The sequence below is a fragment of the Mustela lutreola genome, chromosome X, assembly GCF_030435805.1.
Source record: "Mustela lutreola isolate mMusLut2 chromosome X, mMusLut2.pri, whole genome shotgun sequence".
Classification (NCBI taxonomy): Eukaryota; Metazoa; Chordata; class Mammalia; order Carnivora; family Mustelidae; genus Mustela; species Mustela lutreola.
The window spans coordinates 91024920-91097008 of record NC_081308.1 but is presented as its reverse complement, the minus strand read 5'-3'; the positions used below and the strand labels follow the sequence as shown (position 1 = coordinate 91097008).

At 36.2% G+C, this 72089-nt stretch overlaps 1 protein-coding gene across 10 annotated transcripts; it reads right to left on the bottom strand.

Moving 5' to 3' along the window:
* Positions 1-25402: 25402 nt before the first annotated feature.
* Positions 25403-54414, bottom strand: PWWP3B (PWWP domain containing 3B). Of its 10 annotated transcripts, none has more exons than XM_059157965.1 (7): positions 54294-54414; positions 51432-51617; positions 47293-47468; positions 46462-46560; positions 44914-45099; positions 31686-31820; positions 25403-29170 (listed from the first exon to the last, which is right to left on the bottom strand). In XM_059157965.1, the coding sequence occupies exon 7, from the start codon at positions 28951-28953 to the stop codon at positions 26863-26865; it is 2091 nt and encodes a 696-aa protein (XP_059013948.1). In that variant the 5' UTR covers positions 28954-29170; positions 31686-31820; positions 44914-45099; positions 46462-46560; positions 47293-47468; positions 51432-51617; positions 54294-54414; the 3' UTR covers positions 25403-26862. The 10 variants fall into 10 exon arrangements, with proteins under 10 accessions (XP_059013948.1, XP_059013951.1, XP_059013950.1 ...); XM_059157968.1 differs by having other exon boundaries at positions 44914-45094; XM_059157967.1 differs by having other exon boundaries at positions 51432-51612.
* Between the last annotated feature and the right edge of the window lie 17675 nt (positions 54415-72089).

Genomic DNA, 72089 nt, shown 5'->3' with positions numbered 1-72089 from the left:
ATTAGAACTTCTTGTACTGTGTAGCCTGTGGAAATTTAGAGGCAACTGAATGGAGTATTTCCTAAAAATAACAAGTAAGGAAATTTTACTATACTAAAAGATATTTGTAATGATTTTATGTAATAAAAATATTTTGGCTATTCTGGCACTTAACACTAGATTAATTTTATAATTTCCTTTGTGTAATTAAAGGAACTCCCAATAATTATTTTGGTATTGAATATAAAGGACAATTTAAGGTAAATTTAGATCTTTACAAGAATTCAATATTTTTCCTAAGGTATACCCATTTTGTTAGGGGGATTTTTAATACATAATGTTAAATTTTAAAATACTACATACATTTTTTAAAAACCATAAAATTAATTTAACCTTCTATTGGATTTCCACATTTTATTCTATGTCCACTAACAGAATCCAAATGAAAGAATCAAAGGTTAAATTGGCTCTCTCTGCACAGGTGTCAGGCTATTTTAAGGTACAGAGACCAGGGAATTAAATAAATACTGGTGACTCAGCTCTTCACCACTGGCCCTCAGGAGGGGCTGAAACTCTGTCAAATTACCAGGGAGATTAGACCGAGATTCTCCAATAAAATAACTCACTGCCTCAAAGACGCATGGAAAAAGACACATGATCACAGTCATATTGATAGTAGACTTCCCAGTAGGCCTGTTTTGGATGCATGTATGCCATTCTTTCTGACTATGAATATCCTTGCTAACTGTTTCTTCCTCTGACCATTAGATAGCACATTCCAGTTGTCATAGAAACCAGAGTATCAGCATAACAATCAGCTTTACATTAGTTTTCCAAGGAAGCTATGAAGTACAAATTCCTCCTCAGAATTGATACAGTGAAGATATTATCTCAGCAATTCTTCCAAAATTTACATTGGAGTAAAATAAAAGGATTTTAAAACAAGGAGTTAAAATGGATGCTATAAAGGATGGTTAATCATTCCAGATTTCCTGTCATATGTAGCAAAACTGGTTTCAATGTCTCCTTAGGATCACCTTAGAACCTGAAATAACAGATGCTTGTGCTGGAGGGGATTTCAAAATCCACATCACCCCAAAACCAGGGCAGTCAATACCTCCAGATGACCTACTTCACAAAATTACCACATTCTTTCTATTGCATCTTAAGTTTATCATTAATATCATGACCTTACACCATAGTTCAGTGGTTCACTTATTACAGTCCTAAAACTAAATGAATAAATGAATGAGATAAAGCAGAAAATGTTAGAATCTGGACATTGAGATGACTCTAATAAGGAAGGAGAACTGGAGTAGTATTTGAGAATTAGATTTTCCCTCCACCAAGATCTTTGTTGATAATGGAGCTACCTAATTATAACAGGAATATATTGAGGCCAAGTCCAAGGATTTTTGTTTGGTACATTTGGGACAACACAGGGAGGACAAAATTTAGTAAATATTAACCTTCCAGATACAGCATTAGGGAAAACAGTTACTAAGGATCTTCCTGTGTTAAGGGCACTGGTAAATTTTCGGACAAATGTTTATGAAAATGATAATATGAAGAAAATGATACCAGGAAAGATAAGCTTACCTCCAGTTTCAGGACAAAATGACATAGACTAACTTTCCTTTCTCCTTCTCTCTAAATACTGCAGGAATAATTCAACAGACAGTTGTAAAAGGACTCTGAATGTTGAAGGAAGGTGACAAGCCAGGGAACTCAAGATGTGAGGAAAGACATAGTAGTGTCTGTGAGTCTACTGTGTTTTCTTTGTATCTGATTGGGTGCCAAAGAGGTCTACAGTCTGGAAGCTCTCACAGGCATAGACAAAAAACAAAGGAGAACAAGAAATCTACTCTTTCTGTCTAAAGGATCTGGGTAAAGTGTACCTAGCAAAGATTTAGTGAGGAGACCCACCCTTCCCAACAACAGGAGCAGTGGTGGCATATTCAGTAACAGCAGCATAGTCATAAGGACCTAGCCAGGGACTTATTCCACATGCCATGCGTGAAGTAGTGGTGGATCAGTTTGTCACAGCATCAGCAACCAAGGCTTAATATTTCATGAACTCCTACCCAGTGGTATTGGGCACACAGGTGGCAACTAAAGAGATCAAGAGGGAGACTAGCAGAGCCAAACAGTCAGCCAGAATAGCACTGAATTGAGCTCTGAACACTAAACTGCCATTTGAACTAAAGGTCACAAAAGTTAGCCCAAAACTATTAGCTAGATCGAAAAAGAGGTGACCACTTATTGAAATGGGATTTAAGATCATGAATCTCCCAAAATAATAGTCAAAATATCCAGAATTTGTTTAAAAAAATCACTCATCATATCAAGCACCATGAAAAACAACTTGAATGAGAATAGACACACAAAACTCCATAGTATTTTGGTACAAAGGAATACAGGACAGAAAATAAATATGAGGCTGCTACTTTAGGGATTATGCTGTTTCCTAAGCAATGATAAAATCTACAGATTTCCATAGATAAAACACTCATAGGTGAATGTTTCTCTTATATACTATGTTAAGATTAATTAAAAAATAAGGAAGAAGTTGCTGTGGCTGAGGTAGAAGAGGTTGCTGCCTGTGTTCTCCTCAAGGATTTTGATGGATTCCTTTCTCACATTGAGGTCCTTCATCCATAAAGAAGATGTGGTGTATATATATATACAATGGAATACTATGCAGCCATCAAAAGAAATGAAATCTTGCCATTTGTAACAACGTGGATGGAACTAGAGGCTATTATGCTTAGCGAAATAAGTCATTGGAGAAAGACAACTATTATATAATCTCCTTGATATGAGGAAGTGGAGATGCAACGTAGGTGTTTGGGGGGTAGGTAAAGAATAAATGAAACAAGATGGGATCAGGAGGGAGACAAACGATAAAAGACTCTTAATCTCACAAAAAAAACTGAGGGTTGCTGGAGGGTGGTGGGTAAGGAGAGGATGGTGGGGTTATGGACATTGGGGAGGGTATGTGCTATGGTGAGTGCTGTGAAATGTGTAAACCTGGCGATTCACAGACCTGTACCCCTGGGGCTAATAATACATTACATGTTGATAAAAAAATTAAAAAAAAAATTTAAAAAGTTTTAGGGGCCCCTGGGTGGCCTAGTTTGTTATGTGTCTGCTTCAGCTCAGGTCATGATACTGGGGTCCTGGGACTGAGCCCTGCATTTGGCTCCCTGCTCAGTGGGGAGTCTGTTTCTCCCTCTCCCTTTGCCCATCTTCCTGCTTCTGCTCTCTCTCTCTCAAATAAATAAAATCTTAAGAAAATAAAATTTAGGTACATTTGATGATGACCATGATCAGAATAGGTAAGTACACACACAGTTTCCTCTAATACTTGCTTATTCAGATTAGAGAGACTGAGCTGGAGTAGGACACAGCTCTGCTTTCTCTTAACAAGCATAACAGGGACCCCTCTGTAGTCAGTTGAGGTACTCAAAAGCAAAAAGAACCCATTTCAAACATCCTGGGATCTATGGAGGATGTGCCAGGAAAGTCCAGAAATATACTTGTATATAAACTGAATGAAGATTTTCAAAATTTATTTTAGTGAGGGGAAAATGAAAAAGGATAAATTTTGGTAGGATTGTCAGATTTAGCAAATAAAATTATAGAATTCCTAGTTAAATCTGAATTTTAGATACACAACAAATACACAACAAATATTTCCAAACTTAAGGGAAAAGCATTTAGTCATACAGCATTAAATATGATGTTGAGTACCCTTTACCATTTTGAGGAGTTTTCTTTTTATTATAAGTTGTTGGATGGTTTTATCACAAATATATGTTGAATGCTATCAAATGGTTTTTCAGCATTGATTGAGAACACTTTTTCTTTTGTGTGTTGATAGGTGAATTGCATTAATTGATTTTGAATGTATAAGCAATTTTGAATTCATGGGTAGTCTCCACTTATTGATGATATTTATCCTTTTATTATTGTTGAATTCAATCTCTAATACTTTGCTAAGGATGTTTTATCTATATCAATGACAGTTACTGATCTGTATTTTTCATTGTTTTGTAATTTTTTGGTTTGTTTATGTCTTTAGTAAAACATTGTTCTTACAAAATGAGTGTGAAGTGACTCTTAACTTTCTATTTCATAGAAGAATTTGTGTAAAACTAATAATATTTATACTTCAAATATTTTCTAGATTTCTAGATTTCCCTAGAATTCCCCCATGAAGACACCTGGATCTGGAGTTTTTATTATTGGAACAATTTTAACTAGGAATATAATTTCTTCAGTATATGTAGAGCTATTAAGGCTATAGATTCCCTTTTGAGTGACTTCTGGTAGTTTCTTTCAGGTAGTGAGTTTATATTAATTATGTTGCTCAATTTAATTGTATAAACATGTTCATATTATTTCTTTATTATATTTTTACTTCTTATAGTATCTGTGGTGATGTCTTACTTTTAATTTATGATCATTGATAATTCATTTCTTTTGTCCTTTTCCTTGATTAGTGAAGCTACAGTGTTATCATTTTTTTAGTTTTTATTTAAATTCCAGTTAGTTAACATACAGTGTAATATTAGTTTCAAGTAAAAAATTTAGTGATTAAACGCTTACATACAACCTGCTGCTCATCACAACTGCCCTCCTTAATTCCCATCACCAATTTCACTCATCCCCTAACCCTCTCCCTTCTTGTAACCATCAGTTTATTCTCTATAGTTAAGAGTTTATTTTTTGACTTGCATTTTTCATTTCTATACTGATTATCTTCCTGTATCTTTGTTTACTTTTCATTTTTTTCACACATTATGTGTGTGAAATTATTATTATTATTATTGACATATATTATTTGTTTCAGGAGTACTGGTCTGTGATTCCTCGGTCTCATATAATACCCAGTGTCCATTACAACACATACCCTCCCCAAGGTCCATCACCCAGTTACCACATCTGCCTAACCCCTTCCCTTCCAGCAACCCTCAGTTTGTTTTCTAAGATTAAGTATCTCTTATGGTTTGTCTCCTTTTCTGGTTTCATCTTGTTTCATTTTTTCCCTCTTTTCTCCTATGATACTTTGCCTTGTTTCTTAAATTCCAATATCAGTGAAGTCATATGATAATTGTCTTTCTCTGATTGAGTTATTTCACTTAGCCTACTACCCTCTAGTTCCATCCATGTCATTGCAAATGGCAAGATTTCAGTTTTGATGGCTGCATAATATTCCTCCGTGTGCGTGCGTGCGTGTTTGCGTGCGTGCATGTTGTGTGTGTGTGTGTGTTTGTATCACATCTTTCTTATTCATTCGTCTGTTGATGGGCATCTAGGCTCTTTCCATAGTTTGGCTATTGTGGACATTGCTGCTATAAACTTTGGGGTGCAGGTGCCCTTTCAGATCACTACATTTGTATTTTTGAGATAAATACCCAGTAGTGCAATTCTATGTGGTAGAGTAGCTCTATTTTTAACATTTTGAGAGTGGCTGTTTTTCAGAGTGGCTGCATCAGCTTGCATTCCCAAAAACAGTGTAGGAGCATTCCCCTTTCTCCCCATTCTTGCCAACATCTTTCATTTCCTGACTATATGGCCCATTTTTGTAAAAAAAAAAAAAAAAAAAAAAAAAAAAAACCACATATATACACAGTGTGTAGACACACACACACACACACACATACACACACACCCAAAGAAGGAGAGAGAGAGAGAGAGCTACATGTGTGTATGATAGAAGAAGAAATGCAGATAGAATGATCACCAATATATCAATAGATGCTGTGGGATTATGAGGGAATTTTTTTTCTTCTTTTCCACTTAATTATGTGCTTTATAGGGGCATCTGGGTGGCACAGACAGTTGGGCATCCAACTTTTGGTTTCAACTCAGATCATGATCTCAGAGGCATGAGATTGAGCCCCACCTTGGTTCCACACTGACCAAGGAGTCTGCTTGAGATTCTCCCTCTCTCTCTGCCCTTCCTGCTCATGCTTTCTCTCTCTCAAATAAATAGTAAAAATAAATCTTTAAAAAAAGTATTTATTGGGTCACCTGGGTGGCTCAGTGGGTTAAGCCTCTGCCTTTGGGTCAGGTCAGGATCTCAGGGTTCTGGGATCGAGCCCTGTATTGGGCTCTCTGCTCAGTGGGGAGCCTGCTTCTTCCCCTCTCTCTCTGTCTGCCTCTCTGCCTACTTGTGATCTCTCTCTGTCAAATAAATAAATAAAATATTCAAAAAAGTATTTATTTTCTAAATTGTATAAAATAAACATATACTTTTGTGAAAAGACAAGTTATTAAAAGTATAATATGGTTATGTTATAATATATGTTTCACATAATTATATTGCTATAAATAAACAAGTAAATTTTAAAGTTCTTCCTTTGCCTATGATATGCAAAATTATTTAATATATTTTAAAACCATTATTTAATGATTTTTATTTAGGCAAACAAAAACAAGGTGTACAAAAATAAGGAAAAATAAATTACTTCATAAAAATATTTTTAGGGCTTCTGAGTGGCTCAGTTGGTTAAGCAACTGCCTTTCACTCAGGTCATGATCCTAGAGTCCTGGAATTGAGTTCCACATTGGGCTCCCTGTGGGAAGTCTGCTTCTCCCTCTGAGCTATCCCCTCTCATGCTCTCTCTCTTTCCCTCAAATAAATAAAATAAAATAAAATAAATCTTTAAAACATTTTCTTAAAAGGTATATTTTTTGATTCTCTCTGACTCTCTTTTTCTTGGCTTGTTTGTTTTGTTTCTTAAATTCCACGTATGACTGAAATCGTGTGGTACTTTTCTTTTTCTTCTTTATTTTGCTTAGCCTTATACTCTATAGGTCCATTCACGTCGTTGCAAATGGCAAGATTTCATTATTTTTGATGGGTGACTAATATATCCCATTGTTTATATATGCCTCCTCTTCTTTATCCACTCAGCAGTCTGTGGATACTTGGGTTATTTCCATATTTTGGCTATTATAGTTAATGTTGCTATAAACATAAGGGTGAATGTAATTCTTTCAAATTAGTATTTTTGTATCCTTGTGTGAATACCTAGTAGTGCAACTGCTGGATGGTAAGGTATTTCTATTTTTAACTTTTTGAGGAAACTCCATACTGTTTTCCTGTGCACTCCCACCAACAGTATAAGAGGCTTCTCCATTCTCCACATTTCCCTGATTTGCATTTCCCTCATAATGAGTGATGTCGAGCATCTTTTCACATGTCTGCTTGCTGTCTATATGTTTTCTTTGGAAAAATGTCTGTTCATATATTCTAACCTTTTTTAATCTAGATTGTCTTTGGGCATTGAGTTTTATAAACTCTTTACATATTTTGGAAACCAACCCTTTATCAGATATGTCATTTGCAAATATCCTCTCCCTTCCCATAGGTTGCCCTTTTGTTTTATGCATTGTTTCCTTCACTGTACAGAAGATTTTTTTTAATGTAGTCTCAGTAGTTTATTTTTTGCTTTTGTTTCCCTTGCTTCAGAAGACATATCTAGCAAGAAGTTACTACCATTTTTTGTTTTCTTTTTAGAGTCAATTTGTGGGGCACCTGCCTTTGGCTCTGGTCATGATCTCAGGGTCCTGGGATTGAGCCCCACATCGGGCTCTCTGCTCATCGGGGAGAGCTGTCTCTGTCTGCCTCTCTGCCTACTTGTGATTTCTCTCTCTCTGTCAAATAAATAAATAAAATATTTTAAAAAATAGTCAGTTTGTGTTTTCATTCATTTCTCTATTGACATTCTGCTGTTCAGTTTATTGACTTCTACTCTTATTTTGATTATTTCATTCTTCCTGTTGCTGTAGATATAATTTGATCTTCTTTTTCTATTTTTTTAATGAGGTAACAGATCATTGGGGATTTTTCCAAAGTTTCATCCATCCTCTCTAATTATTATTTTTTGTGATAAAGACACAACATAAGTTCTAACCTTTTAGTAAAGTTTTAAGTATACAGTATATTAACTACAGGCACTATACTGTACCATATATCTGTAAGATTTACTCATCTTGCATAACTGTACACTTTGACTAACCCTCCCAATTTATAAGTCTTCAGAAATCATAGGAGTTGAGTGACAAGTTTCTCCTGGGCTTTATTTTTTTAAAAATATACAAAGAACAGGTGTCAAGAGATTTGATTTCCATACTACCCTTTCATTCAACTCATATAACATATATTTATACATTCAACATCTCTTATGTGCCAGGCAATGCTTAAGGTAGTAGATATGGAGCAGAAATAAGTTAGACAAAAATCCCCATTGTCCTGAAGGACATTCTAGGGAGCTCATCATGGGTATGAATAGAAAGCAGAAGCAACTGCCAGATTTGTAAGGCAATTATCCCATGGAAAATAATATTCCAAGAACACAGCACATGATGCTGCCAAAGAACATAGCAACAATTATACAGCATTTGGTGCAAAGAAGGTACATAAACAAAATCTTGGCTTCAGTATTGCCAATTATTGTATGCAACTTGTTTATATGATAAAGTCTAATCATAAATTCACTGAGAAAAATCTCCTTTTAAGAGGTTAATCATAGAATCACATTGTTTAAACACTCATGAAGACCCACTCATGAATACAGTTTCTTCTATTGGAGAATGTCACTTGAAGGATGGCTATCTTCTAAGTTTAGAAATTGGCAATGATTAACAGCCCCAATCACTATGTCTTACCTGAGGTGCCTATATTTACTACCAGTATATTTAAATCCTCTTAATTACCATCTATACTCTGAGCCTCATGACTTTGGTATGATGATACTTAGTGCATGTGTCCCTCTAGTGCATGTGTCATTCTAGTGACAGTTTCTAGGCCCTTTCATGAGCATACATTTTTAATCCTTTACCATAATAGCTGTTACCACTTATTCATACAAAGGAATTGTGTGGGTCTGTGAAACCTGCCTAGAACTAATCAGTCAGATCATCAAGGTCATAGGGTAAAGGATCAACAATCAAAAGTCAATTGTACATCTGTATCTTGAATGGACATGCAGAAACCAAAATAAAAAAAAACCAATATAATTTATTATAACTTCAAATGAAATGAGATACTTAGGTATACATTTATCAAGGCATGTATAAGATCTATATGCCGATAGTTACAAAATGTGGTAAAAGAAATCAAAGAAGACCTGGGGCGCCTGGGTGGCTCAGTGGGTTAAGCCGCTGCCTTCGGCTCGGGTCATGATCTCAGGGTCCTGGGATCGAGTCCCGCATCGAGCTCTCTGCTCAGCAGGGAACCTGCTTCCCTCTCTCTCTCTGCCTGCCTCTCTGTCTACTTGTGATTTCTGTCAAAAAAATAAATAAATAAATAAATAAATAAAATCTTAAAAAAAAAAAAAAAGAAATCAAAGAAGACCTAAAATGGAGAGGCTTAATGTGTTCATGGATTGGAAGCAACATAGTAAAGATATAAAGTCTCCCCAAATTTATCTATAGATTGATTTCAATTCCATAAATATATTAGTACTTTTTTAGATAGAGATAACCATTCCAGAAACCAATATTGCACTTTATGTTAATTGATATAATTAAAAAATAATAAAATAAAATGGGCTAAAAAATTGTATATATAAAGGCACAGAATTTAACATACCCAAAACTATTTTGTAAAAGAATAACACCACTCTTTCCAATGTTGTCTCTGTGTGCGCTGTCTCTATATCATGTCTCTCTACTTATCTCTGTCTCTATTGCTACCTCTATACCACTAGCTCTTTATTTATCTTCTATATAATAAACTTATCATTGAACTGGTAGGGAGACAGATATATAGCTCAACCCCACAGAATAGACAACCAGAAATAGACACATACAACTATGCTGCCCAACTGATCTTTGACAAAGACGTAAAAATAATCCAGTAGAAGACAGATGAGGTTTTCAACAAATGGTGTGGAATAATTGGACATTTACAGACAAAAAAAGAAAAGAACTTTGACCTAAATATCATACCTTCTTTAAAATTTTAACTTAAAATGAAAAATCTTTATAAAGCACAAAATTATAAAATCTCTAGAAAATAAAGCATAGGAGAAAATCTTTGGGACCTAAGATTAGCAGAGTTCTTAGTTTTTACAATAAAAGTATTGAAAGGGGCACTGGTGTGGCTTAGTCGGTTAAGCATCCAACTCTTGGTTTTGGCTCAGGTCATGATCCATGGGTCATACTATCAAGCCCCGCACTGGTCTCTGTGCTCAGCAGGGAGTCTGCTTGAGAGTCTCTCCCTCTGTCCCTACCCCACTCACTCGCTCTCAAATAAATAAATAAATCTTAAAATATCGATCTATTTATCTTACATTTTGTTTATCCATTCTTCTGTCAACAGCCATTTGGGTTGCTATTGTGTATTTATTAGATTCCAGAATTTCAAAAATGTTTATTCTGACAGTTTCTGCAAGCTTATAGTTTGCTTCAGTAGAATGAAAGAGACTTGGACTTCTCTACTCCACAACTGCAGCAGTGCCATTTGAATAAATATTTTTTAAGTTCTACATCACACTTTGAAATCAACACTGAAAATGGGTATAACATATTATAATTTGTGTTTGCAATTATTTTTCCTATAAGTCTGTCTTCCCCTTAAAACATTAACTCGCTGATTAAAAGGGAAGTGGACAGTCACCCATCTAATAGAAAATGCACTATAACTTTTATTAAAGGAGCTTCTGTAAAGTGAGGGGAAATTAGGAAAGTGGTCTCATTCTCCCCACAAATTCAACTACCATAGTCATTACTGTGAAAAAAATATATGTAAATGATATTATATGTGAGATACACTTGATCTATGATAGATTAAAAACGTAGTTAAGACCCTAAGTATTTATTTTCACATCAAGTTTTAAAAATAAAATAGTTTTTCAAACATTTATTTTCACAAAAGTTAATGTTTCAAGTTAAGATAAACAATGAGCTTCAGACTTTAACTTTTAATTTATATTTAACCATACTCAGATATTTGTCAAATTTGGCTAAATGGGTTTTTTACAATACATTTCCAAATTCTTAGATCCTGGTCCATCTACTTCTTCTAGCAGCCTGGTATAACTTACCAGTCAGCCTTTATATTATCAGAACCTATTAGAGCTACTCTAGAAATAAGCCAGATGATAAAGCTTGCTTCATTTATGACAAACGACTATGTTTTTGGAGACACAAGAGTCAGAACAAAGTGCTTATATTTCTTACAGTTTATAGCATACTGGATAGAATCTTAAGCAGTTAGCCTTAATATGGATTCATATTCTAGAGTAGCCAGGGAATGAATACAATGACTCTAGCTACCTTCCACATATTGTCAGATGGTTATATTAAGAAGATCCAGTCACTCTCAGGAAGACAGCCAAAAGCCTGTCTATTTTAAGAAGTCATTCAGCCATTGAAGAATTGATACTTCCATAAATGGAATTTCAGGAAAGGAAGAGTGAACAATTTTTATCAATGTTGCCAAATGATTTATTACATGATGAAATTTCATTCACATACATAAAGACTGAAGACAGATACTGCATTAACTTTACTTTTTAATTTCAGACTGTTCTCTTGCAAAGGCAATTGGAGTTAGTGATAATAATTAAGAAAGCATCTTTGTCATTGACTTAACGTTTGGAAGACATTTTTCCAAAAATAAATAGGTATAATTGGAAAAATTTTATGAATTATGTTTAAAAATCAACAGTTTATATCAATGAAGAAAAAAATGGGAAAAAGTCAATTTATATTTCAGGAAAATATATACAAAATTTTGAAAATTATTAGTTTAATATATGACACCAGTACTTTTCCATGTAAAAAAAGTGAATCCTAATTTAAAATATGAAGTATAGTAAAAAGAAAGTGATAGTAAAAAGAAAGTATCGTAAAAAGAAGAAATTTCTTTCAAATTATTTGAGGAATTGGTCCATTTCATCTAAGTTATTTGTATGTATTGTATTATTGATAATATTCTATTATCCTTTTCATGTCCATGGGGTCAGTAGTAATGTCCTGTCTTGCATTATTAATATTGGTCATTTGTCTTCTCTCTTTCTCTTACTTACCCTGGCTAAAGTATTATCAAATTTATTGTTCTTCTCAAAGGGTCAGCATTAGGTTTCATTGATTTACTCTATTATTGCCCTGTTTTCAATTTTGTTGGTTTATGCTTTATTATATATTTTCTTTCTTCCTCTTGTTTCAGACATAATGTACTCTTCTTTATTTTTCTAAGGTGAGAATTTAGGTGATTGATTTTGTCAGGAGGAATGGAGGAAATGTATGACTCCATCCAATCCAGAATATATATATAATGGAAGTCTGGATATCTATCTATCTATCTATTATCTATCTATCTATCTATCTATCTATCTATCTATCATCTATCAGTTTATCATCTATCTATATTACTGCCAGTATAGTTAACACCATCATATTATATTAGTTTCAGGTGTACAATATAGTGATTCATCACTTCCATACATTACTCAGTGATCACCAAGATAATAAGTGCACGCTTTTTTTTTTTTTTTAAAGTATTACCTTTTATTATCACCATGCGCTAGGAATTCTTTTTTTTTATTTTTTTAATTTTTTAATTTTTATTTTTTTATTTTTTTTTAATTAATTTTATTTATTTATGTGGCTCTCTTTTTTTTAATTTTTTATTTTTTATAAACATATATTTTTATCCCCAGGGGTACAGGTCCGGGGGGAGGGGGTTTGGGAGAAGGGGGTGGGATTTTTTTTTTTTTTTAAGATAAGTGTACTCTTAATCTCCAAGGTGAAACCTGTTTCACCAATCCCCCCACCTACCTTCCCTCTGCTAACCATCTGATCTCTATAGTTAAGAGTTTGTATTCTGGTTTGTCTCTTTGTTCCTTTATTTTCTTTCTTAAATTTGATGTCTGAATGAAGTCATATGGTATTTTTCTTTCTCTGACTGGCTTATTTTGCTCAGCATTGTACTCTCTAGTTCCATCCATGCTGGTACAAATAGCAAGATTCTATTCCATTTTATGGCTGAATAATATTTCTTTCCATATATATATTATATACATGTATAATATATATACACAAATATATATAAATATATATATATAAACTTATTTATTGATGGACACAGGCTGCTTCTACTCTTTGTCTATTGTAATATTGAAATAACACTGCAATAAACAGAGGGGTTCTTATGTCCTTCCAAATTAGTGTTTTCATATTCTATACCCTGTAGTGTGATTCATGAATTGTAGACTAGTTCTAATTTTTAAAAATAGTGTGATTTTATAATTTTTAATTCAAGCATAATTATACAGCATTTTATTAATTTCATATATACAATATAATGATTCAACATTTCTTTTTTTTTAAGAGAGGGAAGGAGGAGGGACAGAGGGCAGGGGATAGAGAGAATCTTAAGCAGGCTCCATGCCCAGTGCATGAGCTCAATGTGGGGCTCGATCTCACAAACCTGAGATCATGTCCTAAGCAGAAATCAAGTCAGATGTTTAATAAATGGACTGAGCCACCCAAGCACCCCTGATTCAACAATTTTATACATTACTTAGTGCTAATCATGGTAAGGGAACACTTGTTCCCCTTCACCCATTTATTTTATTATATATTTACTAAGTTTTCATTTTAATTCCAGTATAGTTAATATATGGTGTTATATTAGTTTCAGATGTTCAATATAGTGATTCAGCAATTCCATACAAAAACCACTCTTCATAGCAAGCACACTCCTTAAACTCTGTCACCTATTTCACCCAATCACCCATCCTATCCCCCCTCTTGTAGCCATCATTTTGTTCTCCATAGTTAAGACTCTGGTTCTTGGTTTGTCTCTCTCTGTGTATTTTTTCCTTTGTTTGCTTGTTTTGGTTCTTAAATTCAGCATGAGTTAAATCATATGGTATTTGTTTTCACTGACTAACTTATTTTGCTTAGCATTGAATGATTTAGTTCCATCCATGTCATTGTAAATGGCAAGATTTCGTTCTTTTTATGGCTGAATAATATTCCATTGTGTGTACACACCACTTCTTTTTTATCCGTTTATCTATTGATGGACATTTGGACTGCTTCTGTATTCTAGCTATTGTAAATAATGCTGCTATAAATACAGGAATACATGTATCCATTTGAAGTAGTGTTTTTGTATTTTGGGGGTAAATATCCAGTAGTGCAGTTGCTGGATCACAGAGTAGTTTTTTGTTGCTGCTGTTGTTGTTTGTTTGTTCATTTTTAATTTTTGAGAAAATTTCTTACTGTTTTCCATAGTGGCTGCACCAGTTTACATTCCCACTGACAGTGCAAGTGGGTTCCTTTTTCTCCATATCCTTGCCAAAACTTGTTGTTTGTTGAATTTTTTATTTTAGTCATCCTGACAGCTGTGAGCTGATAATGCATTGTAGTTTTGATTTTCATTTTCCCGATGATAAGTGATGATGAACATCTTTCATATGTCTATTGTCCATCTGGATATCTTCTTTGAAAAAAATATTCACGTGTTCTGCCCATTTTTAAATTGGATTATTTGTGGGGTTTTTTTGTGTGTGTGTATTGAGTGGTAGAAGTTCTTTATATATTTTGGATGCTAATTCTTCATGAGATATGTCATTTCTAAATATCTTCTCCCATTCAGTAGGTTGACATTTAGTTTTGTTGATTGTTTCTTTTGCTGAATAGAAACTTTTTATTTGGATGTAGTCCCAATAGTTTATTTTTGCTTTATTTCCCTTACTTCAGGCGACATATCTAGAAAAAGTTGCTGTGGCTGATGTCAGAGAAATTACTGCCTCATCTCTCTTCTAAGATTTTTATGGTTTCAGGTCTCACATTTAGGTCTCTACACAATTTTGAATTATTTTTTGTGTGTGGTGTAAGAAAATGATCCAGTTTCATTCTTTTGCATGTAGCTGTACAGTTTTCTCAACCCCATTTGTTGAAGAGACTGTCTTCTTCCCATTGTATATTCTTGCTTCCTTTGTCAAAGATTAACTGACCATATAATTGTAGGCTTATTTCTGTATTTTCTATTCTGTTATATTGATCTATGTGCCTATTTTGTGCCAGTATCATACTGCTTTGATTACTACAGCTTTGTAATATAACTTGAAGCCTGAAGTTATGATGACTCTAGTTTTATTTTTCTTTTTCAAGACTGCTTTGGCTATTCTGGGTGTTTTGTTGTTCTATACAAATTTGAAGATTGTTCTAGTTCAGTGGAAAATGCTGGTGGTATTTTGGTAGTGATTGTATTAAATGTATAGATTGCTTTTGGTAGTATAGGTATTTTAACAATATTCATTCTTTCAATCTGTGAGCATGGAATGTCTTTCCATTATTTTATGTCATCTTCATTTTTTAAAATTTGTCCATTGATTTATTTAAATCCATTTGAACCCACAACTTCTTATTTTATTCAATGGGTTGCAATCCATTATTACCATTATTAATTTCAATGTTCAATTTGGCCTGAATTTTGCAATGCCTTCCCTTCAAGTTGGTTTCTCTGTTCTTTTTTTTAATGTTTGTTGTGTGTGTGTGTGTGTGTGTGTGTGTGTGTGTGTGTGTGAATTTGCAGGGTTTTTTTAAATTGTGTTGTGTTAGTCACCATACAGTACATCATTCTTTTTTTTAAGATTTTATTTATTTATTTGACAGAGAGAGAGATCACACGTAAGCAGAGAGAGGATGAAGCAGGCTCCCTGCTGAGAAGAGAGCCCGATGCAGGGCTCAATCCCAGGACCTTGAGATCATAACCTGGGTCGAAGACAGAGGCTTAACCTACTGAGCCACCCAGGTGCCCCCATCATTAGTTTTTGATGTAGCATTCCACAATTCATCATTTTCATATAACACCCAGTGCTCCATGTGTCATCTTCAATTTCTTTTATCAATGTATTATAGTTTTCAGAGTACAGGTCTTTCACCTCTTTAGTTAAGTTTATTTATATATATATATTTAGATTTTATTTATTTATGATAGAGAGAGAGAGAGAGAGAGAGAGAGAGAGAGAACACAAGCACAAGGGAGTTGGAAAGGGATAAGCAGGCCTCCCAACAAGCAGGGAGCCTGATATGGGGCTCAATTCTAGAACACTGGGATCATGACCTGAGCCTAAGGCAGACACTTAATGACTGAGCCACCCAGGTGCCCTTCTTAGATACATTATTATTTTTGTGTTTATTGTAAAGGGGATTGTTTTCTTAACTTCTCTTTTTGATGCTTCATTAGTAACATACGGGAATGCAATAGATTTCTGTATATTTATTTACTGAATTCATTGATTAAATCCAGTAGATTTTGGTGGCGTCTTTAGGGTTTGCTATATATAGTATGTCATCTGCAAATGTGAACTTTATACTTCTTCCTTACCAATCTGAATGTCTTTTATTTCTTTTTTTGGTCTGATTCCTGTGGCTAGGAATTACAGCACTATGTTGAATAAAAGTGGTGAGAGTGGTCTTGTTCCTGAACTTAAGAACAAACCTCTCAGTTTTCACCATTGAGTATGATGTTACCTATAGGTTTTTCATATAAAGCCTTTATTATGTTGAGGTATGTTGCCTCTAGACCTACTTTGTTGAGGGTTTTATCATGGATGGATGGTGCACTTTGTCAATTTTTTTTTTTTTGCATCAGTTGGAGTTCCCATAGGGTTTTTATCCTTTTATTTATATGATGTATCATGTTGCTTGATTTGTGAATATTGAACTGCCCTTGCATCTTGGAATAAATCCTATTTGATCATGGTGAATTATTTTTTAAATATATTATTAGATTCAGTTTGCCAATATTTTGTTGAGGATTTTTACATCTATGTTCATCAGAGATATTGGCCTGTAGTTCTCATTCTTTGTAGCTTCTTTATCTGTTTTTGGTATCAGGATAATGGTGACCGCAAAGAATGTATTTGGAAGTTTTCCTTCGTGTCCTATTTTTTGGAATAATTTGAGGAGACTAGGTATCAACTCTTCTTTAAATGTTTGGTACAACTTACCCATGAAACTGTGTGGTCCTGAACTTTTGCTTGTTTAGAGTTTGTTGATTACTGATTCAACTTCTTTGCTGGTAATTGGTCTGCTCAAATTTTCTATTTCTTCCTCCTTTCGTTTTGGTAGGTTATATATTTTTAGGAATTTATTAATTTCTTCTAGGTTGTTAAATTTGTTGGGATATAATTTTTCATAGTATTCTCTTACAATCTTTTGCATCTCTGTGGTGCCAGTTGTTATTTTTCCTTTTTCTTTTCTGATTTTGTGTATTTGAGTCCTCTCTCTTTTCTTTAATGATTGCAGTTAGAGGTTTATCAGTTTTGTTGATCTTTTTAAACATCAGCTCCTGGTTTCATTGATCATTTTTATTGTTTTTTTTTTCAGTTTCTATATAATTTATTTCTGCTCTAATCTTTATTATTTCCTTCCTTCTGCTGATTTTGGACTTCGTTCTTTTTCTAGCTACTACTTTAGGTGTAAGGTTAGATTGTTTGAGATTTTTCTTGCTTCTTGATGTATGTGTGTATTGCTATAAACTTCCCTCTTAGAACCATTTTTACATAGAACCGTTTTGGGTCATTGTGCTTCATTTTGTTTCTCTCCATGTAATATTTCATTTCTTCTTTGATTTCTTGGCTGATCTATTCATTGTTGAGTAGTATGTTATTTAAACTCTATGTAATTGTATATTTTCAGATTTTTTTTTGGTGATTGATTTCTAGTTTTATGGTGTTGAAGTAAAAAAAAAAAACGCATGGTATAGCTTCAATCTTTTTTAATTTGTTGAGATTTTTTTTTTTTTTGGCCCAATATATGTGTTCTGGAGAATGCTCCATGTTTACTTCAATAGAATGCATATTCTGCTATTTAAGATGGAGTAGTCTGAATATATCTCTTAAATCCATCTGGTCTAGTGTGTCATTCAAATTCATTGTTTCCTTGTTGATTTTCTGTTTGGATGATCTGTCCATCAGTGTAAGTGTGGTATTAAAGTCCCCTATAGTAATTGTGTTACTATTGATTAGTTCCTTTTTTAAAAGGGCTTATTCTTTATATTTTAAATTTAATTTCATTTTTTCAGTGTTCCAAGATTCATTGTTTATGCACCACACCCAGCGCTCCATGCAATATGTGCCCTCCTTAATACCCACCACCAGGATCACCCATCCCCTCACCCCACTCCCCTCTAAAACCCTCAGTTTGTTTCTCAGAGTCCAGTCTCTCATGCTTTGTCTCCCACTCTGATTTACTCCAATTCACTTTTCCTTTCCTTCTTCTTATGTCCTCCATGTTATTCCTTAAGCTCCTTGTGGAAGGTGAGTGAAACCATATGATAGCTGACTTTCTTTCTCTGCTTGACTTATTTCAGTCAGCATAATCTCCTCCAGATTAGCTCCTTAATATTCAATATTAAATGTTTTATATATTTGGGTGCTCCCACATAGGGTGCATAAGTATTTACAGTTGTTATATCTTCTTGTTGGATTGTTCCCTTTATTATGCAGTGACCTTCTTTGTCACTTGTTACAGTCTTTGTTTTAAAGTAGTTCATTTAAGTATTGTTACCCCAGTTTTCTTTTGACAACCATTTGGACGAGAAATGTTTCTCTATCCTTCATTTCAATCTGCACCTGAAGATTGTGTCTCTTTTTTAAAAAGTTATTTATTTATTTGACAGAGCTCACAAGTAGGCAGAGAGGCAGGCGGGGAGTGGGGGAGCAGGCTCCCCACTGAGCAGAGAACCAAATGCAGTGCTCGATCCCAGGACCCTGAGACCAGGACCCAAGCTGAAGGTAGAGGACCCAACCCACTGAACCACCCAGGCACCCCCAGATTGTGTCTCTTGTAGGCTGTATGTACATGATCCTTTTTTAAAATCCATTCCATCACCCTATGTTTTTTGATTGGTGTGCTTAGTCTATTTACATTCCAATAATTATAGTTACATATATTTTTTGCCATTTTGTTAATTTTTTGTGGTTGTTTTTGTAGTTCTTTGATCCTTTCTTCTCTTGCTCTTTTCTCTCACAGTTTGCTGGCTTGCTTTAGTGATATACTTAGTTTCCTTTCTCCTTGTTTTGTATATCTATTACTGGTTTTTGATTTGTGGTTACCATTAGGTTTGTATATAAATCTTCTAAATATACCAGTCTAAATTAAGTTGATGGTCGCATAAGTTTGAACCCATTCTTTTTATTTTTTTAAGAGAAGAGAGGAAATGGGGGAGGGGAGAGGCAAAGGGAAATGGAGAGAAAGACTCTTTTTTTTTTTTTTTTTTTAAAGATTTTATTTATTTATTTGTAAGAGAGAGAGAGAGTGAGAGCGAGCACAGGCAGACAGAGTGGAAGGCAGAGTCAGAGGGAGAAGCAGGCTCCCTGCGGAGCAAGTAGCCCGATGTGGGACTCGATCCCAGGACGCCGGGATCATGACCTGAGCCGAAGGCAGCTGCTTAACCAACTGAGCCACCCAGGCGTCCCGAGAAAGACTCTTAATCAGGCTCCATGCTCAGTGTGGAGCCTGATATGGGTTTCAGTCTCACAACCCTGAGACTGTGACCTGAGACAAAATCAAGAGTCAGACGCTTAACTGATGGAGCCACTCAGGATCCCCTGAACATTCTTTATTCCTTTTCCTCCATGCTTTCGGTATATATTGCCATACTTTACATCCTTTTATTTTGGGAGACATGACTAATATTTACAGATATACTCATTTTTAGTGCTTTTCTCCTTCCTACTTTTCTTAGGCCTTCTTATGGTTTTCCCTTTCCCCTCCAGGAATCCCCTTTAACATTTCTTTAGGGCTGGTTTGTGGTTGTGATTTCCTTTAACTGTTGTTTGCCTGGGAATTCTTTTATCTCTCCTATTCTGAATGGTAGTCTTGCTGAATAGAGTATTCTTTGCTGCAGATTTTTTTCTTTCAGCACCTTGAATACGTCATGCCACTTTCTTCTGGCCTGCAAAATTTCTGCTGAACAATCCACCAGTAGTCTACTGGGCTTCCTTTGTACATAACTTCTCTTTTCTTGCTGCTTTTAAAATTCTTTATCATTACTTTTTGCCATTTTAATTACTATGTGTCTTGCTGTGGTCTTCCTTGGGTTGATTTTGTTGGGAGAGCTCTGTCTCCTGGATCTGGGTATCTGTTTCTTACCCCAGATTATGGAAGTTTTCAGTTATTACTTCTTCAAGTAAATTTTCTGCCCCCCCCCTTATTCTTCTGGAAAACCTACAGTGCAAATGTTATTAAAATTGATGGATCTGTTGAGTTCCTTAAATCTAGTCTCATTTTGCATAATTTTTTTCTCACTATCTCAGCGTGATTACTTTCTATTACTCTGCCCTCCAGGTTGCTAATTTATTTCTCTGTTTTCTATAGCCTGTTATTTATTCCATCTATTATATTTTTTTACTTCATTTATTGTGTTCATTTCTGACTGCTTCTTGTTTATACGTTCTGTTACTTTGGTAAGGGTCTCACTAATGTCTTCCACTCTTTTCTCAAGTTCAGTGAGTAACTTTATGATCAGTACTTTAAATTCACTGTCAGGAATAATACTTATCTCCATTTCATGTATGTCTCTTTCTGTGGTTTTGTCCTGTTCTTTCATTTGGGACATATTCCTCTGTCTCTTTTGTCTAAATCTATTTGTCTGTTTCTCTGTATTAGGAAAGTCATCTATGTCTTTTGCTCTTGAAAGTAATTGCCTTATGAAGATGAGGTATTGTAGTGGCCTGCAGTGCAGTGTCTCCTGTTCACTAGAACTTGACAGTACACCAGTGTCTTCTATGTGTGTTTTGTGTACCTTACGGTTGTGCCTTGGTTATTTTTTTTTTTCAGTCTAGTCAGTTGTAGTGATTTTCTTTGCCTATGTGAGCAGTATTTGGTTCCTGTCATGTAAGTGGACCAGTCTGGGGTCATCTTGAGTTCGAGTTGAGTCAGGCTAGGCTTTTGCCAAAGATTCAATAGTACCAAACTGCAGAGCACTTTCCCTGTGTCATTTCCTGAGAAGTTTTCATTGGTGCATGGGACCTGCATTCAGACCAGTTTTCTAACTCCTTCCCACTACTGGCGCTACGGTGGGACTGATGTGTGTAGTTATCTTTTCTTCTTCCCTGGGCATGAGTCGCTTTGGAGTAGTGCTGGTCCCTGTTGGAGCTGCTTACACATCGTCAGTCTTATGGTATAGCTTTGGATGGGCTGCAACTGAGAGTGTATTGAAGGGTTCGTGCTGCTGCTGCTGGGACTGGGCCAGAATGGGGCACATGGTTTTAGCATGGTGCCTGCTGGTCTACTTATGAAATATCTGCTACTGTGGCTCTCAGGACTAGGGTTGACCTGGGCAGTTCTGCATAGACCATGTGCTTCGTGCAAACAATTTCAACAAGTTACCTATTGGTCTTTTGCGGGATTAGCTTCTGTTGCCCCCGCTGCTGCCAGTGGAACCACGGCCCTGCAAAATGCATGGGTCAGGAGACATAGTGTTGGCAATGTTTGTACTGGTCTTTTGGAGGAGGGGACTCACAGAGGTGGAACTGAGGTAAGCAGGACTAGGAAGGGCAGATCAGTGGAAGCTGAGGGTGGGTGGGGCATATTTTTAGCAAGTTTGATAGTGAATTCCAATACTGTGTGGGTTCCCAGCAGTAGTCATGTGTTTATGCTGGGAGGCAGGGGTGGGAAATGGTGCCTTCCAGCTACTTTTTTTTTCTGGAGAGGCCTTCCTGTGATCTCTACCCCTCTCAGATACGCTCTGGAATGAGTAAACTACTCTTCCTCCTGTGTGTCCCAGGTGCTTTTCAAACTGTTGTTTCTAGGCTGTATCTCTGTGGTTTATTTGTCCTGCTGTCTCTTTAAGAAGCTCTCAGCTTCCTCTTGTCCTCTAGACTATGGCAGAGACAAGTCTGCTGATTTTTAAAATTCCTGGTTTTAAATTCTGTTGGTTTTAAGAAGTTATGAAAATTTGGTCCCTTTCCCTTTCAAAGTCAAATTTTATGGAGATTTTTCTTCCCTGTGTGTGCCCCCTGGTGTGACAGTCTGTTTATCCCCTTCTCTGTGCCTGACCCTCTCCCATCACAGAGGGCTATTGTCTATTTAGCTCCCCATGAGTCTCTACGGTTCTTACACTCTTTGATGTGGCCTCTTCTCTACTTTTAGTTGTTGAGTTTGTTCTGTCAGTCTTCAGGTAATTTTCTAAGTTGTTTATACTGATGTGAGTGTTAACTAGTTGTATCCATGGGATAAGGTGGGCCTAGGGTCCTCTTACTCTGCCATTTTCCCAGGCTCCCCTGGAACACTTACTTTTAATAGCTTTCATTTATGAATAAGCTTAAAATCTTTAACACTTTTTGACATAGCACCTACTTATATTTTATAAAATATACGTAATTACTGCTGGTTTTCTTAGTCTGAGTTCCCTTAAAAGAGAGTGCGATATAAGTTTCTGCATGAATAGTTCATTTGGCAAATGGTTCTAGTGAGTCAGAGTGAGGAAAATAAGTGGTGAAACAAAGAAGGTGGAAAAGTCAAACAAAAATGTGTTATGAAATTTCACACCACTACAGGCAAGTGGAGGTGATCCTATGGGTCCAAAGTTGGTATGCATTTTTATGAGGACAATTAACTGCCACGACCTATTCTAAGATAGAATGAGTGCAGTGTATTTAACATGGAATGAGGTAGCTCACTAAATGATATCTTTGAAGGAAGGTGCAGAATTGAGGGCCCAGAATAAGAGGTTTCTCTTGGGGAATTATACATTCAGCAGTGACAGTAACTTAATTACCCTTGGAGTCAGATCCAGTGTTACTGAGCTTACACTCAATCTCCATCCCTGCCATCATGAAAATTCATCATACCCTGTGCCAAAACTAAGATGATTGAGGACACAAGCTGTTTCACATCCACAGCATGAGCCATCAGAACCACTTGGGTCAGTATCTTCTGTACAGTCAGTTGCTTGGATGACCACTAATACAAGGCATAGAGATGCATAAGCTTTGTTTCCATTCCCACAGTCCATCTACATGCCTTTTATTTAAACTTTCTTATCTTCAATTTCCAACTCTTCTCCTCCCAAGACCTTCACATAGCAAATCATTCTTCACAGTTCAGGACATGACCTCAAGATACTACTCCTTCCATTAAAAGTGGAAGATCTTGTGTAATGCTCACAGCTCTGCCAACTGGAACATTTTTCCCTTCAACATTATTCTTTGGGGCTATTCCAACTGAAGCTGAAATATGGTGGTAATTCATTTACAACTATCATCAATATTTAATGTGCCGACATATCTGTACACTATGCTTGATAATTTCCTCTTCCATTGGCTGGCCATAGATCACCTTATAACTCATGAGGGACATCATTGCAACTGTAGTCAATAACATCTTGGTTTATTAAATCTTCTGATTTATTTGTGCCTTCTCGGGTTGGATCCTGAATGTAGTATTTCCATCATAGGGTGGACTGCTCTTAAACCTGCCAAACTCTATCAAACTGTTTGATACAGTTTATGGTGGGAAGCTCCTGTATATGCCCTTTGTTGTCTCTTAGCTAGGTGCCCTATAGTTACTAAGCCTTTAATAGCATACAATGAGATTTTTTAAATCTATAACAAGTAATTTACTGATATAGGATGTATGAATTTTGTTCAGAACCTCAGAATTCTGTGTTGGAGCTCCCATATTATGGCTTAGAAGACTAGAGAGTACATTCTTATCCACATACTGTTAGCACTAGCAGATATGCTAAGTCATATGTCCTCAGTAGTGGGACTACTTGCACTGTATATCTGATAACTTGGTGGGGGATCATGATATTCCACCACAGCTGCTAACATCAGACTTTGGCTTGCCAAGTCTCGTGTTTTTCTTTTTGCACAAAGGACATAATACCGCAGACAGCTGTCCATACATTTAGCTTTGGAATACTATCTGCAAGGCATTGCCACAGATTTCTGTCTGTCAAAATAGCCTCACTCCTCTCTGACCTTGTTTTCCATTACGGTAATGATGCCCAACTTGTCCCTAAAGCTTTGTGCCACCACCTGGGTACTGTCATTCCAGAATCTTATCATCCTTATTGCAACATAGTTTACTTTTAATCTTGGTTGGCAGAGGAGAGCCAACACTGACCTTCTAAAAAATGTGTTTCTCCAGGGTGCCTGGGTGGCTCAGTCAGTTAAGCATCTTGATTTCAGCTCAGGTCATGGTCTCAGGGTTGTGAGATAGAGCCCCATGTTGGTCTCCATGCTGAACGTGGAGTCTGCTTGAGATTCCCTACCTTCCTCTGCCCTACCCACTGCTCATGCTCTCCATCTAAATAAATGAGAAATCTAAAAAATAAAATGAAATAAATGTGCATCGCTTCACCCACAGAGTCATAGTAGTCTCTTCTCTGCCCTTCCAGGGAAAATAGATTAGAGATAGGGCACCTGGGTGGCTCAGTCAGTTAAGTGGCTGCCTTCAGCTCTGGTCATGATCTCAGGGTCCTGGGATCAAGTTCCTTGTGGGGGGGTCCCTGCTCAGTGGAGAGCCTGCTTCTCTCCTTCCCCCCCTCAATTGTGCTCTCTCTCAAATAAAATCTTCAAAAACCCCAAAGAGAATATAGATGTACGTCTGAGGAACATCTTCCTCACTTCAATAAATGTCATAATATGAAATCCCAGGAGGAATTGTGTACTCTTCCTTTACTCCAAACTACATATCCAGGAACTCCCAAATATGGGGAAGTGTAAGGTTCTGGTTTTCAAATTTAAGTGATCAATAAGATTAATAAATATTTCTATTGTGATGTAATGCTTCCTACCCATTTTAGAAATTAGATTGTCATCTGACTCACCCTAAATCTGACCCTCTCATTTGGGTCACGTTAAATGTTCAGAGCTGGGCTTTGAACCACACATTTCTGCTCTTCTGACTTAGATTTGTATGAATGAATGAATGGGGTAGTAAAGAAAATATTAGAACCAAGTGATAGGGTTGGCTCTACTGAGAAAACTGAAGGTGGGTAACAGATTGGAATGAAAGGAACACAATTTTATAGAGTAAATACAGTGTTTTCCCAGGGTATAAGATCTGCATATAATGTAGTGATTTCTGTTGTCAAATATGTCTCAGGATCATGAGGAAGCTATGTGAATTGGTATAGGCTGTACGCCAAGGAGACTACGTCTTTGTCAGGCAGGGTCCAAATAAGGTTCTGTGGAATCTGAAGCTTATACAATTTAGATGGCTTTCCTTTAAAATAATACAAAATCAATCATGATAATGAATATTTATTTAGAATAACATATAACAAGTGTTAAAATTATGACTACAACAGGCAAAACTTTCAAACAAATTATAATATATATGTGTGTGTCTGTATGTTTCTTTTCACAGAAACACCACTTATGAAGCTGTACAATCTGAAATATGACAAAGTGACCATCCAAGGTGAAAGATATAATAGCTTTATTGCAAATCAAAACATCAAATTTGCAAATTTTACATAAACTTGCAGCCATGTGTACACAAAACAAAAACCCAAGAGTGACACTTGTCTCACTAAGTAACAATGCAGACAGTTTCATGTTAAGTCTTTAGCATTTATATTTATGTCAAGGTTTTAAAATAAAGTACCTCCCCTAACATTTATTCTCACTGAAGTCTTGTTTCAAGTTAGAATAAACACTTCATTGGCTTCAAACATTAACTTTTAATTGTTTATTTTAAAACAGATTCAGATAATTGTCAACTTTGGCCAAATGGAGGCCTTATCTGTGACCCATTTCCAAATTCACAGATTCTGGTCCATCTACTCTTTCTAGTAGCCTGGAATGACTCACCAGTTGGCATTTATATTGTTGGAACCAATGTGAACTATTTTACAAATAAACCAGATGATAAAGATTGCTTGGTTTGAAACAAATGACTATGTATTCAGAGATACAAGACTCAGAACAAAGTGCTTGCATTTTCTATAGTTTATATCAAACTAGATGGCTCTTAAGCAATAGGCCTGGACTCATTCATCTAGAGTAGTCAACCGTGAATACAATGACTCTAGCTGCCTTCCACATATGGTCAGAAGGCTATATTAAGATACTGTCACTGTTACTAATGAAGACAGCCAAAAGCCTGTTTTAAGAAACCATTCAGCTACTGAATAACAGACACTCTCATAAATGGAATTTCAGGGAAACATAAAATGAGCAATCCTGTTAAAGGCTGCCAAAATTATTTTCTGCATGCTGAGATGTTATTCACACACATATAGACTGCATGCAGTTAATCTATTTACTTTATTTTTGAATTAGACTATTTTTTTTTGCAAAGGCAATTGCAGTTAGTTATAATATATAGCAAAGCATCTCTCTATCTTTGGTTCCATGTCTCAGAGTTATTTTTTTTCCAAAAATAAATAGGCATGGCAGGAAAAATAATTCAACTATCTTAAGAGAAAACCTAATATTTTATAAAAATTAAGCAAAAAATATATAAGTGATGTCCTTTAGACTATTTTCTAATTATCTCCCTTAATATCTAACACCAGTGCAATTTTAATATTAAACTGATTGTGCACACTGTATTTAACCATACAGCAGAGACACAAAAAATGTCAAAAAACAAAACAGTACTTTCCGTAAAAATAATTTAGGAATTATGCATTTTAAAAATGTATGGGAAAGTAGAACTGCTGATATATGTTAATAAAACTGACTTTGAAGAAGCATAAGAAAAAGAAACAAAGATGTAGTAATACTCGCAAATCTTAAAGATGGCAAAAAAAAAAAAAAAGTGAACACAGTATCCAAACTCTCCCGTTTCTGGAAAATATATGTTAGAACTGTTCAGCGACTTTTTAAAGCTAGTATCTATGAAAGTTTCCTGTTATGGTTTGGACTCTCAAGAGATTTAATGAGCTTCATTTGTTAATGGTTTCCGTCTCTTTTCAAATAAGATTTTTGCATCAAATAATTCTCTTTCCCTACATCCTAGAGATGGTCCCTTTAGATACTTTGCTTCAGCTGCCTTATAATCTAATCCATCAACAGCAGAAATTGAACAAATGATTGCTTCTGGCAGAAGAACTTCCAGGATAAATTTAATTTTATCATCTCTTATCAGAGTCAGCATTTTTTCATCTATTTGTTTGTAGATTTCTTGTAAGTATTTCACAACCTCATCCAACTGATCTTCATCTTCAAAGTATGTTTCAATACAGGGAGTGAATCTATTTGAATTCAAAAATGACTTCAACCACCTGGACCCTTTTTTGCCTTTTAAAATGGCTAGAAGATGGTTCTCTGTTCCCTTTGCATTCACAATGAAATCCACTAGGTTCTTGTTGGCTCGGTCCCGAGCAGCCTTCATTCGGTCAGGAAGAATTTTCTGGAAGGACATTTTCTTGGTCTGGGAAGTGACAACCATCTGTTCTGCAGAATTCTCATTATGCAACTTTGGAAATAAGTTCCTAAAGGTGTCCTGTTTGATTACTTTTCTAAGTGGATAACTAATATCAGCAGCATAATATTCAAGAAAAGAACCGGCAAAAGAACCACAACCTAGTCTAACTCTGTAGTCACAAATCAGCGAGATGCACCAGTCAATACTTTCACTGTATTCCTCCCTGGCTTTATCCACTAGTGCTTGTTTCTCTTTACAATCAAATTTCTTTAATCTTCTAAAAGGCACCCTAATGCCTCTCTTTTCAGGATTCATGCTTGCCTCAACAAAAAGCACACTTGCTTTTCTCTCTTTTCTCCGGATGCTTTTCACCACTGCTGGCCAAAATGGGTATTTTTGATATTTAAACCAGACTATCATTCCTGTTTCAAATGAACGAGGTTCATAATTAAAAACAAAGCGTGGAAGTTCTTCATCTTCCTCATTGTCATCTAATATGGAAGCATCAATAGGATTTAGCTGTGCTGACTTATCAGAAGCTTGAAGTTCTTCCCCAAGTTCTTCAAAATCCAGTCTCTGAAGATTTCCTTCATTATTCCTAAGAAGGAGTGAGTAATCCAGGACACGGTTAGAGGCACTAAGTGAAACCTGACATTCCCATGAACAATGCCTGGGGGATGCCGCAGCACCTGCTTCTGATTCAACAGGTTGATTCTGGCTGGTACTTGAGCACGGATTTGAGGGACCCTCTCCTGGATCTTCAGTATTCTCTGAGAAGGTAGAGCATTCAGAGGAAACAGCCAGGGTCTCTGGGCAAATATCCTGTGCCTCCTCTTTCACAGCTTTGGGAACAATGAAGGTGTCTGATGACCAAGTTGGAGTGAACTTTTCATCTTTAACACATACGTCTTCTTCTTTGATTGTGGAATACAGAGGCATAACTGCCAAGATATCAATCTTTTTCTTGCTTTCTTTTTCATCCTCATCTTCTGAAAGTGAAGGAAAAGTTTCATACCAGCTGGAGTTTTCTGATGACTTTGTTTCCATTTCACTTGCAAGAGTATCAATGGTTGCATGCACCCGCGATTTATCATCACACAGGGAATCATTATTCTCTAAATTAGCTACTGACAGGGATGTTGCATTTTCACTTTCCTCAATACACTTTGATAAGTCTCCATCTCCTTCATGCTTCCGATACTTCTTACGAGGGGGTGAATCAGAAAGATTTTGTAAATCATTTTGAGACAGAGTAGAGGTTGCTTCTTCATCTGAACTGCTTGCTTGACTCAAATCTGTTTTTTCATTCAGAATATCCAGTGCCACTTTTAGTGACCTTTCATAGGCTGTTTCCTCTCTAGGTGGAGAACTGACTTCTGACTGTGCTTCTAGTGAGGAGACAAGGGCTTCAATTTGAGATTTATTTAGAATCTTTGTTTCTGTGCTTTCCACTTTAATTTTTTCATCCAGTGAGAGTATTTGAACTTCTAGGGAAAATGTCTTTTTTCTCTTGCTGTTTGATGACATCTCAGATCTAGATAAAACTTTTGCTGGCCATAACTGGTTTTTCCAATTGCACAGGACATACTCGGCATCCATTATGATTTAGTGTGTGCCAAAATGTTACTAGCAGAACTTGAGGTGTTTGGCTATTCTTGACACTATAAGGCAATTTCTACCAAAAGCTATACTCTGACCAAAGCCTCTTTTGTCCTAGAACTACAAAGGGTACACAGCTTGTGTGGCCTGTTCTTCTCCAGCTGAATTTCCCAAGGATGCGTGAACGCGTTGCTTGAATGGGACAATATGGAGGATACTAGAATATGGAAAAGGAAAAGAAGAAAAATATCAGCAAATAAAATTATTTTGCCAAAGTAGAAGTGAGCAGCTGCAAACAAAGATGAGGTAAAAGAAAGAACAAAGTTTGGTGAGGAGAAAAATGCAACATAATGTAAGCTGGGGGAATGAGAAGTGGAGAAATGGTTTTATAATATCTCAAATTCAAGAACATGCCCTTGTTATTGCACATGAATATTAAGGAGTAAATTTGTGTGCATATTTCAGAGGTTAATGAGGCTGAAGTGGTGTGTCAGGGACTCTATGTTATTACATACCATGGGACTTTGGTGCCCCTTATATTATACCTAGGGCAAGGGGACTCTACACTACGATAAAATCTCATCTGTAATTTAGATATGTTTCTTTTTCTTCTTGTTCTTATTATTTTAAATTCTCTCTGTGTGATACTGTTAATCTGTTTGGTTCATGTTGAAATAATTGGTCTCAGGAATACTGTGAGGTGGGGAGAAGAGGGAAAGGAAGTAACAATTACCCTGTGTCTACTATGAGTCAGACCACAGAGCTTTGTTTGAATCCTCACATTGACCATTATGTGGATTTTTCCTTCTTTAAATATATAACTTTTTCAACAGAATTTTAATTACACTAGATATACTGTCTCATAGTTCAGAAATACAAAATATGTTTCATTGCTTTCCCTACTTCATAAAAATGGTTGTTTGGAGAATTTCGGGAAATCTGGCAAGTGCCATCTTGTGACCAAAGCCAGAACTGCAGACTCCTCAAGAAGTACAGACAGTGCCACAATCACTATCATATCCTTCTCTAGAGAGGGTGGGAACGACATTTAGCCAGCAAGGAACTGTGTTAGGCTTCTATAATTTTTTGTTCTAGGCCCAAGGGTTTTGTTCTGTAGGATTATAACAAGATTATAATGTCTTCAATTACAATATTTCTGGCTATAAAACATACAGAAGCTTATTAAAAACTGAAATGATACAAAAAGATATATGAAAAATAAAGTACAGCTCTATACAAATATTCACTAGGAATATTTTCTATCTTTACAGAATTTTTTATGTGTATAAATGAATGCATATCACTTCAAACCATCATTAGATCTCAATTAAGAGAAGAGTTTGAACATCATTCCACACAAAAAAGTATTTTCCACTTGATTTTGTATGAATTACTTTAAATGAGGCTTTTTCCCAGCTTTGCAACATTTTATCTCAATATATTTCCCTGATGATGTAAACCAAGTAAATGAATAAATATAATAATAACATCCTAACAGTATTTTAAATAGAGAGCTTGTCTCTCCAACCATACAGGTAAATCCATTAATACTGTGACAGACATGTTTTTCTCAGCCTTGTTCCAAGTCCAGTAGTAGCATACATACCTGTCATTAACCTACATATTTAATTTTAAGAGAGCTCATATGATAAATACTATGTTATAATTTACTTTGCTCACGTCATCCTATTTCTCAGACATTTCAAATCACTAGATGTAGAAGTTCATGTTTCTATTCCCCAGATACACAGTATTCTGTTGTATGATTAAATCAAGCTGGATAATCATTTTAAGAAGTGCTTATAGAAACAAACCACTCTTCCTCTCTGTCAGATCACAGCCCTGTTGACCATAGCCATATCTGTGGTCTGGAAGAATGAGTTGCAAGGAGGACACATGCAGGACTGTAGCAGACACAGCAGCCAGGTTACATGGCTTCTGATTAGGTCTAGAAAAATTTCCCCTATCAGCAAAAAAACAAGGTATGTTTGCATGTCTGCATGTGTCTATGAATTCTTATGTGTTTGAAACAAAATGGGTATGTTGTTTCAGCTTTATTTTTCTTTCATGATTATAAAAATTATCATGGGAAATCTACTCTAAAAATGCTGAAACAGACTGAAAAATAACATTAAAATAGTAACCTGGCCACCCAGAAATGCTAACATCTTTTATTTTCTCCCAAATTTTCTTCTACTCACACATATATACACGCATGGGTATGTGCAAATGTCTTCACTCATCTACATACATGTTCCCCTTTCCATACTCATGTGCAGATGACAAATACATAATCTTTCTATATGGCAATCTATTTAAAGTATTTTCCCCCAAGCTGTCAAATATTTTTATCTATCATGTTTTGTGTGTAGATTAATAAATACCTAAAAAGTTAAAGAATAACAGAATGTCTAATAATATAAACATGGACTATCAAGTCAATAACAATATAAACATGGAATATCAAGTCAGTAAATTAGCATGAACGGCTATGCAGCACAGAAGCCTTAATATAGAGACTGTAATCTGATCACCCCTTCTCTTACTGTGGACTTCTAAAGCATTGGGAGATAAAAAATTTCCAAAGGATCAATTCCTTCAAAACACCAGCAGTTCTCTCAAAAGCATATACCCTCCCCACCACTCTAAGACCACCCTCCCTATTTTCCTCATCTTTACTCCAGGGTCCTGAGAAGTCCCTAGAAAATAACTAGCTTTCAGACAGCCATTACCTTGAAGCTTCTTGTCAGCTGCAGACTGGTGAAATACAGCTCCTCCCCCAAGACTGGCCCGGCACAGCTTACTTCCAAGCTTCTCAAAGAATGCTCCGCCCCCTCCCTGTGATAGGAATGACAGAAGGCACCTCCCTGAATCAGAGAAGGGAGAATTGCCAAATTAAACTGCTGAAGTAGGAAAGGGTAGAAATTGCTTATTTTCCCAAAAAGTTTAAAGTGAAATGGCAAGTGTCCATTTAATTTCCATTCAAGTCTGAGGGTGTGTGATATTTTGATAAAAAGAGGTTAGCAACCACTTTGTTAAAAAACAAAAGACTAGTTTAAAATATTCCTAACATATTTTTTACCTTGCTTTTGCTGGCACCTTACCTTTACAGGTAAATTTTACAACCCAGCTGATAAACCTCCGTTAAGATAGCTCATTTAGATTGTGACTGGGAATGCACTAAAATAGTACATATTTTAGAGAGAATGGTTTCTTTACAATTTTTTTTTCAGTTTCTAGAACATGGCAAGTCTTTCCTTTTATTCAGTTCTTCTGCTAAGTGCTTTAGGAAAGTTTCATAGAATTCTTCACAAACATGGCTACTTTTGACTAAAGTCAGAAAAATGCCTGGTTTGGCAGGAAAGTACCCATTTTATATACCTTCATCAATAATTGGAAATTCCTTCTTATATTTTGTTGGTATTTTTCACTCAGGCTATTCAATGTGGGGATAACTAAATTTTCAAAATTTACATGTCTTTATTTATATGTCTGAAATGTATTTTGTAAATTTTGTTCATTAAAATTCTCCTGTGTTGAATTTAAATTATTCTGTCTTCTCATTTCACATGTTTGGAAAAAGAAACAAATGCAAATAAAGTACAGACATTACATGAAAACCCTAATTTCTTTCATTTGTCTATTTTCTATATTGCACATATATCAGGAAATGCTAATTTACTATTTTCCAAACAAAATGCAAAGGGGAAAAAAAATTCCTTGGATTATATTTTGTATTTCACTGTTCTGTAGAAATAAGAGGAGAAGGATGACAACCAATAATAATAAAGCCTGTTATTACTACTGTTATAATGAAGATAGATACTAATTATAGATCTAATAGTATCTAAACCTGTTCTTAACACATGACACATTATCTCATTTAATAATTAGTTATTTCATGGAAGAGAGTCCCGTAACCAATTCATTTTTGCCTAAGAACAGTAGTATTATTCATAATAATGACAAAGATCGTAGAAGCCAAAAGTGTTTCTAATCATGTGCCATATGCTCTGTCAGGATCTCTGTATACACCATCTCTGTTGATCCATGAACTCTTATTAAGTGGGTATTATGAGTATTCCCATTTCAGAGGTAAGGCTTTAGAGGTTAATGGACATTTACCAGCATATCTAGAGAGCATGTGGTGCACAGAACGTTAATCCAGGTACTTTGACTTCAGAATCCATGCTCTTAATCACTAAGATACACTGTACCTACCTCACTGCAAATAAAAACTGTCTGTAAATGTGCCTGGATGAATAGGTGAGTTAATTAATGAATTTGAAATGGTTATGTAATGGGAGTCATGGAACTTAAAATTCCGTACCTGGTTGTGCATCTAATTTAACATAAAATTATCTTATACAACCTAATATAATCATAAGAATGATTACCATCATGTTTGCTGAAGTCTATTGATTAGAAACAAGTCACAGGATCTATCTACACTTCTCAAGAGGGGGAATTACAGAAGGAGGTGAGCCACCTTGGTTGTGTCTGCCACAATACTGTATGATTCCATTTATAGACATTTTCAAAAAGAGAAAAGTATAATGATGACCATATGATCATTGACTGTCAGGAATTACAGATGGGGGAGGGTGTGGCAATATACAAGAACAGCACAGAAAGTTGTGGGGTGATGAAACTCTTCTGTATTCTGACGGTGGTACTCATTATATGAATAAATCTATACATGTGTAAAATCCAAAGAAGTGTATACAAAGAAGTCATGTATTACATATGATACTATAAAATGATTTTAACTAATAATAATTTAAAAAAATAAATTTAAGTAGAAACATTTCATAAACATAATAAAATCCATTTATGAATATGCTTTAGAAACTATCTGCTTCTTTCTAAAGCATATTTAATAACAAAGAAAACAAAAATAACCCATACATAACATTATTAGAAAGTACCACTTCCACTTCCACTTAGGATATGAAAAAGCATAAGAGAATGTCACCCATAAATAAACAATGATAAAAATCTACATAATCTACAAAACTGTAACATTCCTTGAGCCCATCAGAGAACTCTGGTAAACTGACTTACAGAGGGTGACAAGCCCCATTAAAGGACACATGTACTACTTTACTTTTGGCAAAGCATGGGGCAGAGATGGCTGTCATGCAAGCAGGTAAAAAGAAATCAGCTGAAATTTTAATGAATTCTTAAATTCTTAATGGGCTAGTATAGTTTGGAATACCTGGCATCCCAGATACTTATACACTCACTCACTGCCAAGTTCTTTTTCAGTCCTTAACCAGAAACACATAACTAGGGCCAAAGCAGGAGATCAAAAAGAGCCCATATCAGTGGTTGAGGTAGGTAGAGGGCAAAAAGCTATTGCTGGCAGACAGACACACAGCACCATACACTTATCCAAACCCTTCAATTATGAAAAGCAAAAGCCTTAAGTCACCAGAAGAGAAGCAAGAAACCTTTCCCTCCTGGGTACAGGTAAAAAGCCACTGCTTCTGGGGGAAGAGTAGAAGCAAAACCCATGTATCCAGGAAGGGAGAGACAGGAAACCTTCCTATCCCCAGGACAAAAGCAAAGATCCTTTGCTGCTGGATGGGTAGGGAGTGAAGTAGAAGTAAAAAACTTCTGCCCCATGCCCCATGCTAAAAGACCTCAAAAGAAATTTGGGGTAGCAATTCTCATATCAGACAAATTAGATTTTAAGCTAAAGACTGTAATTAGAAATACAGAAAGACACTATATCCTTCTTAAAGGGTCTATCCAACAAGAAGATCTAACACTTGTAAATGTCTATGCCCCCAACATGGGAGCAGTCAACTACATAAGCCAACGGTTAACAAAAATAAAGAGACATATTGATAAGAATACATTAATAGTAGGAGACTTCATCATGCCACTCTCAGCAATAGATCAACTAAGCAGAAAATCAACAAAGAAACAAGAGTTTTGAATGACACACTGCACCAGATGGACCTAATAGAAATATATAGAACATTCCACCCTCAAACAACAGAACACTCATTCTTCTCATGAGCAAATGAAACTTTCTCCAGAACAGACCACATTCTGGGTCACAAATCAGTTCTCAACTGATACCAAAAGATTGAAATTATTCCCTGCATATTCTCAGACTACAATGTTTTGAAACTGGAACTCAATCACAAGAAAAAGTTTGGAAGAAATTCAAACACTTGGAAGCTGAAGACCATCCTGCTCAAGAATGTTTGGGTCAACCAGGAAATCAAAGAAGAACTTAAATAATTTGTAGAAACCAATGAGAATGAAGACACATCAGTTCAAAACCTATGGGATACAGCAAAGGTGATCCTAAGAGGAAAATACATAGCCATCCAAGCCTCACTCAAAAAAAAAGAAAGAAAAATTTTGAATACAAAAACTCTCTTTACACCTTAAAGATCTGGAAAATCAACAAATTAAACCTAATCCATGGATGAGAAGGGAAATAATTAAGATTAGAGCAGAGATCAATGAATTAGAAACCAGAAATACAGTAGAAATCATCAACTAAACTAGAAGCTGGTTCTTTGAAAGAAGTAATAAGATTATAAACCACTGGCCAGACTTACCCAAAAGAAAAGAGAAAGGACACATATTGATGAAATTATGGATGAAAGGGGAGAGATCACTACCAACACCAAGAAAATAAAAACAATTTTCAGAAATTATTATTGACAGCTATATGCCAATAAATTAAGCAACCTGGAAGAAATGGATACATTCCTGAAAACCTATAAACTACCAAGACTGAAACAAGAAGAAACTGATGATGTGAATAGACCAATAACCAGTAATGAGATTGAAGCACTGACCAAAAATCTCCCAAAACACAACAGCCCAGGACCTGATGGATTCCCTGGGGAATTCTACCAAACATTCGAAGAAGAAATAATACCTATTCTCCTGAAGCTGTTTCAAAAAATAGAATCAGAAGGAAAACCTCCAGACTCTTTTTATGAGGACAGCATTATCTTGATCCCAAAACCAGATAAAGACACCACCAAAAAGGAGAATTTCAGACCAATATCCCTGATGAATATGGATGCCAAGATTCTCAACAAGATCCTAGCTAATAGGATTCAACAGTACATTAAAAGGATTATCCACCACAACCATAACCAGGTGGGATTTATCCCTGGGATGCAAGGTTGGTTCAACATTTGCAAATCAATGTGATAGAACACATAAGTAGGAGGAGACAAGAATCACATGGTCCCCTCAATTGATGCAGAAAAAGCATTTGACAAAATACAGCCTCTTTTCCTACTTAAAACTCTTCACAATATGTGGATAGAGGGAACATTCCTCAATTTCATAAAATCCATCTAAGGAAGACCCTGAGCAAATATAATTCTGAATGGGGAAAAGCTGAGAGCCTTTCCCTTAAGATCAGGAACATGACAAGGATGCCCACTCTTGACACTATTGTTCAACATAGTACTAGAAGGTCTAGCAACAGCAATCAGAGAACAAAAGAAATAAAAGGTATTCGAATTGTCAAGGAAGAGGTCAAACTCTCTCTCTTTGCAAATGACACAATACTTTATATGGAAAACCCAGAAGACTCTAACCCCAAATGGTTAGAACTCATACAGCAATTCAGAAATGTGACAGGATACAAAATCAGTGCACAGAAATAAGCTGTTTTCTTATATATCAACAATGTAACTGTACAAAGAGAGATTAGAGAATCAATCCCATTTACAATAGCACCAAAACCCATAAGATACCTTGGAATAAACCTAGCCAAAGGATCTATATTCTAGGAACTACAGAACACTCATGAAAGAAATTGAAGAAGACACAAAAAGGTGGGGAAACATTTCATGCTCATAGATTGGAAGAATAAACGCTGTTAAAATGTCTATGTTGCCCAGAGTAATCTATACTTTCAATGCCATCCTGATGAAAATACCAATGACATTTCTCAAAGTGCTGAAACAAACAATCCTAAAATTTTTATGGAACCAGAAAAGACCCTGAACCACCAAGGAAATGTTAAAAACAACAATGATAACAACAACAAGAAGAACAACAACACTGGGGGTATCTGTTGCTTAACTTCAAGCTCTATTACAAAGCTGTGATCATCAAGACAGCATGGTACTGGCACAAAAACAGACACATAGACCAATGGAACAGAATAGAAAGCCCAGACATGGTCCCCCAACTCTACTGTCAAATAATCTTCAACAAAGCAGGAAAAAATATCCAATGGAAAAAAAGAAAGTCTCTTCAGTAAATGGTGCTGGGAAAATTGGACAGCTATATACAGAGGAGTGAAACTCGATCATTCCCTCACACCACACACAATGATAAACTCAAAATAGATGAAAGACCTCAATGTGAGACAGGAATCCATCAAAACCCTAGAGGAGAACATAGGCAGTAGCCTCTTTGACATCAGCCACAGCAATTTCCTTCAACACACGTCTCCAAAGGCAAGGGAAACAAAAACAAAAATGAAACTTTGGGGACTTCATCAAGATAAAAAGCTTCTGCACAGCAAAGGAAATAGTCAACAAAACAAAGAGGCAACCCACGTAATGGGAGAAGATATTTGTGAATGATACTGTAGATAAAGTGCTGATAGCCAAGATCTATAAAGAACTTCTCAAACTCAACACCCAAAAAACAAATAATCAAGTCAAGAAATGGGCAGAAGACATGAACAGACACTTCAGTGAAAACATACAAATGGCCAACAGACACATGAAAAAATGTTCAACATCATTAGCCACCAGGGAAATTTAAATCAAAACCACATTGAGATACCACCTTATACATGTCAGAATGGTAAAAAAATTGACAAAGCAAGAAACAATAAGGGTTGGAGAGGTTATGGAGAAAGGGGGACCCTCTTACACTGTTGGTAGGAATGCAAGTTGGTACAGCCACTTCTGAAAACATTGTGGAGGATCCTCAAAATGTTAAAAATAGAGCTACCCTATGACCCAGCAATTGCACTACTGGGTATTTACCCAAAAGATAAAGATGTAGTGAAAAGAAGGGCCACATGTACCCCAATGTCCATAGCAGCAATGTCCACAATAGCCCAACTATGGAAAGATCTGAGATGTCTATCAACAGACAAATGGATAAAGAAGATGTGGTCCATACACACAATGGAATATTATTCAGCCATCAGAAAGGATGAATACCCAACCTTTGCATCAACATGGATGGGACTAGAGGAGATTATGCTAAGTGAAATACGTCAAGTACAGAAAGTCAATTATCATATAGTTTCACTTACTTGTGGAACATAAAGGAATAGCACAGAGGACATTAGGAGAAGGAAGGGAAAAATGAAGGGGGAGAAATCAGAGTGGGAATGAACCATGAGAGACTATGGACTCCAAGAAACAAACTGAGGGTTTTAGAGGGTAGGGGGTAGGGGGATGGTTGAGCCCAGTGATGGGTATTAAGGAGGGCACATATTGCATGGAGCACCAGGTGTTATACGGAAACAATGAAGCGTGGAACACTACATCCAAAACTAATAACATACTGTATGGTGACTAACAAAACATAATAACATAAATTAAAAACAAAACCTCTGCCCCTGAGGTGGGGTACAAAACCCTTAGTTAGGTTCAGGGTCCTACATGAATAAAAGCAGGGGTCAGCTACTGATGAGGAAGGGGCAAGATATATCTCTTGCCAAAGACCAACTCCAGGTACAAATCAGAGGTTAGCTAATAATAAAAAATTTAGCTAATAAGCTAAAATAATGTACCCTATGCAAGAGATATGACAATAGTGAAAAAAGGTAAAGTAAAAAAAGAAGGATACAATCTACAATATATTTTGATATCAGCATTAACCTGATACCAAAACTGGAAAAAGAACCATAACAAGTAAACTGCAGATCCATATCTCTCATAAACAAACAAATGGATCCAATGATATTAGTTAGGTATAGAAATGATGTAGAAAATTATCTAGAAAAAGGCCAATTATATGGAAAAAGGATAATATATCATGACCAAATGGAGTTTATCCTGGGAATGTAAAGATAGTTATACATTTGCAAATCAATGTAATTTACCATATCCGTATTACAGACCAAAGGGGGAAAAGAAGATCATCTCAACTGATGCAGAAAAAGCATCTTATGTAATGCTATAGGCACTCATGATAAAAAAGCTCAAAAAACTGGGAATTAAAAGGATCTTTCTCAATATGATCAAGGATATCTATTAAAAAGCCTGAAGTTAACATCATACTTAATGATGATATATGGAAAGTTCTTCCCCTAACATCAGGAACAAGGAAAGGATGTATACTCTCACCAATACTATTCAACAGTATATTGGAGATACTAGCCAATACATTAATGCCTGAAAAGTAATTTAAGGGCATACATATTGGAAAGGAAGACATAAAACTGTCTTTATTTGCAAACATGATGATCCATGTAGACAACTCCCCCCAAAAGCTATTAGACCTAATAAGGTAGTTTATCAGTATCAGCAGATGTAAGGTCAATATAAAACAATTTATTTCTTTTAAAAAAAGATTTTATTTATTTATTTATTTGACAGACAGAGATCACAAGCAGGCAGAGAGAGAGAGGAGGGAGCAGGCTTCCCATTGAGCAGAGAGCCCGATGCAGGGCTCGATCCCAGGGCCCTGGGATCATGACCTGAGCCAAAGGCAGAGGCTTTAACCTACTGAGCCACCCAGGTGCCCCAATTTATTTCTATATAGTGACGTTTGGAAGTTTTTTTTTTTTTTAAGATTTTATTTATTTATTTGACAGAGAAAGACACAGCGAGAGAGGGAACACAAGCAACGGGAGTGGGAGAGGGAGAAGGAGGCTTGCCGCACAGTAGGGAGAATGATGCAGGGCTGGATCATGACCTGAGCCAAAGGCAGATGCTTAATGACTGAGCCACCCAGGCGCCCCTAAAGTTTGGAAGTTTTATGAAGTACCATTTATAATATCATAAAAATCACTAGGAAATACTAAGGTAAGACAAATCTAACAAATATGTGTACATTTGTATGCTGAAGACCTCAAAAAATTGATGAAAGATATCAAAGAAGACCTAAATAAATGAAGAAATATATCATGTTCACTGACTGACAGATTAACTATTTTTAGGATGTAACTTCCCTCCAAACATATCTGTTGAATCATTGCAATCTCAACCGAAATCTCAGAAGACTTTTTGAAAAAATTGAAAAGATATCTGTACAGTGTACATGGAAAAATAATGGAACTAGAATAGGCAGACCACTTTTGGGATAGAAATACCAAAGTGGAAAATTCATGCTATCTGATTTTAAGACTACAGCTATCAAGGGGGCCAGGGTGGTTCAGTCAGTTAAGTATCTGACTCTTAATTTTGGCTCAGGTTGTGACCTCAGGGTCATGAGATTGAGCCCTGCATCAGGCTCTCCCCTGGGTGTGGAGCCTGCTTAAGATTCTCTCTCCCTTGGGGCGCCTGGGTGGCTCAGTGGTTTGGGCTGCTGCCTTCGGCTCGGGTCATGATCTCAGGGTCTTGGGATCGAGCCCCGCATCGGGCTCCCTGCTCCGCAGGAAGCCTGCTTCCCTCTCTCTCTCTCTCTCTCTGCCTGCCTCTCTGCCTACTTGTGATCTCTGTCTGTCAAATAAATAAATAAAATCTTTAAAAAAAAAAAAAAAAAAGATTCTCTCTCCCTCTCCCTCTGCTCTTCCCCTCCCCTAAAAAGTTGACTATAGCATTCAAGTACATTATTAGTTATCAATTATTAATCATTATAGTGTATTATATTATAAAATAGATTATATACTATAAAATAGATGTACAGATAAATAGAACACACATAGACCAGCAAATGTGGTCAATAGATTTTTGACAATGGTAATTAAAAGGAGAAATGGTCTTTTCAACAAATAGTGTTGGAAAAATTGGACATTATAGGTAAAAATATTCATCTTGGCCCCTTACCTAAGGCCATATAAAAAAATTGATGAATTGGACTTGAAAACTTCTCTTAAAAATACAAAATGAAAATTCACAGGAGGTTATATTTGCAAAACACATATCTAATAAAGAACCTTTATCCAAAATATATATCCAGTAATAAGATTAACATCCCAGTAAAAAATGGACCCCCAATTTAAATCAAAATCAAAGAAGGTATATGAATATCAAATAAACACATTGAAAGATGCTCAACACTATTAATAATTAAGGATATGTAAGCAAAACCACAGTAAGACATCACTAACACTTTTATAAGAATGGCTTATATTAAAAAGAGAAAAAACCGGGGTGCCTGGGTGGCTCAGTGGGTTAAGCCTCTGCCTTTGGCTCAGGTTGTGATCTCAGGGTCCTGGGATCAAGCCCCACATTGGGGTCTCTGCTCAGTGGGAAGCCTGCTTCTCCATCTCTCTCTGCCTGCCTCTCTGCCTACTTGTGATCTCTGTCTGTCAAATAAATAAATAAAATCTTTAAAAAAAAAGAGAGAGAGAGAGAAAACCTGACAGTATCAACTGCTGGCAATGACGCAGAGCTACTAGAATGCATACACCGCTGATGAACATACAAGATCTCAGAGCTACTTTATAAAACAGTATGGCAGTTTCTAATATAGTTGGACATAGGCTTACCAGGTAATCCAGGAATTCCACTCCTGGGTATTTATCCAAGAGAAATAAAAATTTATGAACAGACATAGATCTGTTCTGGAATGTTTATAACAACTTTAATCATAATTACTAAAATTATAAATCTACTTATAAGTAGATACACAAATTGTAGAAAAACAGAATAACAAAGTACTGATACATACTTCAATATGGGTAAACACCAGAAACATCATGCTAAGTGAAAGAAACAAGATGTAAAAAACTATATATTATATGACTCCATGTATAAGATATTTTGGAAAATAAAAACCTGTAGGGACAAAAATTAGATCAGTGGTCATCAGGAATGAGGGTAAAAAGTACTGACTACAATGCGGCAAGAGGGAACATTTTGGAATTATATCTATAGCCTGATTCTATTGGTTATTACATGACTACAGACCTTTGACAAAACCCATCAAACTATACACCTAAAACAGTGAATTTAACTCCATGTAAATCATATCTCAATAAACCTGAGCCTTAACAAGGCATTCAAAATCAGAATATAACCAATATAAGAAGTTTGTATTTCACTGTGAGAATGATGGGAATACATATAAGAGTTTGATTTGTACTTTGGGTCACGAATACCAGCATAGATTGTGGGTACCACAAGATATGTATAAAAATATTTTCTGGAGGGTACAAAGAATATGTTAGAAATTTAATTTTTTAAATATCTTTAATTTTTGCTAACTTATATTTCTGAACTCACTTTAAAATACTGGGCAGTTATGTATCTTTTAATACTTTTAATAATAGTATATTTAATATACTTTTAATGCAGTTATGTATCTCTTTCTATAAATTTATATACTCACTAAATATCCCTTCATTAGAAGTTAGTTAACACAGGATAAATGTCAAGAATCCAGATGACATCAGCACCTTACAGTTTGTGAAGCTTATCCTCATTAGCAGAGCCTTTAACTACACTGAAGTTTTCAAATGCCACTCAACTATGTGAATGGAAGAAAAGGAAGGAGTAGAAGCCTAAGTGTCATAATCTGGATATAGAGATATGGTTAAGAATTACATCCCCAGTGGGGCACCTGGGTGGCTCAGTGGGTTAGGCCGCTGCCTTTGGCTCGGGTCATGGTCTCAGGGTCCTGGGATCGAGTCCCGCGTCGGACTCTCTGCTCAGCGGGGAGCCTGCTTCCTCCTCTCTCTCTCTCTGCCTGCCTCTCTGCCTGCTTGTGATCTCTCTCTCTGTCAAATAAATAAATAATAAATAAATAAAAAAGAATTACGTCCCCAGTGAGAAAGTAGAAGCCAAGGGGAGAGAGAGTATGGCTTGAGAATAAACAAATATCAATATCTTTAGTGTATAAGGTTCATATAAAAGAGTAGAAATTGTTCAGTTAGAACACTTGTAAAAACCATGAGGGAGCCATGAGCACTGGTAAAGCAAGGAATTATAGATAATTCATGGATATACAAAATATCGAATGACCCCTAAGGCATAGGCACAAACAAATAACAGAAACTGGTGATAAACAAAGTTAAAATCTTATTATTAATGTTCTTTGGCTGAACGTCAGCCCACCTGAAGAGGAAGAACATCAGAAGAAAGTTTGCTAAGAATGAATATGCCAGGTAAGAAAAAGGCTAGCCAGAGAGTGAATCAAGGCCAGAGACAAAAAGATTTCATAATCTCTGGCCAAATGTATGTGAACAGACAGAGAGGCGAAAAAAGAAAAAAGTACCATCAGTGACCTAGAGATCACAAGAAGATAAAGCTGCCATGTCTGGAGATTTTGTATTCCCCAGGTAATGCTAATACCTACATGGTGCCAATGGCTGAAGCTGCTAGGAAATTGAGATTCAGAATGATGGAATGGAAAATATATTAAAAGAAATAAAATAAAGGTTGATGAGAATGTCACAACTTTATCATTAGAGCATGTAGTAAACAGAGCTTTACTACAATCTTCTTGGAATTAATAAAAAAAGGGACTGGTTAAAATCATTTGTAAATGTTCAGTAACAGTTGAAGTGCGAAGCAAGGAGTAGGTAAGAACATCAGAAAGGCAAAATAAAAGAAGTTCAAAATGAATCACTGAAGATCTGAACATGTGTGTGATTGATTGGTATATCTGGATATAGACTAGAAATCAATCAGTGAACTCTGAATCATTTAGAAAAATCCTTAGGTCATTGGGCTGTGTCTGACTGCCCAGCTAACCACAAAAACTGTGATTTTAGAGGCCTCTATTGCCTCAGGGCTACAAATAATTTTTTTGCATTCAGTGCTTAAACCTCCTGAAAACTTGTGAGGAAGGCTAGTAATTGATTTTGAATGGGAGATAAGAAATATTCACATAAATGAGGGAGTAAGAAAATAGTCACTAAAGACAAGGTGAAGAGAAAAGAGAATAAGCAAAAGGATTTCTTCTGTCAAAGGAGAAGGAAGGTGGACAATGAAAATGGAGAAGACATACAAAAAGATGAATATATGCCTGGCACCAAAGAAATGTGGTTGGGGGAAAATATGTGAAAATTCAATGAATGAGAAGTAATTCTATAATGTCCTACTATGTAATACTTATTATAGCTATTACATAAAAGAAATGAATGAGGGTGTGTATGGTAGGAGATGGGGGTGTTGGGGAATGTGTCAGGGAGATCATTTCTATTATTGGATGTTTTGGTACGTTGGGGCCTCTTGAGGTTTATTCTAGGGTAATCTTAGCTTTTTAAAAAATGATTTATTTATTTACCTTATATATATAGACAGAGCACACAGCCAGGGTGGAGTCGCAGAGGGAGAGGGAGAGAAGCAGATGCCCGCTGAGCGGAGCCTGATGCAGGGCTTGGTTTCATGACCCAGAGATCACCACCCTAAGTCAATGACCTGAGCTGAAATCAAGAGTTGGATGCTTAACCAACTGAGCCACCCAGGTGCCCCTAGGGTAATCTTAACTTTTTAAAGCTGCCAGTGCTGCCCTATCTACCCAAGGCAATCAGACGTAGACACTGGGGTTTGTGTCTCCTGGATTCAGACAATAGCACAATGACCTCATCAAGAAGATGAGCTTAGAAGTTAGATATTTGGAATGGCTACCATAGCTACCTAGTGACTAGGGTAGTTTTCAAAGATTTCTTGAGAGTCAAGCAGTTGGCAGAAACCTGCAAGTCTTCCATAAGTAGATTTCCATTTATATAATTCCTTTCTAGAAGTTTAAGATAATTCTTTCCTAACACTAGAATATATGATTTAAAATTTAAAATGCTATGGCTCCCGAGCTAGGAAAAAAAAAAAAATTGTACTGCATATTCTCAACTTGGAACCATGTTTTAACATGAAATGGGAAGAGTCTTACCCAATGTCACGTGGATCGTAGAGGATCTGGTCCTGTGATCTGGCTGTCTTGATTGTCACTCCAGCTGCTTGTCCAGCAGAGCCTTCTCCCTGCTCAGTACTTCCGAGGTCACACTGCCTTTCTGGGGCTCAATGGGCATCACATGCAGATTCCCCAGGTCACGTGTATCTTTGATATTAACCTAGACTGTCCCAAAGGAGACAGGGAATCAAACCAATTCAATGGAAAAGGTGGAAAGAAACTTCCCTACCAAAACTTCAGCATGAGGGTCATTCTGAAACACAGGAAATGAGGAAATTTCATCTACAATGTAGATGCCATGTTTATTACCTTTTTGGTTATTATTGAAATGTTATCTGTGATACAGTTGTTATTTGCTTCATGTTGATATCATCTTTATTAAGAAAAGGTGAGGTGAGGACAAAAGAGAAGAGAAATAACAATTGCCTTCTGTTTTCTATAGGCCGAATTCTATGTAGTTACTTTAAAAAATTGCTTTCATTTTGAGTTCTCCTATCAGTTCTCATGTGGGGCTTTTTCTTCTGGACACGCAGTTTTCTTCAACGAAGCTATAATCATACTCTACGTGCCGTTTCATAGTCTGGTAATACAAAATACATTTCATGTCTTTGTTTGCACACTCCATAAAAATAGTTGCTTGGAGAAAATTTGGAGAGTCTGGCAAGCGCCATCTTGTGACCAGTGCCAGAACTACACTCTATTACTACCAGAACCTTCTTATGGAAGGGTGGGAACTACATGCTGCCAAGCCAGCAATTTTCTCAGGCTTCTAGAATATACCATGCTCAAATTTAGAGTTTTGTTATGCATTATGCAAAACATTGAATGCTATGTCTTTACTTCTAATGGGATGATAAAAATTGCATAGTTACTGAAAACTGAAAAGATGATTTATAAAAAGAAAGTGTAATTCTAGAAAAATAATTAGTATTATTTTTTCCTGAATATTTTTCCATAATCTTTATTTACAAATACGCATGAATGTATATAATTTCAGACCAGCTTTTCACCATGCTCAAGCACATGGTTTGAAAGTTTTCCCATATCAATAAGTATTTTCATTGATTATGAATGATTTTAAATGTAATTTCCCCCCTAATTTGTAACATTTTATCTCAAACTTTTTTCTGCTACTGTTAAAAAATGACTAAATATATATTAAGAATTATTTTTACATAAAGATAGTAAAGACTGTCTTATGCCTCCAACCACACAATCCCATTAGCAGGCAGCCTTATATTTTTTGGTGATTTTGTTAGACATACAGTATTAAGGCAGTCTTTTATCTTTAAATGACATAATATAGTGCTTGCCATTCTACAATTTCCATTTTCACCTAATACTACTTCTCATTTTTTTTTTTTACAAATCACTACATGTTGATACTTCATCTGTCAGCTATATAGCATTCAATTCTGTGGATGCACCTTGTCACATGATATTTTTAAAACTGCTAACAGAAATAAACCAAACCCCCTGAATAGACTTAAGATATAGAAAAATAGTTCTTGCTGACCACAGCCATACCTGTGGTCTGAAAGAATGAGTTGCAAGGAGGACACATGCAGGGCGGTAGCCAACAGAGCAACCAGGCTATGAGCTCGATCAGGTCCAGGAAAATTTCCACTATTGGCAGAAGACAAGAGGGGTATGTTTGCATGTCTGTCGTGTCTGTGAATGTTTATGTGTCTGAAACCAAACAGGTATACTGTTGCAGCGTCACTGTGCTCTTCTCATTATAAAAATAATCATGAAATAAAGCAATTCTAAAAATGCTAATCCAAATAAAAATGTATTTTGAAATCCTCAGTAATCTGAACACTTCAGAGATGCTGACTGTTAACATGGGAGTCTAGTTCTCTTTAAGGAAAATGCATATATTTTACACAAATGTTGTCACTCAACAGCATATCTGAATCCCTCCCACATTCGTTCACATACATTTATATTTGTGTTTGTACTTGTCAATCATTTTTTATGCTTATATTTTTCTATTAGTTACTTTTTGTGTAGAATAATAAATGTTTACATCAAAACATAATACAATCTGTAACAAAAATAGAAACATGGAATGCCATGTAAAAATTAACATGAACAGCTTGCCTCACTGGTCTTAATTTAGAAGCTGTAATCTGATCACCGATTCTCACACTGTGGACTTCATAAAATATTGAGAGAAACTAAATTTTCATGGGATTGATTCTGTCACAGTAACAGCAATTCTCCCCAAACCATATTTATTCCATTCCCACCTTTCCCAGGCAATAACGTCTGTTGTCGGTTTTTTTTTTTTTTCCACCATAACACAAAAGCCCGAAGAAATTCCCAGAAAATAACTAGCTTTAAGACAGCCATTACCTTGAAGCTTCTTGTCAGCTGCAGCCTCGTGAAACACAGCCCCTCCCCCAAGACTGGCCCGGCACAGCTCACTTCAAGCTTCTCAGAGAATGCTCCGCCCCCTCCCTGTGATGGGGAAAGTAGGGGGCCTTTCCCTCAATTAGAGGGAGGAGAATAGCCAAGTTAACTGAAATTCACTTAAAGGGGAAAAACGTTCATTTTTAAAAGACTTGAAAGTGAAATGGCAACATGTGTCTCTTTAATTTCCATTCAAACCACAGGGGTAAGGTGATTTCCTGAAAAGACTTAGCAAATCCCTTTATCATAAAATAAAGATCCAGTTAAAAATAGCTCTTGCATATTTTTCTTGCCTTTTCTGGCACCTTATTTCTACCAGATTTTAAGACCCAGCTGGTCATTGTCCATTAAAAAGACCTGTTAGATTCTTGTTTCTGATCGCCGTGAATGAATACATTAATTTGTGAAGAATTATATCTCTGTAATTTTATTTCTCTGGCCCTGGGACATGGCATGTTTCATTTATCGTTCAGAATGTTTTCTAGTTTTTTCAAGTACAGTCATTCCTTAGACATAAAACATCAAAATCTTTAAAGAAAAGAGATCTGTATCCGAATATACTGAAATAAAAAAAAAAAAAAAACATGGAAAAAACAAAGTTGAAAACAGGATGACAAACTTCACAAAACCATTTTCAATTTAAAAAATAAAAACCTCTCATCTAAAGTAGAGCTTCCAAATTAGTAAGACCAAACAGCAGAATGGAAAAAAATAAGCAAAGGTATAAATAGGCAATTCACAATATTCTTTTTTTTGAATATTTTATTTATTTCTGAGAGGGAGAGAGATGTTATGAGAGCAGAAAGGTAAAAGGGAGAAGCAGGCTCCCTGCTCAGCAGGGACCCCGATGTGGAACTTGTTTCTGAGATTCCAGGATTATGATCTGAGCCAAGGCTGGTCGCTTAACCAACTGAGTCACCCAGGAGCTCAGCAATCTACAATATTCTGTGGGGTTAGTTCTACCCTGCTCCTATTTACTTCCTGTGAGCAAGCTCAAGTAATTTAACTACATGTTTCTCTCTCCTTTTTGTGCAGCTGCAAGCCTCTAGGCTGTTGGGTAGATTTGTTTAAATGTGGTGTTATAAGGCTCACTTGATTCTCACAATAATCAATGCCCTGCAACTTATCTTGCCATTGTACAAGAGCTGATATTTGGGCTCCCACCTGAAACTTTATTGGTTTTATATCAATTTGTTCTGTGGAGAAAGGAAAGTGCTATTCAGTGGGGCTTCTCAAAACCCAATCAAAATAAAAATTAAAAGTAAATGATACATGAAGGATATTCACCTTTCCTAATAATCAAAGAAACGCAAATGTAAACAGCAATGAGATTTTTCTACCTAATTTCACCTACAAAGACACGAAGAAATGATACAATGGACAGTTGACCAGAAAATGAGGAAATGGGCACTTTGGCTCTTGGGCAAGGTCATGAAGCTGGGAAGAGGGCAAAACAATTAAAGCCAAAGTCTGTTTGACTCCCAAACAAAAGGATGTGTTCTTTCTCCACCAGTATTCACTGCCTCCTGGGCTTGGAATCCCGAGTCTTTGGCTGAACCAGAAATGATGTCATTTACCTTCAGATTGCGAGGAAATTGATAAATGTAACCCCAGAGTGAGCGTTGCTTAATTTCCTGTCAGTTCTGGGGAACACACTGGTGAACTACAACCACTTTCATAACTATCAGACTTATCTATGAACTCTCCATCTTTGACGTATATTCACACATCAACACAAATTTTAAAAAATATTTTTCTGCACTATGTTTTTGCACTGACCATATCTGCATGATAGCATTTACTTGGTTATGCGGTAGATGACATATCTCTTTTGTGTTGAAGGGCTTGGCAGTATCTTCCCCTGAAGATACAGCTATTCCAGGGCAGGGGCTGAAAAATCAGTCATTTATGTAGAGAAACGCCCCAGTTCATTCCATCCTTATTTACATTTGGCAACTCCTTGTTCTTGTGCTTTTCTTGTTTGCTACTTCTAATTCAATATGAGAAAATTGTTTCTCTATCCTCTTTCACTGAGCTTTTGTGTGCACAATACATTCCATAAAGTAAGACTTAAATTTAGATTTTTAACTTAGAGTGCTATTTCCCAGGAAGTGCTAAAACCTACACAGTGCCAATGGATCTTTCAGGGGGTTAGTTCTCTTAACATAATGTTTTGCTAGGTTAAAAAACACAAGTAACATATAAAATGTAAGTAAATTTGGTGAGACCCCCTACAACCTCATCCATTATCACAGTGAACAAGTAAACACAACTGCTACCTCCTGCTACCTCTGATTATTCAGGCTGGAATAACAGAGCTGCAGTATGACACAGCTCTTCCTGTAATTAGCAAACAAGAGAAAGAAAACTATCTGCACTGGGGACTCTAAAGAAAGAAGAAGCCATCATTCTTCCAGAGACACATAACAGCTGGGTCAGAATGGGTCAAAATTATTCAGCTAGCCACTCTGAATAAAGGATGTCAAGTGGTCTTCAGTGAGGAGATACGGATTTCTATTGGCAGAATCCAATGTCCTTCTTTTAAGAATCTGTCATGGAGGCATTATGACAGAGTCATGTTTTTGAAGGGTTTGAACAGGCAAGGCATGCAGGCAGACAGTTGTGGGTTTGAGACCTTTATTAGTTCAGCAGAGAGAAATATATCAAATCCTTGACAACTATGCTAAGTTGTCATCTCCCTACACTAGATAGCATAGTTAAGAAAGACACATGAGTCACATCTATCTCTGATACTAACCTAGGTTGTCTAAATATTAAATCATATTTAATGGTACAATAAAAAAGAGTTTATTACCTAAGTGTGCAGTAAGAGATAGATGAGATAGGAAGTACCGGAAACGGGGCAAAAGAAGTCCAATTTAACCACCGAGAAACTGAATTTTCTCCTGCTCCATCAGTGCAGCCAGATAGAGACAAGAAATCAATCAATAGATACACAATATGCTAGGAAAAACCTTATGCCACTGATATGGTTTTAGTTGCCTGGTTTTCTAGAAAAGCGGTGTTTTTAAAGAATCCTTAACTCTTCTTATTAGGGCTAGTAAATGGTTCTCACCTTCTATAGCCTCTTATCCTGAAACTTCACAAAAGAGCCTGAATAAAATATGTTCCATGAGTGAAAACTGAATTAGATTAAAACATGGCAGAGAAGAAAAGGGATCAGACACAAAGTTTACTTTGCTAACAAGAAAGAATGTGGACAATGAGAATGAAGATAAGATAAAAATCAGAAGAATAAATAATATCAGCAGAGGTGAGAGACATGGAACATGTTTTGGGAGAGAGGAACAAAAACAGAGAAGAAAGATTACAATAACAAACCTAATATCCTGTCTTTATTATTTCTATTGTAGTATAAGAAGGGAATGAGTGCAGGAGAGGCTTAGCCAGTGTCAGGGACATTATTTGTGTTTCTGGACAATTTGGACCTTTTGGACTCCACTGGATTATCATGAGGGAATGTGCGTCTTTGCGTTTTCTATACTGCTAGTGCTGTTCCACCTGTCCAAAGCAAACAAAGATCTCATGGACACAGGGGGTAAGATTCAGCACCAACCTCATTAAGAGTATGACTTCAAGAGAGAGAGATTCCTGATGGCTGTTGGGAAAGAATTAAATGTGCTAAACCATTATAAGCTACTATTCAAGAGAGTATACAGATGTCTATGTAAGGAGGGTCAGAAGACCTTAAGCAGGTTTTAAAATTATATTTGTAACTATGTTATGTAGTATGTGGTGATGACAACCTAGCTGTCAAGGAATGGAGAGTCAGACCATTGGCTAAAACCTCAGGTAGATGCCTGAATAGATTCTTGCACAATTTTCTTCACAGTGGTTTAACACAAGAGATTTTTTTTCCCCAAATGAGAAGCTATGACTCTTAATTACAGAATAGCAAACAAAATAAATTGTACTGCTAATTCACAACCTAACATAATTTTAGTATGAAATGCAGCTTTTAATTCAAAATGCTATGGATACAGCAGGAAGCAAACGCATCACATACTCTAGGTTCTCAACACATTTTCATGAAATAGTTCATGGAATGGGAGGAGCCTTACCCAATGTCACGTGGATCGTAGAGGATCTGGTCCTGTGATCTGGCTGTCTTGATTGTCACTCCAGCTGCTTGTCCAGCAGAGCCTTCTCCCTGCTCAGTACTTCCGAGGTCACACTGCCTTTCTGGGGCTCAATGGGCATCACATGCAGATTCCCTAGGTCACGTGTATCTTTGATATTAACCTAGACTGTCCCAAAGGAGACAGGGAATCAAACCAATTCAATAGAAAAGGTGGAAAGAAACTTCCCTACCAAAACTGCAGCATGAGGGTCATTCTGAAACATAGGAAATGAGGTGAAATTTCATCTACTATGCAGATGCCATGTTTATCACCCTTTTGGTTATTATTTGAAATGCTCTCTATGATACAGTTGTTATTTGCTTCGTGAAGAAATGAGCTCTCTCATGAAAAGTATGATCTGGGTACAGGCAAGAAGGGAAATAATAGTTGCTGTCCATCTTCTATATCTAAATCTCTGTAGCTATCTTTTAAAAAAAATGCATTCTGTTTGAATTCTTACATCAGTCTTAGTGTGGGTGCTTTTTCTGCACCTATGAAAAATTTCAGCAGAACTGCAATCACACTGTACATACTGTCTCATCACCTGCTAATGAAAAATATGTTTCATTGCTTTGTTTGTCCACTTCATAAAAATGGTTGCATGAAGAAAATTTAAGATACCGGGCAAGAGCCATCTAATGACTAGAAAGAGAACTGCAGATACCTGGATCCTTAGTGGGGAAGAGTGGGAACTAGTTATCCAGACAGTGGCCTTCCTAGGCTTCCATACTTTTTCATCCTCGATTTAAGAATTGTGTTAGGCAAAAATGGAATAACAATTCCTCATTTTAATGTCTTTATTATAATATCTCCCATACATATTGTATCTCTTCATCTTTTAATTTTTCAAAGAAAACAAACCTCCACAATAATGGTCAAAATATAAGGGTTTTCTCTCCATATTTCTAGATTTTTCCTACAGATATTTATACATATGCATGCTTTTTAAACAAGAACATGCTTAATCGTCTCTCCACATCGATATTTTCCCACATCACTTTTTTGTGAATTACTGTTACAAGAGTTGTCTATATTTCTAAAATTTGATCTCATTTTTCTCATAATTAGAATTATTCAAGCTTACTATTTTCAAAGTAAGATTTTTTAAATGGAGAAATATGATATACAGAAGACTGAAATGTTCTCTCTCTCCAACAATACCTATATCCCCAATTAATAAGGTGGCATGCATATTTCCAGATTTTTCTGGCATATAATGTATTAATATAATAAAGGTCATTTTGCAATTTATTTTTGGAATATACCATGGACATCTTTTTTTATTATTATTTAGCTCATTGTATTAGCTCATTCTTTTTACAGTTGCATAGTATTCAACATTATGGATGCACTATCCTATGTGACTATTCTATAATATATTTTAAACATTAATTTTTTGAATTATTTCTCAAGAGTACATAAAAATACAAATACATACCTTCTACTTGAACCAAAGTCTGGACAAGAGTCTAAATATCTGGAATTGTAAGAAAAGCCCAAGCAACCAGATAACCAGCCTTCTCAGATCCACCTCCAGGTAAAGACAATGGAGTGTGTGTGGTGTCTATTTAAATATCTGTAACAAAACAGACTGCTCCCTCTCAGCTCCATTATGTGTTTCCAAAAAACTCTAAAGATAAGTAAAGTCCAAAGAAGAAAATATAGACCATCATTACTTCAACCACTGAGTTGTTTACTGCTTGCATTTGAGTCTAATCCCTTTGGTTGTTCCCCTCATCATAGATACACTAGGATGTACCATCTGAGATTACATTTATTCACTCATATATTTGAAGATTTTTCCATGTTTATGTATATTTATACATTTTGGGGAAGGTAGGTTTCTCCACCATGTTTTAAAATTCTCGGGGCGCCTGGGTGGCTCAGTGGGTTAAAGCCTCTGCCTTCGGCTCAGGTCATGATTCCCAGGGTCCTGGGATCGAGTCCCACATTGGGCTCTCTGCTCTGCAAGGAGCCTGCTTCCCCCTCTCTCTCTGCCTGCCTCTCTGCCTACTTGTGATCTCTGTCAAATAAATAAATAAAATCTTTAAAAAAATTCTCTTATTTATGCTGAGACAGGTACTACATGCTAAGTGAAATGTGGAAGAAAGAAGTGGAAAATTTCCTTTCTTTTTTCTCCTAGACATCTTTAACTACTAGACATACTGTTTGTTGTTATATTAACATAAGCCCATTTTTCCTTAGCTTAATATTTTTCAGATTTTAGTAAAAATAGGAACACATATTCTTCTGATAGCTAGGTAGGGATGTAGACAAAGACAGTCCTCTGAACTTCCACAAAAAAGCAATTCTTCTAAGGCATTGAGAATCCACTGAGAACCAAACTCCTAATTTTCAGAACTATTTAAATCCCCACAGTTATACATTACTATATAAACTCCTTCACAACAGTAATATTTGTTAGAAACACAATACAATATGAAAAGCCAACACCCCAACTAACTTCATTTTTCATTTGGGACTATCACAATCTTTTTTTTTTTTTTTCTAAATAAGAAAGATTTATTTCTCAACATTTGTTTCATCATTTATCCCTTGTTACCACTGCTTTTCATCTGAAACCTAAAATGCACTATTCAGAAGTTAGTTTTGGGCACCTCATGAAGTATTTTTCCCGCAGGTGTAATCTGATCACCACCTCCCCCACTTTCAAAATGTGGACTTTTAAAATATCTGAAGGAATACAAAATTCAGGCATTAATTCCCTCATAGAAACAACGACCCCCACGAAACGACACTTCTTTCTCTCCACTCCAAAGCAGCAGTCCCTTCTTTTCTCACCTTTACTCGAAAGTTTCCAGAAATCACCGAAAATAACTGGCTTTTACGACAGCCATTACCTCCAAGCTTCTTCTCTTCAGGGCGGAAGCCTCCAAGTCTGTATGTAATGCGGCTCCTCCTCCAAGACTGCCCAGGCACAGCTTACATCCAAGCTTCTAGAGAATGCTCCGCCCCTTCTCTGTGATGGAGAAAGCAGGAGGTCCTTCCCTCATTTAGAGGGAGGAGAATCACAAGTTAAACAGCAATACAGTTAACAGAAAGAATTGGGTCCTTTTAAAGAATTTTGAAGCATAATGGCAACATATGTCTGTTCAGTTTCCATTCAAATCCCTAAGGTGGGTGACTTCCTGACAACAAAAAAGAAAAGAAATAGAAGTAGCAAATTTTTTTTTCATAAGTAAAGATGCATTAAAATTCTCCTCGCATATTTTTTTTCAGACCTTCTCTTATACTTTGTCTCTGGTAAATTTGAAACCTGCTAGTCAAGCTCCACTATGAAAGAATGCTGCGTCTTGATTGGGATTGTTACGAATGAATACTTTATTTTAGGTAGAATTAATAATTTACAATTTTGTATTTGAATCTGGGACATAATGTATCTATTTTTTCTTTGATTTAGGTCTAATACTTCTTTCCTTAAGCCATTTCTAAACAAAATCCTGAAACAAAATCTGGTTATACCAAAATTGAAAAAAATATGTGTATCAATAGTAAAATCACAATAAGCCAAAGTAAAAAAAGAAAAAATCAACCACAAACATAGAAATGTTTTTCAATGCATATGACTGGATAAACAAAAATATCCCTAAGCTGGTTCTTATATTTCAATAAGAAAGAAATGAATACCAGGGTAGAGAAACTGGTAAAAGCCATAAGAAATTAGCAATGTTCTTCCTTATCCCCAATATTCATTTTCCTGTGAAGAAAGCATAAATGGTGCACCTTGAAGGTTCTACTTCTAGACTAGAAAGGCCTCTAGGCTGATGGATAGTTTGCTCCAATCTTGGGTTCTGTTAGTTTCATTTCACTCTCCTAATGAGCAGTACTCTGCAATTCACTTTCCCCTCTGAATAAAGCTGAATTTTGGTTTCTGAATTTTGGTTTCATCTGCTATTTTATTTATTTTGTTGTTGTTGCAATTTGTTCATTATTTCTAAGATGTGACAATTGTAGGTAGAGACTTACGTATCTTTAACCTCAAAATTATAATAATGCCAAAAAGAATGGGAATACATTACTGGGCAAGCAAGAAAAATTTGTTTAGCCTTAACAGAAGTGGGAGAAAATGCTGGTCAGATTTTCCTGAGGCTCTTTTAGCATACAAAGCATTTTGATCTCTCCCAGATTAAAGTCCATTTATTTTGGTCGTATAATATCTGATATGATTTCTAACAGCACATTCTCTCAAGAGCTCTAATATAATGTCAGAAACCAATGCTTCTCAATACTGCAATTCTCTAAAAACAGTTTCTGTTCGTGAGAAGTTTTGCAAAATTGCAGAATCAGTTCTGTTGTTTATCAAGGACATAATACTAAGAAACATTGTTTTTTGAAACATGGCAACAATTAACAACAGAGAACTGATAAACTTTGTTATTTAAAATGGGAAGACCTTGAGAAACTGTTATTAAGAATGAAAAGATTCTACTCTGAGGGTTGCTCTTTTATTGTTTTTGGTATTATTTTGTAATTTTTTTCAGTATTAAAAAATGCTTTAAAAAGAAGCCAGTGGAACATTAAAAAATAAACATACCAAAATTTAAAATATTGAATATACCAAGTATAGGTGACGATTAGGAGAAACTAAAGGTTTGTACACTCCTGGAGTATAAATTGGGACTAATATTTTGGGAAATGTTCGACATGATCCCCTAAAGTTGAACAGAGAACATTTAGGGCTTTTGGTAGCAGAGTGGCATGACTAAACAGGTAGTGGAGAAATAATCTCTACAGAGAGAGATACGTATACTCCAGAGCACAAATAAGACCACCTAGTCTGACCTAGGAAGTAAATATCCAAAATTCATTTCTTTTCATCTTATTTATAAGCATTTATTTATAAATACTTTAAAATGGTTATAAAAATCATTTGTACTCTAATATATTATATACTTTATAAAAATACAAACTGGGGAGTTTCATCAAATTTTATACAGTGGTGACAATAAAAAAATACGTAGAATAGTCTGCTTTATGGAACACATAACCCGCCTAAGTTCTCCCACGTGTTTTCTCCTTGATTTGCATTGTTTGGGATTATAATATTATAAAAGACTAATCTGAACTTCCTAGATTGCCTATGTAACTGACTTTGCTGCTTATGGAAGTTGCCATTACTCATTAAATGTTTAAGATAATAATGAGAAACTGAATTATATTAAGTCAAGTTTTTACAAAAGTATTGGTTCTTGCCAACTTCAGACAATGCTACAAAATATGTGAACCTACAGTTTTTCCATTTGGATTGTATTATAATATAGGTTTTCAATGAAATACTACAAAGCCAAAATTTTAATGGCAATGATTGTGGTTTTTTTAATGTCGACTTAATTTCCAAGTTCTCTAGTTGACTTTGAGACTTCAAAAATAATAAGTGAATATTTTTGATACCTGGAAAATTCCAAAGAAAAGCAAAATCCACAGACACAAAGCATCAAACATACCAAGTTGCAATGCAATAATTTTATTAGAGTTTTACATGTAAAAATATTCACTTTAATTCAAATTAAGATAGTAAAATCAATATGGTATATGCATCACCTTATAATATTTTGAGAAGTTAACAATATTTTAAAGCTTAAGGTTAAACCTTTCTATAATTTGAATACATTTGTTTGTATCTGGGTCTGTATGCTTACATATATACATATAACAATACATTAATATAAAGAAGAGCAACCTAGGGATAATAGAAAGGAGAGGACTAAACAGTTAAAATGAAAAATGATCTTACAATATACAATTTACATTCACAATGAGATCATATAGACATAATTTTTCATATATTCTACACAGAGTGCTAGAAGATTTAGTATGCCTCATGTGTATGTTTATTTTCAACTCAAAATAGTTAACCTCTATCCTTTTATGCTGCCTCTTATCATATTCATAGATTCTGCATTTAAGGGAAAACTAAAATTTTTACTTATTCCTCTGCTTCTTTTTGCTATGTTTATTTTATTTTATTTTATTTTATTATTTTATAGTTCTTTTTATTGAAGTATAGTTGACATACAATATTTTATTAACTTCAGGTGCTATGTTTATTTTAAATGATGCATTTTCACTTCGTTAACAACTTACCCTATAATAAAACTGTTCCTTGTTCTTAGGTAACTATGTTCTAATTTTAATTGAGCTGCCAGTTTCTCCTAATAGACAGTCCCTTTTGTTATTTTCTTCTCTAAAATCTAACCCTATATTGAGAGTAATAAAACTGTCAAGATGTCTCTTACACACAAATCATTTTTGGCAGATTCTAGATGGCTAGAAGATAATACAAAAGGCTTATTCCCTCACCTTATAAAAGAAGAAATGAAAAACAGACTAAAGTATATTTGGTGTGCCCTTTATTTTGTAATTGGATCCACAGTGTTAGAAGAGCAACTATTTTTTTTCAGATATACATTATAGAACAATTGTCAGATCAAAGAGAGAAAATCAACTCCTATGTTAATTTTGTATAGCTAACATACTATTGATGTAAATATATTTCATCAACTGCTTCTTCAGGATTTGTAGAAGCATGTTCTTATGTGCATGGGCAGACACAAAAACCTTTTGCAAATTTATGTACAAGATTTTATTACTAGGTCATTATTCCTTGCGTATCAGTGATGATTGTGGTCCACACCTTACAGGAAGTTTTTTAAAGCCCTGGAGATTTGTCAATCATAATTTATAAAATGGTTTACACTAATTTTTTTGGAGACAGTTCATATTACAGAAGTTTATTACCTCCAAAGCAATATACACATTAAGTACAATTCTAATAAAAAAAAAACATTTAAAAAAATTTTTTCAGTGTTCCAAGATTCACTGTTTATGCAACACACCCAGTGCTTCCTGCAATAAGTGTCCTCCTTAATACCCACCACCAGGCTCACCTATCCCCCCCCTAAACCCTCAGTTTGTTTCTCAGAGTCCACAGTCTCTCATGCTTAGTCTCTCCCTCTGATTTACCCCAATTCACTTTTCCTTTCCTTATCTTAATGTCCTCCATTGTTTTACACTAACTTTCAACCGGTATTGCCTAAGTCTCTAAGAAAAGGTCATGGTTAGGTCCATATTTTTACATATTTTATCCAATAGGGAAATCCAGGTTCCTATCCTGATATATTCTATCATTCTAATAAATTAACCCAAACCTGTCATTCTTGTATCTTCCTCCCCTGCACACATGAACCTAAGGATTCTTGTCATAAGCTATCAATTGATGGTTGGATATAATGGAAGAAACTCCCAAGAACGTTGGCCTTAGAGCTGCAGTGAAATGGATTGTATAAAAGACAGGAAATTCAAGTTTTCCAAGACTATATCAACCCAGAAACAAACTTCAAGAAGTAGACTGTTGATTCAAGAGGAGTGGAACAAGAATTAGAGACTATGGGAGGACCAAAGGAAATTAATAAGAAAAATCTAATTGTGATTTTTTGCATTGGGATGTTTAAGGTATTGGGCTTGATATTCTCTATTTGGACAGTCTATTACTGCAGAGTTTTAAAAAACTCTTTCTTCTTTTCCTTTTCTTTTCTCTTCTTTGTCCTCCTCTTTTAAAAATTCTAACTGTCGAAATCATAGGGTAACAGCAGTATTTCACTCCTTAAGTGGTATGAAATTCAAGTGATTATCCAAAAGCCCCATGCTAAGAATGCTATGTTTTAGCTCATGTCATCAAACTTTGGGACTCAACAGGTTAAATTCCTCAGAATATTGCAATATGGAGTAGTAAAGTATGGAGTACATTAAAATCCAGAAACATAAAATTTCCTATATGTCTGTATTATGACATTTTAATGTAAAAAACTGGCCATAAATGTGAATTTTCAGTGGAATAAAAAGACTTAAAGATGGTGACTCTAGATATATGGGAGACTGTTCAAAAGGCCCACTCTTTATATATTGCCAAGGAGGTATATGGCAAGATGATTACATATTTGATATTTCCATTATGACAAGAAGACTGTTAGATATGAATTATTTCTCAATTATGCTACTTAGATTAGTTGTATAATCTTAAATATTTTCCTCAACTTTGGGGTGCCTCATTGTCTTCAGCTATAAAGTGTGTGTAATCTTAATGTCTATATCTGAATTTGACAAACTATTTGACAGGCGGGGATACTCACCACTATACTAACGAGGACGGCTTGACAAAAGTATTTGAAACAATACTGTAGTTTATCAGATATCAAATCAAATTTGTAACTGCAACCATATAAGAAATGCCACATTTGAAGGTAAAGTCACTGAATTAGAATTAATAAGCCTACCATCAAGAAACAAATATTACACTTGAGAACAATGCCTAAATAGACCTTTCAGGGAACTGGTGCTTGTTTTGTTGTCCAAAGGGTCTCAGCCTCAGGTAGGAAATATCTTTTCCAGCAGGTTAGGAACCTTGGAAATTTGGGGTGAACTCTGTGGACTGCTGCAGAGTAACAGGTATTGCAAACAGATGGAATTTCTTGGTCCTCATTCTATAACTTTGGATGAGGCAAGAATAAGATAAAAATGGTAAAGGGCGTTTCTGATGTAATAAAGACCATTTAAGACAGCTTTGGGGGCACATAGGTGGCTCAGTCGGTTAAATGCCTGACTCTTGGTTTTGGGTAGGTCACAATCTCAGGGTCATGAGATCAAGCCCTGCGCAGGGCTCCATGCTCACTTGTGAGTCCGCTTGAAGATTTTCTCCCTCTGCCCCTCCACCCATGTGCGTGTGCTCTCTCTCTCTCTTTCTCTCAAATAAATAAATAAATAAATAAATCCTTAAAACAAATAAAACAGAGCTTTGTATTCCTTTCATAATCTTCCAGCAAAAGTTATCACGTCTTGGTAGTTTCTCATCCTGAAAGTTGTTAATTATTCAATAAGAAGGAATGTGTACATTTAGTAATGTTATTGATGCACTTTAATGACTATCTGAGGTTATGTGTAGAAAGAACACACTCTGAAAGCCGAAGTTCATAAACAAAATTAATTTGTTACCATTAATATTGATATACTTTGGAATTTTTTATTTTCCTTCTCTGCCATCTCTTTATTTTTCTCTACTTTATCAGAAAAGATTCACAGATTCCTATTTTCTCCCAATTAACTGTAATTCATTACTGTACTGATTTCTGGAATTTTATTTGGAAAATTTTCCTAGATGTTGGAAACTGATTTAAAGGAATAATACAAATAAAAACTTTCTGATGATCATGATGATAATAACAGTATATAAATAAGCATATGTCTACTTTTTGTTATATTCAAAATTTGTGCAAAATGATTATTCAAACAGTAAGTTAAAGTGAGAATTATTATTGCTTTTTGGAGGAGGAAACCAGAGGAATGACAGTCAAAGAAAAGAAATCGTCCCCAAGCTAAGAAATGACCAACTATATATTCTGTGTCTTTGTTTCAGCTTTAAAAAAATTACTGGCACTAACATTACTTAGTGATCTGTTCCAATCTCTGTTGACTATGTTTTATGCTTTCCTCATAGATGTTCCTATTTACACAATATTGCCAGAAGATAAAACCAACCCCCAATCTCAGGCAGATATATTCTGAACATTTGCTACTTAAATGCACCTTCTTGTTATCTTCTAACTGATAGCATGTACCATCCAGTTACAAGCTTCCTTGATAATAATTGGAACATTATGTGTTTAAGGACATTATTTGTTTAAAACATTGTGAAAGGAAATGTTAATTAGTATAAAAACCCACTTGTTTACGTAAGCATCCCTAGTTCCCACACTTGTAATCATTCTATTTCAAAATCCTCTCTGACCTGGCACACTCTCTCTCAAATGACTTTGTCATCTTCTTGGTTCCCTTGTTAGTGAGTTAATAAAATTTGATACCTTAAAGGTAAATGTATTTAAAGCAAATTTTCATTAGACAATATACAAAGCATGTAACAATTATTAAGTCATAGGCCTGGACCAATAACCAACACTGCCTATAATAAGCAAATAGTATGGCCATAAGAATGTATGCTGGCTGCCCACCTTCATTGCAAGAACAGGAGAAAAGAACTTCCTGAAGTTGAGCGCTCAGATACAGAAAAAGACAAACTAGTCAGTGAGTCAAGGGGGATGAGAAATTGCTTGTCAAATGTGTGGGAATATGGTGGTGAAGGACAAAGTGCTTCCAGTGGAGAGAAATGAACTTCCTCTGACACACTGCTCACAGGCATACAAGTTTGAGTTTGCTTCATTTGGGGGATTTTGTGTTCCTGAGTTGTTACTAAAATCCTACATACAGTAAATGGCTAGTGAAACTGTAAGGTAGATCTCTTAGAGTGATTTAATAGTAAGATTTTTTTTAAGATTTTATTTATTTGTCAGAGAGAGAGAGTGAGAGCGAGCACAGGCAGACAGAGTGGCAGGCAGAGTTAGAGGGAGAAGCAGGCTCCCTGCGGAGCAAGGAGCTGGATGTGGGACTCGATCCCAGGACACTGGGATCATGACCTGAGCCGAAGGCAGCTGCTTAACCAACTGAGCCACCCAGGCTTCCCTAATAGTAAGATTTTTTTTTAAAGTAAAATTGCTGAAGACCTGACAACTGCATTATCACAGTGCACAGGAATTAACAACAACAACCAACCAACCAACTCTTGTCCCACTCTGAGATAGCAGGTTAGAGTTGCAGTATAGACACAGCTCTTCTTGGGATGAACAAGCCAAGAGCAGGACCCTCTGTGGTCTTTCTTGAGGACTCTAAAGCGAGAAGGAGCCATCTGACTCTCTAGGGCACCCATAAAAGAAGGACAAGGCTGTATCAGAATTATTCTTATATGTGCATTGAATAGAGGTTATCATCATTTTTTCATAAAAATATATGTGTGAGAATATTCACAAGGCCCACTGTATGGCTTTTATAAATTGTCAGGGAGGTTTATTCCAGGATGTTTACATATTTGATATTCTCAGTATAATAGGCAATCTGATAAATAAGAATTTATTTCTCAGCTCTGCCACTTATTAGTCATGTGATTGTAAGTTAGTTCCTTAACTTGTACGTTACCTTTGTTTCCTGAGTTCACAAATATAAAATGTGAGTAATCTTAATATCTACCTCTAAGGTTGATACAAGTAATCAAAACAATTTTATGGTTCACTTGAAATGAAAACCTCGGAGAATTTCCAGGAAACTTTTGAAAAAGAAGTATAAGTGGAGAAGACTAATGCCATCATATATGAAGCCATATAAACAAAGTGACAATGATTAAGTGTTTAGTACTAACCTACCTAGGTATATATTATCTCAGTTTCAGCATTTTTAATTTCTGACTGACTAGATTTTAATTCTTTCATCTCTGCAGTAAGGGATTCTCTAGTGTCTTCCATGCTTTTTTCAAACCCAGCTAGTATTCTTATAATCATTGTTTTAAATTCTAGTTTAGGCATCTTATATTTGTATTGATTAAATCCTTGGCCATGAGTTCTACTTCCTTTTCCTTCTTTTGGGGTGAATTTCTATGTCTTGTCATTTTCTTCAGAAAGGAAAAGAAATACATACACACAAATTTTAAAAAATACAAACAAAAAAACACACACACACAACCCCTCCCCCAGATCCTGAGTGTGTTTGGTCTGCTTGATAAAAGAATCTGGATCCCAAAATGAAATAAAATAAAATAAATAAAAACAAAAACAAAACAAAAAAATTTTAAAAATATGAAGAGCATATATAAAATAAAATTTAAAAATAATTAAAAAATTAAAAAGGAATTGAAAAAATAAGAAAATAAATGAAAAACTAATAAAGAAAGAAAGAATAAAATTAAAAAGGAAGCCAGATTTTATTTCTCCTAGAGCTGCAGCTTTGCAGTACTCTGATCAGTAGTCTGGGTGCAAATGAGTGGTTTGTGCTGGTCTTCTGGGAGAGGGGCCCTCTGTGCTGATTTTCTGGCTGACTTATTTCAGTGGAAATGCTCCTCCAGGCTACAGGAGGGATAGGGCTTGATGTAAGCCACTCTGGCTTCCACTAAACGGTGCTCTTTTACTCTTTGAAGGCTTTCAGTGCTGATGGGGGGATGAATACTGTGGCACTGCACTCTCTAGACCTGGAGTTGGAAGTCCCACCTCCCCCCTCTTCAGTGAGTCCTCAGAGAAGAGCAACCAGTCACCCCTCTTGTGTCCCTGGTTTCCATCTGAATCTGGCATTCACCTTGCTTGTTGCTTATGTCTGAAGTATTTTTTTTTTTTTTTTTTTTTTTTTTTTTTTTTTTAATCAGGCATGAGATAGCATTTCAAAGCTCCAAATTTTAAGGACTCCTGTGGCATTAACCTGTGCTCTTCTTCCAGGGTAGGGTCTCACCATGTTTTTGCCATTTGTCAGTCAGTCCCAAGAAAGTGGTTGTTAGACTATGCAGTGGTTGGAATTTTATGGTAAAGGAGAGCAGAAATCCGGCACCAAGATCCACTGCTCTCACCCAGCTTCCCAGCTCTTATGCCTAGGAACAATGCACCATCCTTTATTATTGCAACCCAGTGGATCCTCAGACCATGCTCTCATACCTAGGGTTCTGCCCCACTTTGCTACTTGAGCACCTTTAAGCCAGGCCAGTCCTCACTGTAGCAGACTTCTAAAAGTTTAGATGTTGTGCTCCACTGCTAATAATACGTTGCAGTAGCCTCCATAAGCTGAATCCTTCCTAGTCACAGCTATATCCCCCCCAAGTCAACTCTCTGCTCCCCCTGCCTTCCAAAAGGTGGTCATTTTTCTCTCTGCAGACTTGCAGGTTTTGTTCTCTCAAACCTCTGAATGAATTCTTGGGTGTTCAGAATGATTTGATAACTATCTAGCTGTGTTTGAGTGAAAAGACAAACTTGGGGTCCCATACTCCTCTGGCAGCTTAACTATTCCTCCCAAAATGTATTTTTAAATTAGCAATTTTATCTTTTTAACATTTTTTTTCCCATGGTATTTCACTTTTTTTAGTTGAGGTACACATTTCAAAAATTAAAATAAATATTGTACAGCTCAATATCAGTTTACATATAAAAACGTCCTTATAACCACCACACAGTTCAAGATATAGGACACTTATTCCATTATGGAAAGTTTTCTTATGCCTTTTTCCAATCAATAGTTGTAGCTAGTGAGCCAACAGTTTTTCAGACTTGTATCAACATAAATTAGTTTTCTCCGATCTTTCTTGAACTTCGTATAAATCATACAGCCTATATTCTTTTGTGTGGATGGTTTCTTTTAGTAAACATCCTGTTATATTTATCCATGTCAAATTTATAAGTAATTTCTTGTTTAATTGGTGCATAGTAATTCATTGTATGAGTGAATCTAACATACTTCAAGAAAAATGCACATAGGTCATTCCTGACAGCAGTTCCCCTCAAAAGAAGATCATCTAGCAGTTATACACAGACAAGAAACCACTTTGAAAGTCCCAGAATGCAAGGGTGAGACTGAAACATACCCCTGCGCCACAGAGGCCAGGAAATACCACATTAGAAAAGTCAGAAGAGTGGCTTCACAGAAAATCAATAAAGAAACAAGAGCATTGAATGATACATTGGACCAGATGGATCTCATAGATATATACAGAACATTCCACCCTAAAACAACAGAATACTCATTCTTTTCAAGTGCACATGGAACCTTCTCAAGAATAGACCACATACTGGGTCACAAATTAGGACTCAACCAATACCAAAAGACTGAGATTATTCCCTGCATATTCTCAGATCACAATGCTTTGAAACTGGAGCTCAATCACAAGGAAAAGTTCCGAAGGAACTCAAACATCTGGAAGCTTAAGACTACCTTGCTTAAGAATGCTTGGATCAACCAGGAGATCAAAGAAGAACTGATACAATTCATGGAAACCAATGAGAATGAAGACACTTCAGTCCAAAACCTATGGGATACAGCAAAGGCGGTCCTAAGGGGGAAATACATAGCCATCCAAGCCTCCCTCAAAAAAATTGAAAAATCCAGAACACAGCAGCTATCTCTACACCTTAAATAACTGGAGAATCAACAACAAATCAAACCAACTCCACACATAAGAAGGGAAATAATCAGGATTAGAGCAGAGGTAGAAACCAGAGATACAGTAGAACATATCAATGAACCTAGAAGCTGGTTTTTTGAAAGAACCAATAAGATCAATAAACCATTGGCCACACTAATCCAAAAGAAAAGAGAGAAATCCCAAATTCATAAAATTATGAATGAAAAGGGAGAGATCACAACTAAAACAAAGGAAGTAGAACAATCATCAGAAGTTATTATCAACAGTTATATGCCAATAAGCTAAGCAACCTAGATGAAATGGATGCATCCCTGGAAAACTATAAACTCCCAAAATTGAACCAGGAAGAAACTGACAACCTGAATAGACTGATATCCAGTAACGAGATTGAAGCAGTGATCAAAAACCTCCCAAGACACAAGAGCCCAGGACCTGATGGATTCCCTGGGGGAATTCTATGAAACTTTCAAAGAAGAAATAACACCTATTCTCCTGAAGCTGTTTCAAAATATTGAGGCAGAAGGAAAACTTCCAGACTCTTTCTATGGAGCCAGCATTACCATGATCCCCAAACCAGGCAAAGATCCTACCAGAAAGGAAAATTTCAGACCAATATCACTGATGAATATGGATGCTAAGATTCTCAACAAGATCCTAGCAAACAGGATCCAACAGCACATTAAAAAGATTGTCCACCATGACCAGGTGGGATTCATCCCTGGGCTACAAGGATGGTTCAACATTCACAAATCAATCAATGTGATAGAAGAACCACATGGTCCTCTCGATGCAGAAAAATCATTTGACAAAATCCAGCATCCATTCCTGATTAAGATGCTTCAAAGTATAGGGATAGAGGGAAAATTCCTGAACTTCATCAAATCTATCTATGAAAGACCCACAGCAAATATCATCCTCAAAAGGAAAAAGCTTGCAGCCTTCCTGTTGAGATCAGGAACACGACAAGGATGCCCACTCTCACCACCCTTCAACATAGTATTAGAAGTCCTAGCAACAGCAATCAGACAACAAAGAGAAATAAAAGGTATCCAAATTGGCAATGAAGAAGTCAAACTCTCTCTCTTCGCAGATGACATGATTCTTTATACGGAAAATCCAAAAGACTCCATCTCCAAATTACTAGAACTCATAGAGCAATTCAGCAACATGGCAGGATACAACGTCAATGTACAGAAATCCGAGGCTTTCTTATACACTAACAATGAAAATACAGAAAGTGAAATTAGAGAATCGATTCCATTTACTATAGCACCAAGAACAATAAGATACCTGGGAATAAACCTAACCAAAGAGGTAAAGGAACTGTACTTGAGGAACTACAGAACACTCATGAAAGAAATTGAAGAAGACACAAAATGATGGAAGACCATTCCATGCTCTTGGATCGGAAGAATAAACATTGTTAAAATGTCTATACTGCCTAGAGCAATCTATACTTTAATGCCATTCCGATCAAATTTTCACCAGTATTTCTCAAAGAGCTGGAGCAAATAATCCTAAAATTTGTATGGAATCAGAAGAGACTCCAAATCGCTAAGGAAATGTTGAAAAACAAAAATAAAACTGGGGGCATCACGTTACCTGATTTCAAGCTTTACTACAAAGCTGTGATCACCAAGACAGCATGGTACTGGCATAAAAACAGACACATAGACCAGTGGAACAGAGTAGAGAGCCCAGATATGGACCCTCAACTCTATGGTCAAATAATCTTTGACAAAACAGGAAAAAATATACAGTGGAAAAAAGACAGTCTCTTCAATAAATGGTGCTGGGAAAACTGGGTAGCTATATGTAGAAGAATGAAACTCGACCATTCTCTTACACCGTACACAAAGATAAACTCAAAATGGATAAAAGACCTCAATGTGAGACAGGAATCCATCAGAATCCTAGAGGAGAACATAGGCAGTAATCTATTCGATATCAGCCACAGTAACTTCTTTCAAGATATGTCTCCAAAGGCAAAGGAAACAAAAGCGAAAATAAACTTTTGGGACTTCATCAAGATCAAAAGCTTCTGCACAGCAAAGGAAACAGTCAACAAAACAAAGAGGCAACCCACGGAATGGGAGAAGATATTTGCAAATGACAGTACAGACAAAAGGCTGATATCCAGGATCTATAAAGAACTCCTGAAACTCAACACACACAAAACAGATGATCATGTAAAAAAAAATGGGCAGAAAATATGAACAGACACTTCTATTAAGACATACAAATGGCCATCAGACACATGAAAAAATGTTCATCATCACTAGCCCTCAGGGAGATTCAAATTAAAACCACATTGAGATACCACCTTACACCAGTTAGAATGGCCAAAATTAGCAAGACAGGAAACAACATGTGTTGGAGAGGATGTGGAGAAAGGGGGACCCTCTTCCACTGTTGGTGGGAATGCAAGTTGGTGCAGCCTCTTTGGAGAACAGTGTGGAGATTCCTCAAGAAATTAAAAATAAAGCTCCCCTATGACCCTGCAATTGCACTCCTGGGTATTTACCCCAAAGATACAGATGTTGTGAAAAGAAGGGCCATCTGTACCCCAATGTTTATAGCAGCAATGGCCACGGTCGCCAAACTATGGAAAGAACCAAGATGCCCTTCAACGGATGAATGGATAAGGAAGATGTGGTCCATATACACTATGGAGTATTGTGCCTCCATCAGAAAGGATGAATACCCAACTTTTGTAGCAACATGGACGGGACTGGAAGAGATTATACTGAGTCAAATAAGTCAAGCAGAGAGAGACAATTATCATATGGTTTCACTTATTTGTGGAGCATACCAAATAGCACGGAGGACAAGGGGAGATGGAGAGGAGAAGGGAGTTGTGGGAAATTGGAAGGGGAGGTTAACCATGAGAGGCTATGGACTCTAAAAGACAATCATCTGAGGGTTTTGAAGGGGCGGGGGGTGGGAGGTTGGGGGAAGCAGGTGGTGGGTATTAGAGAGGGCACGGGTTGCATGGAGCACTGGGTGTGGTGCAAAAACAATGAATACTGTTATGCTGAAAAGAAATAAAAAATTAAAAAAGAAGATGAAACAGAATATCTGAATACCTCTGTATCTTTTAAAGAAATTGAATTTTTAACAAACAAATAAAAAACTTCTGCCAGGAAAAAAAAAAAAAAGAAAAAGAGTGGTTTCACCTTAACCACATTGCCTCTATCTGAGGCCAGCACATTGACAGGGCCCCACTGAACTTACGGTTTTTCCAGTAAGAAAATGAGAATCCAAGATGGACACCCAGCCTCCCAGGATTGTGGGACACTTCTTGTGAGGTGGGTTTCATCTCATGGGGACCCACGGTGGGCTCTGTTGAGTTTGATCATTGGGTATTAGATAGAGATGGAGAAGCGGGCAGGGACTTACAGCAACCAGCATTCAGATCTTGCTGGGCTGGCTATGTTTCTGCTTACAGTGTATCCTGAGCAGAGAGCTCAGGCAGTGGATCTGCCCATTTCAGAATTGAAGCTATAGCTCCCTCTAGCCAAGTAGCTTGGTTGGTAGTTCTTCCTGATTTGGATCCCTAACCAAAAAGCCATACCAGTGGAGCCCATTGTAAGTCTTTGTCCAGGCAGGGGAACTCTTTTGCCTTAGCTCAACTACTGAAAGCAACTACCAGTCCTGACCCTCTGAGAATCATGGCCACTGATGTCCAGAAGCTGTGGAACACATCCTGTGGCCAACCTGGCAAGGGAGGAAATTTACAGTTTTGCCCAGTTGCTAAGCATAGTCTCCAAGTCCTAACCCTCCAGGAAGTGCAGCCAAAGGCATGTGGAAAGTGCAGAGCCCATCCAATGACCTACTAGGGCAAAGAGCCAAACCAGTAGCCCTGCCCAAATGTTGAAGATAGCATCTGGTTCTGCATAACCAGGTCACTGAAAAGTGACCCTGAGAAGCCTTGGAGCCCATCCTATAGTACCACTAAGCCCAGCTTGTAACCCCACTCAATGGCAGAGCAAAGCCTAAAGCCTTGCTTTATTACTGAACACACCTTGTGACCTCACCCAGGCAGAAACCTCAGCCAGTGAGTCTGGGCAATAGGAAAGCACAGCCTGTGGCCCCAGCTGACCAGACAACCAAGAAAGCAACCTAGCCCCTATGTGGGACACAGTCTCTAGCCCCACCCATCTGTGTCCAGCGACCTTTGCTAGTGACGTTGAACAACAGCCAAGCACAGCCAACAGTCTACCTGATTGCAAAGCCCAGTTTGTTGCTCTGTTTAACTACGGGTACAGCCTGCATTCCTCCATTTGATCTCAAAGCATAGTCTGAAGCCCTTCCAACTGTGAAGACTGGCCTGTGGCCCCACTTGAATGTAGAGTCCAGCCAATGGCACCATCTGCTTGTTTGGGGAGCATAGATGGAAGCTCCACCAAATCAGATGTGGTTGCAGAGACTAACTAGTGGACCCAGCTGACCTTGGAATACAGCCAACATCCTCTTCCAACCAGAGAGCTCAACATGAAACCCTGCTTGAACCCAGCCAATAGGTACACCCAACCATGGAGCCAGGCAGGAGTACCCCTTCACTCCCCAAGAGCACAGGCAGTAATATCACCCAAACAAAGATACCAATGACAAGTTCTGTCTACCCTTGAATGCTACCAGCTGACCCAAATAGTACCTTGAGCTAAACTGACTTGTGAAGCTCCTTTCATTCCAAAGCAAACCAATAAAGTCTGGAAGAGAAGACTGCTTATTCAAATGTGTAGATACCAATGAAAGATAAAAGGATTGTGAAGAATAAGATAAAAATGACACATTTAAATGATGCTAATAAAGCTCCATAAATTGACCCTAAAGAAATGGAGATCTATGAACTGACAAATAATTCAAAATAATCCTCTTTAAAATGTTCAGCAAACTACAAGAACACATAGCAAGTGAGGGAACAAAAACAAAGGACGTACGAAACAGAAAATCAACAAAATGACAATAGTAAGTCATTGTCTATCAATTACATGAAAAGTAAATGGATTAAATTATACAATCTAAAAACATAGAATGACTAACTGTATTAAAAAATATCCAATGATAGGCTGCCTACAAAATGCTCACTTTAGTGTTAAGACAAGCTTGGTCTGAGAGTGAAAAAATAGGAAAAGCTATTCCAAGCAAATAGTAAACAAAAGAAAGTAAAGACAGCTGTACTTATATCAAACAAAATAGTATATTTAAGCTAAAAATGGTCACAAGATACAAAGGAAATCATTAAAGAATGATAAAAGGGTCAATTAATCAAGAACATGAAATGATTGTAAATAATTATGCACCCAACTTCAGGGCACTTAAATATATAATGCAAATATTAACAGAAGTAAAAGTAGAAATAAACAGCAATACAATAATAATTGGAGACTTCAATACTCCACTCTTGACAATAGATAGATCATCTAGAGAATCAATAAGGAAACAATGAATTTGAATAACAGTGTAGAACACATAGACTGAAAAGACAGATATAGAACATTCCATCCAACATCAGCAGAATATACATTCCTCCCAAGCACAAAGCAAGTCTCAACAAATTCAAGAAGATAGAAATATCAAATGTGTTTCCTCACCAGGATTGTATGAAACTAGAAATTAATAACAAGAGGAATGCTGGAATATTTACAACTATGTGGAATCTGAGCAACACTCCTGAACAATGGATAAAAGGAGAAATGAAAAAGCGAATTAAAAAATATGTCAAGACAAACAAAAGTGGAGGCACAACATACCAAAACTTATGGGATACAGCAAAAGCAGTTCTCAGAGAAAAGTTTAGATTATAAATTTAGTTTATAAACACACACAGCAGTAAAAAGGAAAGATCTAAAAAAATAACTTAACACAACTCAAGGTACTAGAAAAAGGGCAAACTAAACCGAAGTTAGACGAGAGAAGGAAATAATAAAGATTAGAGTAGAATTAAATGAAATTGACACTAGGAAAATAATAAAGATTAGCAAAACTAAGAATTGGCTCTTTGAAAAAGATAAAATTGACAAGCTTTTAGCTAGGAAAAAGGGGAAAAGAGAGAGAAGACTCAAATAAAATCATAAACAAAAGAGAAGAAATTACAACAGATACCATGGAAATACACAAAATTACAAAAGCTATTATGAATAATTCTGCCAACAAATTGGATAGCCTAGAAAAGTCTATACATTTCCAGAAACATACAACTTACCAAGATTCAATCATGAAGAAATAGAAAATATGCAGACCAATAACAAGTAAGGAGGCTGAATCAGCAATCAAAAATGTCCCAGCACACTGAAAACCAGGGCCAGATGGTTTCACTAGTGACTTTTACCAAAATTTAAAAAACTAAAAATATCTTCAGAATTATGGAGGAAATTCAGCTTTTACAGAGGACTGTTGACAGCGGGAGTGGGGGAAACAGTTGAGTAACTTTACCTCAGATTGCCCCTTTCAGTACCATTGGTTCCAGGTAGGTTTGGAGTATCAGTATCCCACGAGGCCCCACTGACAACTGGGCACAAAACAAGTACATTATCTAACATCTCTGTTTCTCTTCACCTCCTTCAGTCTCATTGTTGCCA

Excerpts from the sequence above, each read along its gene's own strand:
- PWWP3B (XM_059157965.1), bottom strand. The coding sequence starts at position 28,953 with ATGGATGCCGAGTATGTCCTGTGCAATTGGAAAAACCAGTTATGGCCA.